The sequence below is a fragment of the Eleutherodactylus coqui genome, chromosome 6 (assembly GCF_035609145.1).
Source record: "Eleutherodactylus coqui strain aEleCoq1 chromosome 6, aEleCoq1.hap1, whole genome shotgun sequence".
Lineage (NCBI taxonomy): Eukaryota > Metazoa > Chordata > Amphibia > Anura > Eleutherodactylidae > Eleutherodactylus > Eleutherodactylus coqui.
Window position 1 is genome coordinate 242540566 of NC_089842.1, and position 59067 is coordinate 242599632.

The 59067-nt window shown below is 44.3% G+C and overlaps 2 protein-coding genes and 1 long non-coding RNA gene across 3 annotated transcripts; 2 read left to right on the forward strand and 1 right to left on the reverse strand.

The window, feature by feature from the left end:
• The first annotated feature begins 3027 nt into the window (after nucleotides 1–3027).
• Nucleotides 3028–10792, forward strand: LOC136633453 (nicotinamide N-methyltransferase-like). Its single transcript, XM_066609206.1, has 3 exons — nucleotides 3028–3204; nucleotides 8729–8936; nucleotides 9590–10792. Exons 1-3 carry the CDS (start codon nucleotides 3054–3056, stop codon nucleotides 10011–10013), a joined length of 783 nt encoding a protein of 260 aa, XP_066465303.1. The 5' UTR covers nucleotides 3028–3053; the 3' UTR covers nucleotides 10014–10792.
• Nucleotides 10793–16638: 5846 nt separating this feature from the next.
• LOC136631665 (uncharacterized) lies at nucleotides 16639–40078 on the reverse strand. Its single transcript, XR_010793080.1, has 3 exons — nucleotides 39993–40078; nucleotides 19359–19414; nucleotides 16639–17673 (listed from the first exon to the last, which is right to left on the reverse strand). It is a non-coding gene; the product is annotated as an uncharacterized lncRNA (long non-coding RNA).
• Nucleotides 40079–41145: 1067 nt separating this feature from the next.
• On the forward strand, nucleotides 41146–45238 carry LOC136633454 (nicotinamide N-methyltransferase-like). Its single transcript, XM_066609207.1, has 3 exons — nucleotides 41146–41336; nucleotides 43170–43377; nucleotides 44031–45238. The coding sequence occupies exons 1-3, from the start codon at nucleotides 41186–41188 to the stop codon at nucleotides 44452–44454; spliced, it is 783 nt and encodes a 260-aa protein (XP_066465304.1). The 5' UTR covers nucleotides 41146–41185; the 3' UTR covers nucleotides 44455–45238.
• The last annotated feature ends 13829 nt before the right edge of the window (nucleotides 45239–59067 follow it).

A 59067-nucleotide genomic window follows, 5' to 3' on the forward strand; every position in this document is an offset into this window, starting at 1 on the left:
GCACAGTGAAAGTCCGCTTCCTGCCTATGATCGCTGAAGCTGTTGGCCGAGGCCTATGTCCCGGGGAAACTGCAATGGCACCAGGTTGGGCCTGTGGAACTTTTTCCTGGCTAATCCAGTCTTTGGAGCGGTGAAAGAAAACGTAACGGATTTACTGAGACCTACACAGGTGTACTAGCATTGAAGTCCGCTTCATGCCTACGATTGCCCAAGCTGTTGGCCGAGGCCTATGTCCCAGGGGAACTGCAACGGCGCCAGGTTGGGCCTGTGGAAATTTTTCCTGGCTAATCCAGTCTTTGGAGCGGTGCAAGAAAACGTAAGTGATTTAATGAGACCTTCACAGGTGTACTAGCATTGAAGTCCGCTTCATGCCTACGAGTGCTGAAGCTGTGGGCCAAGGCCTATGTCGTCCGCGCAGTGTAAGTCTGCCATGTTTGGCCACTCTGATTTCTTTATTGTTCATATCTTGGGTTGCCGAGGACCCCCCTATGCTGTTGGTGCACACAGACTTCCCATCGCGGTGTTTGACCTGTCTGGCACAAACACATTGACTGACTTGGGTAGGGGGCAGAGTGCAGATGGCTTTCCCCTTGCGGTGTCGATTGAGCTATGTGACACCTAGACAGAATGAATACTGTGTGGGCACATGGATTTCCCATAGCTATGTAAATCATGCCCACATTTGCAGCTCCTGACTGAGGTTGGAACTTTATTGGAATGAAGATCGAACGTCAATTTCTCATTGATTCTCTACAGCATTGTGGGCTATCGCCCCGCCCCTTTTAAAGAAGGTCGCTACCTGGCCCTGCCAACCCTCTGCAGTGTGTGCCTCCGGTTCCTACTTATCGCAGATGCACTTATAAATAGACATGAGGGTGGTGAGGCTATGCAGCCAGCGTGTGGCATGAGGGCAGCTGAAGGCTGCGCAGGGACACTTTGGTGTGCGCTGTGGACACTGGGTCGTGTGGTGGGGTTGGGCAGCATGTAACCCAGGAGAAGAGGCAGCGGTGTGTCCCGCAGGCAGTGCTTGTGCTTTGTTGGAGGTAGTGTGGTGCTTAGCTAAGGTGTGCCTTGCTAATGAGGGTTTGTCCGAAGTAAAAATTGTTAGGGGGCGGGCACTCTTGCCGCTATTTTGGATTAATAGTGGGACCTGGGAACCTGAGATGCAGCCCAGCATGTAGCTCCTCGCCTGCCCTATCCGTTTCTGTGTCGTTTCCATCACTTTCGTAGGTTTTCCAGATTTTCACAAATGAAAACCTTAGCGAAGCATGGGTCATATACAAAAATGCTCGAGTCGCCCATTGACTTCAATGGGGTTCGTTACTCGAAACGAACTCTCGAGCATCACAGAAAGTTCGACTCGGCTAATGAGCACCCGAGCATTTTGGTGCTCGCTCATCTCTAGATTTTAACCATGTACCATTCACAAAAAAAAAAAAAAAAAGAAAACCACAGAAAATTAGATCACAACTTGTTGAAGGTGAAACTACAGTAAATGGAATCATTATAAATGTCCAAAGCCATTTCAGTCAGGTGTATCCCATATTGCCAAATTAGCTCAGTGATATCACCTTCCAGCATCTGATACCCTTCTACCATATTTACATGCAGGTGTACAAAGCAGATTAACTCTTTATTCTCTATTCTTTTGGATTGCTGTAATGCCTTGGAACCTTGGGTAAATGACCAGAAAATGTGGAAAACTCTTTCTGACTAGACCAGTCATTCCCCAGGCAAGAAACGAACCCACTTGATTATATGTTTTAAGTCCCTCTGCAAAACTTGACCCAAGTAGTACCAAGCAGTACTAAGTATGAGAATCTTAGAAGCATCCAAAAGACCCAACAGCCTTACCACCTCAGACACCACGGTGTCTCATAAACTTTGATGGTATTTAAAGCAGTTTCCATCCACTATATCTCTAGAGGAGCTCAGCCATTGACCATCCTTCAGCAGTGTCACTCTCCTGTGTACCCAGAAGATAAAAGAATGGCCCAGTATCCAGGCCAAGATCAGAGAAGCTCCTGCAAAGATACATAAGATAAAAAAACACAAAGGTAAAGAATGATCAAGAAACACTGGGACTAATTCCAAGTTGTATTCACTACTGAATGGACATCCACACTTTTCGTGGTCATATACATTATTTTTTTAAACACTGGATAACTAACACCCAATATGCCTTCAGCTCTCAGCTAGTTGTCACTCTTAAGTAGCAGCATCTATTCAGCAGCAATGTTTCATAATTTATGACTGAGCTCCCCAAGGAGCAAATTCACTTCCTCCAAAGTATCAAGAATTGAAATCAGGTTAGAGGGGATCCATGAACATGAATAAACAATGGGCCACGTTTAACTTTCCCTGTTTGTGGCTGAAAACCATCTGCACTCTGCCCATTGGTGCCCAATTTCTTTTCTTTTTTCATCCTAACAGCGTGGTCGTTCAGCACATCTACATCACTTCTCACACTTTCAAGTCAACATCTGGCTTTTCCTGGGCCTTTGCTGACATTCATACTTTCCTCTATAGCGGAAAGTCAAGAAGACTGTCACGCCTGCAGCAGAGCTCCACTGTCAAGTATTACTTCCATAAAGCTACTACATACACAGTATAACATGGACATGCATATACTGTATTTGTGGAACTTATACTATTACTGGTTGATTGTAATTATATGCTGACTTGTATAGTTATGCTAAATATATTATATTTCATTGGGCGGGGGCCATTTCAGTGTAACTCTTTAATTCATCACTCCTTACTGGATGGTTGATCAGAGGCTCGTTTTAAAAGCCATTGCAGACTGAGAAACTATTTTCCCTTGTCTTTATTTTCATAATAAAACATTGCTTGAAGTTGATTAATATTTTATGCTAACCTAAGATAAAGCTACTATAATAGGCTACCCTGACTGTCACATGGAGGTAATAATACTCATCATGTGATAAGTAACAGAAATTGCAAATTGATTTTCTCGTAATCATATAAATAGCCTGAGGTGTAGAAGGAGTCACTCAGTCAGTCCTTACTTATCAGACTGTGAAGGTTAGACAATGGAGTCCTCTGCCTGTAAGCTCTACCATGTAGATGGCTTTGATTCCAGACAATATCTGGAGATGTACTTTTCAGATAAACCTGAAATGGTCTTTGCAGAGGAGTCCTTGATATTTCCCATTGAAAATCTTACAAAAACGTTCACAGCTGGTATGTATCTTTCTATGTTTAACTATTGTTATATATTTTTCTAGTCTGTTTATTTATTTTACTTTTTCCTACTTTTATTATGGAGCTATATTCATCCCTACAACACAACTGTATCTTATTATCAATATCACTTTGTGCCTAAAGTAACATACAGTAGGGTTAGGAGCAGAGCTCGTCTACCTTTTGGAAGAGAGAGTTGTCAGCAAGAGAGATTAATGAATTTGTTGGACCTAATAGTTTTGGCTGTAAGAGATTTTCAACAAATGTCTTGTGCTGGATCATATTTTTCTCCAGCAGGTTTCAGGGTATTCTGTAGGTTCCTAATTGTATAGTGTGCACACATAATGAAAGAAACCAATCGGACACAAGTCATCAGCCTTGAATCTCAACCAGCTCTCTGGAGTTACAATTCCAGAGCCCTAATTTATTGAAACACATAATACCTGCCCTTCATGGGCGTATAACAGATTACATCAGTAACGTATACATATTCTTATTTGCTAGGTCATATAGAATTCCCTGTCCCCCTCCCCACCCTTCTCTCAAGTCCAGTGTATGTGGCAGTCTTTGTCCTCTCAGCATGTGGTCAATTAAAGTAATTCTTTGTTGGAGAAGTTGGAGAGTGGAGGAGGGGCTGGATACACTTCTTCAGTATTGGAATGTGACTAACCCTTTAAGAGGCTGCTGTGGAACTTTGTATTAGGCTAACATTATAAAACACACATCTTTCACCATGCCATTGTCCAGCAATTACCATAATGAAATTATGCAGCCATTAGCCTCTACAGAGTTAAATCACTACAGCTGTGCAATACTTCTAGTTTATTATAAATCAATAGACATTTTACGCTAACTAATCATCATGTCCACAATAATCTCCCCTTAAAATGTCTATTCTCTAACTCTCCCTGGTCAAATTTTCACAGTTCTCTGCACGTGAGCCTATAACTGGAGCACGTTGAAGGTTTGATTTAGGGTCTTCAAGGGGGTGTAGGACTTGTCCACTCCTTCTGGAGATACATCCAGCAAACTCATTGTGGGAGCGGCTTTTTCAGCGGCAGTTTCACAGGTTTCACTGACACAGGGGATAACACAGCAGACTAGAACGGAAAAGATAATCAGTACACATACAATAGTGACGCCCATCTGAGCCAGGATCCTTTGCCACCTGCTCATCCATGGCAAGTACTGGTCCCAAAGGTTAGCTCTTTTTAGTTAGTGCAGTCAGCTTCTTAATGGCAACTGCGTCTTTACCCGGTGGTCACGTTTTGTCTGCGATGTAGGTACAACAAGTCTCCCCTATCATCTTACAGACACTCCCCTTTTTAGCTAAAATCATATCTAAGGCCATTCTATTTTGAAAAGTCATAGTCGAGGTAGGTCCTATTGGTCGACTAGTCCCTATAAAGCATCTCTAGTGTAATTTATGAACCGCTGCTAATTATAATAAACGTAATTAATCCAGCGAACATTTTATTTACCATAATGATCAGAAAAATGGACTCGAATCTAGCTTTAACTTGGTCTCTAATTTTTTTAAACTCGTCAGGTACCCCCCTTGGCTGTCCTATGACGTCAATGTACACGTGTAGATCAAAACTACCACCAGGAGTCTCTCTTCTCACTCTAGTGTAATGTTACAATACTAGTAGTGTGCACAGGTACGCACGGTGCAGGACTCCCTGACCTTCACCCACACCAATGTCCCTTCCTGGAGATAGCCCTGAAGGTGGACAGGTCCAGACCACCAACACTGACCATACAGTCAAACAAGACCTTACTTCAGACAATCATGATGTTAGCACTGGATACAGTGGCATTGGGGAATGTAGGCCTCCCAAGTGCAGCAAGATGGCCGCCAAAGGCAGAAAGGAGCGGGGCTACAAATCTCCCAGGTGAGGCAAGATGGCTGCTGGAGGAGAAAGGGGCGAGGCTTAGTCCTGTCCATGATTGGAATAGCCGGAAGTAACGTCACACACCCTGAAAGTGAGCACATGGGGGGAAGTAATTTCAGGATGGGGGCAGGGCTCACCACACTTGCTGCAGAGTTACACTATGTGGGGTTTTAAACACTGCAAATGCGGCCGCCATTATAGGGATGGGCTACAGTCAACACAAAGGCATTACATTGTTCATGATACTGGCAAAACACATCCCTCACTACTCTCTCTCACCCCCGCCCAATTCTGCTCGTGAATCCCTTTCCTACATTATACCACCTCCTAGCAATCTGAAGCATCTTTCTGTCTGCCAGGGCCCCCCCCTGCTTATCTTCTGAAAACATTTCTGTGGTCTGTCTACAACCCAACATTCCTTTCTTTTACCAAATAAGTCAAATTCTCCACGCTCCTTATCTTTGCTTGCTTTTTTCACCATTCTCTAAACAAACTGGATCTATGCCGTATTCTATTCTGCCTGCTCATTCTATCCTATTTGAAATTACTGGACACAATAGTGTCCCCCTTGTAAAATCTGCCTTCTTCAAATCACAATGCACATTATTCTATAAACACAAAACAAAAGGAACAGACGGGTTTACAGGGGAATGCTCAGTGGCTTAAAGTATACATCTTCAGCCCACTCTCTTATCAGTAAACCCCCCCAGTAACAAACACTGCACATTCTTTAAACAAGACCTTTGACTACACACAAAGACTGATGATTATATTCAGTGACCAAGACCTCAACAATATTTGGAGTACCCAGCCGTCTCACACCACGGCTATAATTCCCCGCGTATCCCTTTCTACATATGAGAACATAACACGCTCGATCATACAGGTAAATACGCCTATTTTAATCCCTGTGTATCCCTCCTTACGTATGAGAGCACATACCACGCTCGATCATACAAGTGCATACGCCTATTTTAAATTTTCCTGGCCTCTCTCTCCAAGTGTATTAGCGCAAACCGTGCACTATTACATAGGAGAGTGCGCCCCGGGCACGCTCCCTCAGGCTTATACAGCCAAGTCCGCCCTTCTGACACATTAACCCTCACAGAATCTGTCTCTTGGTCTTGTATACACAATCTTTAACCGTCTCAGACACAACATTCACAGCATACACAAAACCCCTAGACAGGTTACACGGTGATAATCGAGTAGACAGAACTAGAGTTATTACCTGCCTTTCAGTGAACGGTCTAGTCTGGATCAGATATAGGCAGATTAAGAGTTAGAAGTCAGCTGACACAGGTAGATTAACATAAAGCAATCTTACGGTGTTCTGTAGATTTTAGGACCCCTGAGTTCCGCGTGTTATCTGCCGATCTCTATATTTTCCAGATTCCGACTTTCACAAATCAACCCGCCCACCCAGGAACGCCAATTGTACTGGATCATATTTTTCTCCAGCAGGTTTCAGGGTATTCTGTAGCTTCCTAATTGTATACTGTGCACACATAATGAAAGAAACCAATCGGACACAAGTCATCAGCCTTGAATATCAACCAGCTCTCTGGAGTTACAATTCCAGAGCCCTAATTTATTGAAACACATAATACATGCCCTTTATGGGCGTATAACAGATTACATCAGTAACGTATACATATTCTTATTCGCTGGGTCATATAGAATTCCCTGCCTCCCTCCCCACCTTCTCTCAAGTCCAGTGTAACTGTGGACTTTGTCCTCTCAGCATGCGGTCAGCAGAAATAGTTCCTTTGTTGGAGAAGTTGGAGAGTGGAGGAGGGGCTGGATACACTTCTTCAGTATTGGAATGTGATTAACCCTTTAAGAGGCTGCTGTGGAACTTTGTATTAGGCTAACATTATAAAACACACATCTTTCACCATGCCATTGTCCAGCAATTACCATAATGAAATTATGTAGCCATTAGCCTCTACAGAGTTAAATCACTACAGCTGTGCAATACTTCTAGTTCATTACAAATCAGTAGACATTTTACGCTGACTAATCATCATGTCTACAACAGTCTGGATAATTAAAATCTCCCATGATCACTGGAGGCCTATTTAGATGTAATGAATCTTAGGGAATGTGACAGACATCACAGAGTCCGGTGGCAGGTACCTCGGGATACACAAAGAGGCCAAGTAAAAAAAGTACATCACCCAGCTCCCTTTACCTGTAAAGGGAATCCGTGACCACAATTATGCTGCGGGACGATGACCGACACTCGTTCCCTGCTTACACTCGCTCCCGTGCTATTGCACGGAAGCTAGTATCGCAGGCTCTCTGACAGAATGGCCAGCAGGTTGATAGAGAGGCTGCAGGATATTTCACTCCTCGCACTCCTTCGCCCCTCTCCATTGACTTAACATAGCGGACATTCATTACTGAATGGCTGTTATATACACTGAACGATGATCGTTCAGCTCATCGTCCATCATTTATGCAGCAAAAAGGATGGATGATGAGCTGAATGATCATGGTTCAGTGTAAATAGCAGCCATTCACTACTGAATGGCCACTATGTTAAGTCAATAGAGAGGGACAGGGGGGGCCCGAGGAAAGAAATATCCCGCTACCCTGCTGTGAGCCAGTGACACTAGCTCCCATGCAGCAGCATGAGAGTGAGTATGCCTGACATTCATCCCGTCTAAATGGCCTTAGTCCTACTTTTTTGAGAACGTGGCCATCTGATGTAGAAACAGCTCATCCATGTCTTCTGCTTGTCCAGGAGCCCTAAAGAAAATGTTTACAATGGCGCTTTCTGTTGTTCCTGCCATGTATTCCTACCCAAACAGTATCTACAGAACGACTTTTCTCTGAAGCTAAGATCTGTGTGGAGATGTAGGCTTTACTAACATAAAATGCAACACCTCCTCCATTTTTATTAGGTCTGTGTCTTATAAATAAGTAGTATCCTTAAAGCCTTGGAATAATCATGTGTATCATCCCACCAAGTTTCCGTGATGTCAATGACATTATATTTCTCTTCTCTTGTGTTAGAAGCTTTAATTCTTGTTTGTTTCCCATGCTGTGTGCATTTGTATAAAAACATGTTAGTTTGTGATCGGGGTCTCTTGCTCTTCTACTTTCCTTTTGAATTTTTACCATTTATTTTTCCTTTCCACTTTTAATAGCAAGGTACACAGTTGTATTCATTAGCTGTATATTTTTCCTGGCCTTCATTTCCCTTCTCATATTGTTATAGTTTAAAGCTCTCCTGATGAGAGTAGCAAGGTGCCTGACAATCATATGCTTTCCTGCCATTGTAAGGTTCCCATTGTCTCTAGCAAGGATTCCATCCAATAGGTAATTCCCTCCATGGTCTGGAAATCCCAACCTTTGCTGATGGTACAGTTGACCATTCATGTTTTGTTTGGTAGAAATTAAAGGAAAGCATATTTACGTAATGTTAATGAATATACATTAAAAAAACACAAAAAGCATCACTTGTGCTATTTGGTGTATAGTAAAGTGGGTGAATGAAATAAGTTAAGGCATAAGGGGAGACCACAGTGACTCTGTAGTCCCACATATACGTGGAGCTAGCTATGTATGAGGGTCTAACATATGAATGTAGATGCTTCAATATCTGCCATTTATTCTTACAGGTCTCATTAGAGGAGAGATCTTGGTTGACCTCAGCATTGGTCCCATGATTCATCATTTGTATGCGGCCTGTGAGTTTTTCAAACACATTATAGTGCTGAAGACCACTAACAGATGCATCCTGGAGCTAAATAGATGGCTGGACACACGGACCGGAGCGTTTCATTGGGGCCATGCCACACAGCTTCATGTAGACGCAGAGGGAAAGAGGTGAAATATTAGATCAACTATTAGGAGAAAACCCGCTGTCATTGTCATCATTGCTGCAGTACAAATGTGCTCCTATATCTCTTTTAATGCACCCATGATCCTATTTGACTTGGCAGCAGCTACCTGACACTTGTTGCTGCAGTTAAGTTTACTGTTAATTAAAGTCTCCACGTCCTTTGTCATGTCAGTTTTGCCCAGTGGTTTCCCATTTAGTCTGCGCTGGTGGCCTTTTTTCCTGCCCATATGTATAACCTTACACATATCAGTGCTAAACCTCATTTGCCACTTTTCTGCCCAAACTCCGAATTCAGCCAGATCCATTTGCAATTGTACACTGTCCTCTTTTGTGTTAATTACTTCACATAGTTTTGTTTCATCTGCAAATTTTGATGTTTTACTGTGCAGCCCTTCTACCAGGGCATTAATAAATATACTGGACAGAATAGGCCCAATACATTTGTAATGCTAGTCTATAGTTAGAAGTATAAGCCTGACACTTAGTACTCCGGTCTTGGTTGACTTCAAGTCTTTCTACCCGCACTGGGAGCCAACAATCTACAGCTTACTGATATATAGTACTAACTGCTGAGCTGTAATGCACATAGTGATGTCAGTGGGATAATGACTTTCCTCATTTTTCCCATTTCTTTCAGAGAGCAGTTACAGGACAAAGAAGAAAAAATGAGATCAGCAGTTCAACATGTTATGAAATGTGACTTCGGGAAAGAAAATATAATAGAACCGCTGGACCTCCCACCAGCCGACTGTATTATCAGCACTTGGCTTCTAGATGTTATCAGCAAAGACCATGATGATTTCAGGAGATGTCTTGGGAAGTTCTTAAGGCTGCTGAGACCTGGGGGACACCTCATATTAATTGGGACTTTAAATGCAACCTATTTCACAGTCGGTAAAGACAAGTTCCATATTCTCAGATATGATGAGGATTTGGCCAGGAAAGCTCTAGTTGGAGAAGGCTTTGTGATTGATTCCTGTAAGGTCAAGGAGTCAAAAGTTGTGAGTGACCTTTGTGACTATAAGGGCATCATATTCATTGTTGCTCACAAGGAGAAGTAGAAACCTAAAATTAAGTCTGCCAGTTAGTAGTCGATATGTAAATCTTTCAAATAGAATTTAATAAACCGGGGCTTCCTGTATGATCGAACTCACCTGCAGAGTTCATAGACAATTCTATTAATGTGCCTATAGGTGTCTGCAATAGTTTAATTTAAACTTACAGTTTCATCATTGCAGCATGATGCCTGTATAGCAAGAGTCCAATGTATTCATGAAATGTATGCTCCCCCACCCTCCAGCAACTGATTGACAGCCTTCTCCCTTTTACTGTGCATAGGGAGAAAGCTATCAATCTGCAGTGGGAGAAACCTGCATATCATGAATACATTTCTATACTGTTTTATAGTTGTGGTATCATGCTGCTATGATTAAACTGTGAGTTTAATTAAGCTATAGGATATTCATAAATTACAGACATACTGCCGGAATCAGTGTGCATGACTATCGATGCTGCTTTATGACAGAGCAGCATAATTGTGGTCACGGATTCCCTTTGCAGGTAAAGGGAGCTGGGGGGTGATGTACTTTTTTTACTTGGCCTCTTTGTGCATCCTGAGGTACCTGCCACCGGAGTCTGTGAATCGGGCGAAAATCTGTCACCTGCCCTAACAGCCCCGTAAGTTAGTTTGGTGAAAGGTTCCCTTTAAACAATTGGTTAGTTTGATGCTATTAAAACTTTGTGTTTGGAAACTTTATTTGGACTGAGAATAGCCCTGAGATCTCATATGATCATCTGCATTACATCAATATGGTGATAAAGGTAAATATTTAGCTTTGAACTGTGTATTTGCCTTGAGGAGATCAGTATGTCTTGCCTACTTCTTACTACATGATTCTGAATCTTGATGTATGAGCCATAAAATCCTCATATGTCTGAAACTCAAGAAATGAAAATGCATACAAAAAAATAATAATAACTTTCACCGTGAACCTTCGCTCATCCTCAGTGATCAATCATTGATTATGGCTCCATTTTAGATAAAATCATAACTGCTCCAACAAAGAGGTGTATAAAGACTCTGCTATATGGTTGTGTGCCTCTGTCTTCATATGAAAGCATACAGAAGGTTGCTTTGTTGAATTTGCTATGAAAATCATGGTATGCTACACTTGCAGGCCAGACCAGGTTTTGGGTGTGTCCTTTCTTCACCGGGAGCTGAATGGCGTGATAGTTGCAGGAGTAATGTCAGTCAGCACCTGGTGCTGAATAGCTTGGCTGCTACTTAAACAGTGCCAGAATTATCCCCTGTGCTGGTCAATTTCTTCCGTTGCCTTTGGACAGCGGCAGAGCAACACATCTTGGCTGAAGCTCTCCATACTAGCTAAGTGCTTTTCTGTTTTTGGGTTTTCTGTTTCGTCTTTCTTTTGTGCTAGGGCCCCCAGACAGGGACTAGTCAGTGTCCTAGGCACGCGTGCGGGCTCGTACTTGTCAGAGCGATCGGTCTGCCGAGTAGGCAGGGCCCCCTCCCGGGTTAGGGGACAATAGGGAGAGCATTTCCCTTTAGTTTTATGTTTCCTTTGCACAGTGGTGCCTTTTGTCTATGTTATTGAGGTTGCACGTCCTGTGGACGCAACAAAAAGGTTGCTTTGTTGAATTTGCTATGAAAATCATGGTATGCTACACTTAACATGTACCGTATGCAGAGAAGCATATCTCCTAACATCTGGTACCCCAAGGAGCCCATTTGACAGCACATTGAGGCTGTAGAGTTCCATACTATGAAGCCATATGGCCTCTGTGCAATGCTGTATCAGCTCCATGCACAAGGGTCTGCTGGGTACATGAGCCCATAATCCTATTTGGTATTGGCTTTGGAAAAAAAGGACATAGTGCTGAGTCTGAATTCTCTCTGACTGAAGCTGAGTATAACTCACCTTCCAGATGCTTTGACTACAGTAGGGGTGGCTTCCGGGAATGAATGACAGATGTGGCAGATGTAGCAGCAGGGAATTCTTTTATCTAGCGGGCATAAAGGAAACATCTGCTGCATGTGGCAGATGTGTTCTTCATCCCCGCGGGGGTCACAGCAGGGGCGGAGGGGTAAGTATATTTTTTATTTATTTTTTTTTTAAACTAAAATCTTTCTTTTTCAGGGAAGGGCTTATATGTAAAGCCCCTCCCTGAAAAAGAATGCAGGGGTGCCGGCAGAGCATCGTTTTAGATGGAGCCGCCAGCAGCTGCCGCGACTTTATTGAAAACAATGCACGGACCTGCATTCACGCGTGTTTTTGCACTTACATGGGGGCGCACCTACGTACATGCTAAAACACGGTCGTGTGAAGCCACCCTAAGTCCATTGTCTCTTTGGCTATGTCCAACACACTCACTGAAATACAGAGAAACATTGCTGATAACTTCCATAGACACATGAGGGACACTACCCAGCGATTCTCTGTGTCTCTAACCTACAAAAAGAAGACAAAATATCAGATGAAACTAACAATCAGTTAGTTGGATGTTATTAAAACTTGTTTGGAGACTTTGTTTGGACTGATAATAGCTCTGGGATATCATGTCATCATCGGGGACATCATGGGGTATTGTATGACTTATGGCTATTTGTATTACATCAATATGGTGATAAAGGTCAATATTTAGCTCTGAACTGTGTATTTTCCTTGAGGAGATCAGGATGTCTTGCCTACATCATAACTGCTCCAACAAAGAGGTGTATAAAGACTCTGCTCTGCTGTATGGTTGTGTGCCTCTGTCTTCATATACCAGCATACAAAAAGGTTGCTTTGTTGAATTTGCTATGAAAATCATGGTATGCTCCACTTAATGTGTATGCAGAGAAGCATATCTCCTAACTTCTGGTACCCCAAGGAGCCCATATGGCAGCACAGTGAGGCTGTAGAGTTCCATACTATGAAGCCATATGGCCTCTGTGCAATGCTGTATCAGCTCCATGCACAAGGGTCTGCTGGGTACATGAGCCCATAATCCTGTTTGGTATTGGTTTTGGAAAAGAAGGACATAGTGCTGAGTCTGAATTCTCTCTGACTGAAGCCGAGTATAACTCACCTTCCAGATGCTTGGCCTACAATAATCCATTGTCTCTTTGGTTATGCCCAACACTCTCACTGAAATACAGAGAAACATTGCTGATAACTTCCATAGAGATGAATGAGGGACACTACCCAGTAACATTTTTGTGTCTCCATGCTACAAAAAGAAGACAAAATATCAGAGGAAACAAAATAGGTATTAAACCAGGAAACATTAAGTAATTCAGTTGTTAACGGTCAGTCTGACACTTTTCTCAGAAAGGGACACTGTTTATACAGCCCTTCTCCATAATGACAGTGTGACCGCCAGCTAAGCTGAGGAAGGGGTGCTATGCTGAAAAACACATGATTTTTGCTGTGTAATAAGTAAAAGAGAAGCTGGACGTTATTCAGTCACCTTAAGTTGTCTGAATAAGAAGTTTGCGCCATTATTTATTTGGTATCTATTTTCCTATTTACTATGAATACGCCCTTTCCTAGTTGCTGTGGCACACCCTCTGGATTGGCAGCACTTCCATGATATCCATTCTCTACACAATGCTAAACCATTTAGACTCTAGGTATGCAGCTCAGTAGCAGCGCCACCAACTTTTACTCTGTACTTTGCCTATTGTTTGGGTGTCATGACAGCTGATGACCTTTTAAAAAACCCTTAGGGCTGCCATGCATTCCTACCTTTTAAGACGTCAGTGCTACGTCTTAATAGAATCAATGCACATACCAATAGCCAACACAAGGTGTATCCCGTGCTATAACTGACGAAGGGCGCGTTGCCCAGAAGCACATCTTTTTGTACTGGTTTAAAATAAAACGGAGTAGCTGAGCTTACTTTCTGTATTGTACTGACCTTTATATTTCAGTCAACTGCGCCTATAGCTTTGTTTTTCACTAATCCATCAGAATATTCTCAATTGTCAGTGTGACTATCATTGGGTTGGCTGCACCCGAACAACTAGGTCTATTCCATGACCCGCCATCTTAACGAGAAAGAAGAATCACATCTTCTGCATGTTCTTCTGCCTATAATGTTTTCCAAATCACTCACCCATTCAGGTAGCTCCACTCCTATTTTTATTTTTTTCCCTTTTCCACTTAATAGAATCAAAGCAGGGATATAACATAATGTAATACTGAAGTATTGCAATATTTTGCATAAGTGATTGCAAGTTCAAGAGCCCTTGAGGGACTAAGAAAAAGATACAAATAAGTGAAAAAAGGTTTTACATTTCATACAAAAAATAATAAATATTAAAAGTTTAAAAAAAACTTTTCACGGATTTGAAATTTTTTAAAATGTAATATTGCTTTTTAGAATGTAAATAACATGTTGGACTTTTTTGGTCACACCATCTCGAAGGAAATTTCAAAAATCCATATTTAACCCAAATATGGTGCCAATAGAAACCACAAATCTTCCTGCATAGAGCACACCCTCACAGCAACCCATCACCGACCGCAATTACATTGTGGCAGGCCAATCATGTCACAAAGGGAGCAAGCTCTTTCTGTGAACCCTTTACATTCCGTGATCTACATAGATCGTGGCATGTAAAGGGTTAACAGAGGGATGGCAAGGACTCAGCTTGAGACTAATTTTATATTCTGTTGCATTCAGCAAATCAAAGCCAGGACTTAAACTTACATCATATAGCATTATGGTGTTAAATAAATGACTGAGATTGCGCCGTAATGCATTATTAATGGGGAGGTATGAGATGGCTTCACTGATCTGTAAAAAAGAGAATAAATTAAATGAGTGGAGTATAATACAGGAAACTGTATATGTCACACATACCGCCATAGTCACCTCTGCTCACCTACTTTCAGGGGTGCAGTTGGTTTCCATCCTTATTGCCATGCTGCATGCCACCTCCTCTCCCTTGCATGGCCTCTGGCTTAGCCATATGGATTATGTGTACTTCTGCCCCAGACAGAAAGGCCCATTGCCAAGGGTAGACACTATGTTGATGGATAAATAAAATAAAATGCTATCCCACTGCTTTCTGGCAAGCCCCGCAGTATGATTATCGGGGAAGGGCTTGAAATATAAGCCCTTCCCCGATAATCATCAATAAGTGGTACATTTTGTTTTTTTAATTACTCACCTCTCCGCTGCTCAGACGCGTCCTCCGGCTGGCTCCCCTGCACTGCTGTTAAGCTCTTTCAGCAGGTGGGGATTTAAAAAAAAAAACACCTCCTAAAAGGCCTGTGCTGATTGGCTGAGGGCTCAGCCAATAGCAGCTAGTGCTTAGCTATTGGCTGGGCGCTCAGCCAATGACAGATAACTCTTAGCTATTCATTCATGAATAGCTAAGATATTGCTATTCATTCATGAATAGCTAAGAGCTATGTGTGATTGGCTGAGCGCTCAGCCAATAGCTAAGCAGTAGCTGCTATTGGCTGAGCCCTCAGCCAATCAGCACAGCCCTTTCAGGAGGCAGGAATTTTTAAATCCCCGCCTGCTGAATGAGCTTAACAGCAGTGCAGGGGAGCCAGCCGGAGGACGTGTCTGAGCGGCGGAGAGGTGAGTAATTTTTTTTAAAGTTTTTTTTTTACCACTTATTGATGATTATCAGGGAAGGGCTTATATTTCAAGCCCTTCCCCGATAATCATACTGCGGGGCTTGCCAGAAAGCAGTGCTTTCAATGAGATCGGCAGCAGTGCCGATCCCATTGAAAGCAATGGGATAGCATGCCGCGGACTTCTGCCACAGCCTTGACAGCTGTGACAGAGGACCGCGGGGATGAAGGAAACTCCTGCCACAGCTGTCACAGCTGTCACAGCTGTGGCAGAAGTCCGCGGCATTCTTCATCTCTTTTCAATGGGGCTAGCGCTGCTGCCGCTGGCCCCATTGAAAGCACTAGCGATATGCCGGTTCTATTCCGGCGTCTTTCTTGCGCTGCGAGCCGAGAGTTTTCCCGTGCTTCCGCAGCGCAAGAAAGAAAATATCGCCAGTGGGTGTCCACACTAAGACTGTCGTGGATTACCTTTGTGAGTCCACGGCCTACTCAAATAGGAATGTTTGCACCCTTCCAGATTAAATATAAATTGGTTGTGCGCACAAGAAGATTTCACACTGACACAGGTTCAGCATGTATAAACTTCCTTAATTCTGCTTTATTTGTGGGTGCGCAGCCTCTTTTAAAGAGTTTAACATATCTGCCCATCTGGGCAGGTCAAAGATTACATAGATACAACGTATTGTTTCATTATTGGATAAGCATCTTGAAATTCTTCCATCATCCAGTCATCTGTTATTGCCCGTCACGTGGTATCAGTCAGGAGAGGGCAGGACGAGATGAGTGGGTTGTCTTGGGCCCACGTGTGGTTTCTCCGATATGATTGGAGGTTACATCTTGCACTATTGTTAGTATAAATTTCCCATATTATTTGCATACGTTTCCTGTAAAACCGCTTGGGTTATTATTGCGGTAGCTAAAAGCGGTACTGGTCCAGACTGTGGTTACTTGTGTCTGATTTTACCCCTGGTAAAGTTACTAAGAATCGGGAAATAGAGCGTTCTTGCTAAATGTTAAATGCTAGCTTCTGCTTGCATCTATAGGAGTTTAGAGAATGGAAAGTTTCATTATATTTACATATAAGGAAGTGGATAGATTGGATACATGAAAGAATACGTATATATCTATTCTTGTAGGAAAAACAAACAACAATGGAAAAGTACTGTCATTGGTATACAGAATGCTTAACATATAAAAACAGGTCCACTGTCCACTACACAGGTCCACTGTCCCGAAAATATAGATATAATGGATATCCACCACAAACCCCCCTTGAAACTATCAGTTTCACTAAACTAACTACACTAACTGTCCCTACACTACCCCATATTAATCCTCAACCATTGACTCTCCTTGACGTCCCAGATCGTGGTAGGCACACAATGGAGCAGGTAGTCATTGTGGTAGAACAGGTAGTCATCGGGGTTGGAATACACTGTACACAACAACAAATAGAAATTAGGATAACTATAAAGGTGACAAACATAATTAATAACTTCTTTATCAGAATAAACTCTAGAGTAGAATGTTCTGAAAACTCAGTAGAGTGGGCGCTCTTTCACAACTGTCGCTCAGGCTGTAAATGCCCCTCCGATACCTAGGTGTGGGTTCATGGCAATCGGGTCTTTGGTACATAAGGATACTTAGTCGGGACAGTGCACACGGCCCTCCTGGAATATTGGTGGGGATATTTGTGTAGGTAAAATTACCACAGGACCAGACCCATCTTGCTTTAACTTGATCTCTGGCTTCATATTCATCTGGTACCCTCATAGGTACCCCTACGGCATCTCTGTACATGTGGAGGTCTAAGCTACCACCTGGGATCTCGAGGCAGTAGGTTAAGAGAGGTTCGGCTTTTACTATTTCAGGTAAACACTGCATAACTTGTGTAAAACCTGCTTTTTGACGATACCTCGATTTATCCACAAAGAGTGCAAAATTAGGGCTATCTAATAACTGATCAACATGACTAAACCCCTGTCTCATTGGTAAGTGCATAATCATATCTATCAGTCTGGAAGGAAAAACTACAAGGTGATTATTCCCACTTCCCTTTTCCAGAGGCGGCAGGGTAGCGGGACTGGGGGCGTTGTAACACCGGCATGTTGCTTGGCATGAGCAGAGTGCACTGCAGATAAAATAAAGCAAAATCTTAGCGAAAACCTATCACAGTGTTCTAAATACACAATGTTTTAAACTTATTTTTTCTCTTCTCCTGTTAGGTATGTACCTAACTGAGGAAACAGGCTAATAAAAGACACTTAGTCCATTTTCTCCATTGCCTTCTATCTTAGATTTTAGGGTACCGTTCATCTTTCCTACTTTCCCACTACTCCGTGTATGGTAGAGTGTGTGAAAGGCCTAGGATGTAACCAGAGCAGACATGATGTTGCATTATTTCACCTGTGAAGTGTGTACCTTCGTTTAACTCATTCACTTCCGGTACCCTGTATCTGCAGATTACCTCATTTATGAGCTTCTGTGTGGTTACCTGCTCATTTAACTTAGTAAAAGGGTGGGCCTCCAACCTGGAAAGACACCAACAGCAACAAGCACATATTCATACTCCCCAACAGGTGGGAGCTGAATGTAGTCAATTTGCAATCTCTGAAATGGGTAGAGTGGTCTAGGCAAGTGTTATATGGCTACCTTACTTCTGTCCTGACTCGCATATGGCAAAGATCATGCAAACTGGACAAATGATGCAGCAGCTACAGAGGACCCAGGTGTCACCTGTTCTCGTTCGGTTACGACGTCATTGCTGCTTTGATAGGTACGTCTTTCTGTGTGCCAGTTGGGCCATCATGGGGCATAAGGACCGTTGTAGGCCAGTTCTGCTGACTGTTCGCCATACACCGTCCTGTTCTGACGCTCCCATCTCTAGTCAGTTTTTGCTTTCCTTCCTGGCTGGCTTGTAACTGTAAAGTCCTTAGCATATCAATGTCCAAAGTTTTTTTGTCAATGTTCAGAGTTTTTGTCAATGTCCAAGTTTTTGCCAATGTCCAAAGTTTTTGCCACTGACTCATGCTGTCAGTATCTTTTCTTCTTTCTTCCACGGCTTGAGGGCCGCTGCCTTTGCTGTGCTGTCAGCGAGGGTGTCGTCTCTCGCTTCTCCATTGTAGGAATCAGTGTGAGCTCTCCACTGCCAGGTAGTAGTAGGGCCTCCAGAGACTCCATGAGACTCTGCACCGCTGCACCATGCTTAATTGTCTGTCCTACTGAGATAAGAAACTGTCTGGCCTTCCATATCGGGCCGTAATCATGAGCTATGCCAAATGCATACCGGGAATCAGTGTAAACGTTTGCCGTCTTACCTTCTATCACTCTACTCGCCCCAGTGAGGGCCTTCAGTTCCGCTTCTTGCACTGAGACATGCGGAAGCAGAGCTTTAGCGTTTAGGACATCTTGTTGTGTGACCTCTGTATATCTGGTTTGGAGTCATCAATCCTCACCCTGATGCCATCTACAAAAAGAAAACTCAAAATATGCATTGTTAACAGTGGGTTCCAATAACAGTTTTCTTGTTGCAAAGAATTTAAAAATTTAAAAAATAGCTGATCTACAATACTCAGATTACCTATGCCTCCTCTCCCCCGTTTGAACCGGAATACCCGATTGAAAGAAGAGTAGCCGGGTACAAGGTAGTGCAACATTGGAAAGAAATATTGGGGGAGGCATGAAAAGAGCACATTTCATTTGGGGTGAGGACCACTAGGGGTAGTCCAATGCCAACTCAGAAGATTTGTCAATCATTGCCTGTACTGCTGCCAGATGTCTAGTTCCCTGGGCTAAGCAATGATCCAGGAGACCAACCTTTCCTGCCGAACTGGAGTTTGTCTTTGGAGGCCTCCGGGCCTTGTAGCCATCTTCTGCAAGGGAAATTAACAGTGAAATTGTGGCCGGTCGGCAGTTTTCCAAAATCATCAGCACACAGCACCTACATGCGTGGCTGACCCTTCACCCCTTTTTTTTTTCTTTTTTGAAACTAAGGGGATACTGTTTGACCCAGGGGTGTGTATCCTGGCTTCAGATATACCATTATGGGGGGTACATTCAATTTCCCTATGTCTGTCTTGTAGGTGGCCCATAATTTGTCAGGAACCGTGGAAAGCTGAGTTTCCGCAGCGGCTATCAGGCCAAACACATAAGGCAGCTCCACCAAAAGAGCACTTTAATTTACAAATTTTTTTCTGAAATGACACCTGAGGTCCCAACCCGTACCGATCCATCTGCCGCCATTTTGATGGATGCAGATAGGGTTTGTAAAATATCAGTGCCACTAACAGAGACATGCCTTCCATCAGGGCAGCCATATTTAAAATGTGATATCCTTTAAGAGAATTCATTATTAATTTAATCTAATCTGCTTGCAATGTCTCATCAAATTTGAGACCGGAGGAAAAATAAGACAAAACTTTTTCTGGCTGCCCAAGATTCTCACCCCTCCTTTGTCGACAAGAGAGGGATGACCCATTATGTATTCTTACATCATCTAGCTCCACCCCTCTGAATTTGGCTGATCACTTGCTTCCTTATTTTTTCATTCAAAGTTTGCAGTCCTCGGACACACATCACAACCAAGTAAAGTCTTATGCATCACACAATTTACATTTTACAATTTACGGGTCAAATCTGCCCCGTCCCTCCTGTGGATACCAGGCCTTATCGTTACCTGCTTGTTTCCCATTCTTTGGCTTCTCCGCTTAACTTAGAGCTATACCTAACTCCCTATAATTTATTTATTTTTATACTGTCTGCTAATTTATCTACCCTGGGACTGCTGGACGCTGCAGTACTAATGCTTCTCCCAGTGACTTCCTCTTTTTAAAATCTCTCCCCCATACAGCCCCTCCTTGCCCTCCGCAGACCACAATGTACATTAACTCTATAACACAGAATGGAAGAGACAAAGAGTCAGGAGTATAAGGGAGAACGTGGCTAATTTACTTTTACAACAGTTCTGTCCCAGACTTGTTCCTGGTCGTCCCTCCAGCGTCAAGGCTTCCCCATCGCCCACAAGGCCCTACTCTTAGGGTGAGTGTAATCCCTACCTCACCTCAGAAGGAGGACATGGATCCCCCCGGGCTATGTTTTTCAGGTATCCACGTCCTTTATCTGTACAAGTTAACACCCTGCAGAGTGCGCCCTCACTGGAACCTACGGCCTTCTACACTATCCCTATGCGAATGGGAAACCAACTGGCATTTTAAACCGGAGACCGGAGCAGATGCAGTCTTAGATGCCAGGCATCTCCATCTGATTGGTAACGTACTGTAGCTCACATATTGTGTGCCAAAGGTTGTTGAGTGACTGAGATATTATTCTATCTCCTTATGTACTGAACTGTTATACAACTAAACTATTATGTTGAACACTGGTGTCTTTGGCATGCGTGGGTACCGACGCCATTTCAGCCCGCCTTCTCTTCCTCTGACTGACATTCAGGGAAATTCTAATGTCTAATGTATAACTACTATGTTGTAACTTTACGGTCACAGCTGTGACCACCTAACATTGTATGTGGTTACAATTGGATTTGGGGACTTGGTAAACATAGCTGTATTTTCTGGTGGGCACGGCGTACTATGCAGTTTGTTACAGTTTGTAACTAGAGATGAGCGAGCACCAAAATGCTCGGGTGCTCGTTACTCGAGTCGAACTTTCAGTGATGCTCGAGAGTTCGTTTCGAGTAACGAACCCCATTGAAGTCAATGGGTGACTCGAGCATTTTTGTATATCGCCGATGCTCGCTAAGGTTTTCATTTGTGAAAATCTGCAAAACACAAGAAAGTGATGGAAACGACACAGAAACGAATAGGGCAGGCCAGGAGCTACATTTTGGGCTGCATCTCAAGTTCCCAGGTCCCACTATTAAGCCACAATAGCGGCAAGAGTGAGACCCCCCCCCCCACTGTCAGCGTAAAGATCGTTCTTCTCTGCCACAGCTGTAACAGCTGTGGCAGAGAAGAACGATGTTAGCCCATTGAATTCAATGGAGCCGGCAATACAGCCGACTCCATTGAAAGCAATGGGCTGCCGGCGATCGGGGGATGAATTGTCGGGAAGGGGTTAAATATATAAGCCCTTCCCTGCAATTCATCTAGAAATGTGTAAAAATAAAAAATATATATATACTCACCTGGTCCCGGCAGAACGATGTTAGCCCATTGAATTCAATGGAGCCGGCAATACAGCCGACTCCATTGAAAGCAATGGGCTGCCAGCGATCGCGGGATAAATTGTCGGGAAGGGGTTAAATATATAAGCCCTTCCCTGCAATTCATCCAGAAATGTGTAAAAATAAAAAATATATACATTCTCACCTGGTCCCGGCAGACGGAGTTCAGCGCGGCAGGCTGCAGTTCTCCTGAACTGCTCTGAACAGCTGTGAGTAGTATTCAGCAGCCGGGGATTTAAAATCCCCGCCTGCTGAATAAGATGCCTCTGATTGGTCACAGCCTGACCAATCAGAGGCATCCCTCACTCACACCCATTCATGAATTCATGAATGGGTGAGTGAGGGCTGCCTCTGATTGGCTCAGCGCAGGGACAGCTGAGAGCTGCCCCTGAGCCAATCAGAGGCAGCCCTCACTCACCCATTCATGAATTCATGAATGGGTGTGAGTGAGGGATGCCTCTGATTGGTCAGGCTGTGACCAATCAGAGGCATCTCATTCAGCAGGCGGGGATTTTAAATCCCCGACTGCTGAATACTACTCACAGCTGTTCAGAGCAGTTCAGGAGAACTGCAGCCTGCCGCGCTGAACTCCGTCTGCCGGGACCAGGTGAGAATGTATATATTTTTTATTTTTACACATTTCTGGATGAATTGCAGGGAAGGGCTTATATATTTAACCCCTTCCCGACAATTCATCCCGCGATCGCCGGCAGCCCATTGCTTTCAATGGAGTCGGCTGTATTGCCGACTCCATTGAATTCAATGGGCTAACATCGTTCTGCCAGGACCAGGTGAGTATATATATATTTTTTATTTTTACACATTTCTAGATGAATTGCAGGGAAGGGCTTATATATTTAAGCTCTTCCCGACAATTCATCCCGCAATCGCTGGCAGACAATTGCTTTCAATAGAGCCGGCTGTATTGCCGGCTCCATTGAATTCAATGGTCAGTGCTCGTTTAATCGAGACGAGTACTGCGTGGTGCTCGTCTCGAGTAACGAGCATCTCGAGCACCCTAATACTCGAGCGAGCATCAAGCTCGGACGAGTATGCTCGCTCATCTCTATTTGTAACGCAACATTTTCTGCATTCTTTAACCCTTGTATTCTTAAAAGCCCCCACAGGATGTGAGTGGCATATAACTTTTTACATTTGTATGAAGGACGTACAACAAAGATTAGATTACATAACAAGACATACGAACAGTAGTTGTTATTTGTCACAGCACATGAATTTGCTTTCTCTTCTATCGCTTGGGTCTAATCCACCTGCTCTAACAATTTAGTACATCACTGAACGTCCATCTGTGACTTTAGACACCAGTAAGAATGCACCTTACAATACTTCTCTCTTACCTGCCTTCTAAGACAGTATAATTCATTACATTCATTATAACTTTTTATTCCTATTAAAGCAACAAGGTTATTTCTTACATTTTGTGTTACAGCACTTCCTCCTAGAAAAGGAGGAAGTAAGGGGGTCGAGCAAGCAGCCTTTCTCTCTCACTTAAATAAACTCGGTTAACCCTCTGTATACTTTCACATACATATACATCTATATCTATCTATATCTCTTGTCAACATCCACCTTGTCACGTATTGATTCTCTCTCCTTGCCGCCTACGGGCACAATGTATCACATCCTATACTTTCAAACAATTCAACAGCAACACAGTTTAGCAATCTGCCTTTACTAGAAGGGATCCAATAATGCACATTTAACCTATAAATTCCAAAACCCACAATGATCCGCTGTGTACTTGTGCATCAATCTTGACTATAACCCAGCCAATGCTTCTCATTGCCAACAATCCCTTCTTACAATTTGAGTAGGACTGCTACTAATTCTATATGATAGACAAACAGACTATTTCTATATAAACAACTCAGCAGGATTAACTCTACACAACAGACAAGCACACTAACTTTATTCAATTACAAACATGATGTTTTGAGCACACAGAAATATTGCTTGATTAATCAATGATAACTTGACTCTCCACACCTTCCACACGTTTCTGGGGGGTGTAAGAATTGGCCTTGGTACAATGTTTGCTGCCTCTCAATCTCAATCATGGCAGCCAGATTTATGATTATAGGATTCTCCTCAGACGCCGGACACAGTATGTCCCGCCCTAGAGTCTCTAGCATTTCTGCCGCTACACAGTTTAATAATCTGCCCTCAGACAGAGGGATCCACTCACGAACGTTCAAACGATAAACAAATAAGTGTGGATAGTAACCCTCAACCAGTGGACTATAGCCACACCGGTGAGCGGGTTAGGGGTTATCCTGCTTAAAGATCTCCCATTCCCATGTGCTTATGGTTAACAATAATCCTGTCTTACAATCAGGACACGACATGGAGATAGGACGTACACACACAAATAAACAGAGTACCAGTACAGCTGGCTTAGTCTCACTGCCCCTTGGGATACTCGTCTGACAGCTCCCTTCTCCCGGGCCCTACAAACAGGCCTTGGAGGAGTTGAGTCTCTGCACAAAACACCCGACCGCTTCCTGCCTCTCTAGGAGGGGAAGATCCAGTCCAGGCCCTCCCTTGAGCAACCTGTTGACTACACAAGGGACGCACATACAAATAGACAGAGCACTAGTACAACTGGCTTAGTCTCACTGTTCCCTTTGGATCCGTGTCTGGCAGTTCCCTTTTTCCCAGGTCTTATACCAGACCTCCAGAAGTAGCGATACCTGTCCAGACGTCTGACAGTTCCCTTTCTCCCAGCTTTTATAACCAAACCTCGCAAGAGTAGGGATCCCTGCTCAAACTCCCCTGACAGTTCCCTTTCTCACAGATCCTCTACCAGACCTCCAGGGAGTAGGAATAGCTGTTCAGGTTCCCTTCCTAGGGCAACCTGTTGACCTCACCAGTTAACCAGTACTCTTAAGACAACAGGCATGCAAACACTCCCTCTTTTATCTTATCATTCTGCTACGTGGTCGAGACTTAAAATACCTGTCACGCGGATCCAAATCGATCGGCCTTGACACGGCACATAGGCGAGCTTGGAGTCAGCCACACAGGTATAGATAATTTATCTTACCGTGTTCTGATGATTTGTTGGGCCCGCCAAGGCCAAGGTTGCCTATGTCCGCGCCTTGTTTTCCAATCGTCTCTAGACCCTATCGACCAATCCCCGTGCAGGCCACCAACTGTCGTGGATTTCCTTTGTGAGTCCACGGCCTACTTAATAGGAAATGTTTGCACCCTTCCAGATTAATTATGAATTGGACGTGCGCACAAGAAGATTTCACACTGACACAGGTTCAGCATGTATAAGCTGCCTCAATTCTCCTTTATTTGTGGGCGCGCAGCCTCTTTTAAAGAGTTTAACATATCTGCCCATCTGGGCAGGTCAAAGATTACATAGATACAACGTATTGTTTCATTATTGGATAAGCATCTTGAAATTCTTCCATCATCCGGTCATCTGTTATTGCCCGTCACGTGGTATCAGTCCGGAGAGGGCAGGACGAGATGAGTGGGTTGTCTTGGACCCACGTGTGGTTGCTCCGATATGATTGGAGGTTACAGCTTGAACTATTAATTGCATAAATTTCCCATGTTATTTGCATAAGTTTCCAGTAAAACTGCTTGGGTTATTATTGCGGTAGCTAAAAGCGGTACTGCTTCAGACTGCGGTTATTTATGTCTGATTTTACCCCTGCTAAAGTTACTAAGAATTGGGAAATAGAGTGTTCTTGCTAACTGCTAGCTTCTGCTTGCATCTATAGGAGTTTAGAGAATGGAAAGTTTCCTCATCTTTACATATAAGGAAGTGAATATATTGGATACACAAAAAATATCTATATATCTATATTTGTAGAAGAGCAAACAAAATTGAGTAATACTGGCATACAGAATGCCTACATTCATAAAAACAGGTCCCCTGTTCGACTTGAGCAACGAGCACCCGAGCATTTTGGTGATCGCTCATCTCTAGATTTTAACCATGTATCATTCACAAAAAAACAAAGAAAACCGCAGAAAATTAGATCACAACTAGAGATGAGCGAACGTACTCATCCGAGCTTGATGCTCGTTCGAGTATTAGCGTGTTCGAGATGCTCGTTATTCGAAACGAGCACCGCGCGATGTTCGAGTTACTTTCACTTTCATCTCTGAGACGTTAGCGCGCTTTTCTGGCCAATAGAAAGACAGGGAAGGCATTACAACTTCCCCCTGCGACGTTCAAGCCCTATACCACCCCCCTGCAGTGAGTGGCTGGCGAGATCAGGTGTCACCCGAGTATAAAAATCGGCCCCTCCCGTGGCTCGCCACAGATGCTTTCTGACATAGAGGAGGGACAGTGCTGCTGGTGCCGGAGCTGCTATAGGGAGAGTGTTAGGAGTATTTTAGGCTTCAAGAACCCCAACGGTCCTTCTTAGGGCCACATCTAACCGTGTGCAGTAGTGTGGAGGCTGCTTTTTGCAGTGTTGCACTTTTTTTTTTTTTTGTATATCGGCCGTGCAGAGCATTGCGCCCTGCAGTAATTATACATAGTCCAGGGCCAGTAGTGGTGAGGCAGGGACAGAAGACATATTTATTGAATATAGGCAGTGGTCCTTTCCAAAAACATTTGGGAAAAAAATCTATTTGGACTGCCTGTGACCGTCCTCAGTGTACTGGGTCTGTGCTGGGGGTAGTTGTCCTAATTCATACACAGCCAGCTAAGTGTTACAGCAGGCTTGCGCAAAATTATTTCCTGGCTCTGTGTTGGCTGTTACATCACTGCTGTATTCCAGTCCACAGTGCAACAGTTTGCAGTTATTTTACATACTCCAGGGCCAGTAGTGGTGACGCAGAGAGAGAAGACATATACAGTGTATATAGGCAGTGGGCCTTTCCAAAAACATTTGGGAAAAAAAATCTATTTGGGCTGCCTGTGACCGTCCTCAGTGTACTGGGTCTGTGCTGGGTGTAGTTGTCCTCCTAATTCATACGCAGCCAGCTAAGTGTTACAGCAGGCTTGCGCAAAATTATATCCAGGCTCTGCTGTGCGTTCCGTAAGCGAAGTCAGCCTCCAACCACAGGCCAATAAGCGGCACATTTAATTACAGCGTTCTGTTTCTGCACTACTGGTAATACACCATGCTGAGGGGTAGGGGTAGGCCTAGAGGATGTGGACGTGGAAGCGGGCGAGGACGCGGAGGCCCAAGTCAGGATGTGGGCACAGGCCGAGCTCCTGATCCAGGTGTATCGCAGCCGACTGCTGCGGGATTAGGAGAGAGGCACGCTTCTGGCGTCCCCACATTCATCTCACAATTAATGGGTCCACGCGGTAGACCTTTACTAGAAAATGAGCAGTGTGAGCAGGTCCTGTCGTGGATGGCACAAAGTGCAGCCAGCAATCTATCGACCCAGAGTTCTGCGTCATCCACTGCTGCAACTCTAAATCCTCTGGCTGCTGCTCCTCCTTCCTCCCAGCCTCCTCACTCCATTACAATGACACATTCTGAGGAGCAGGCAGACTCCCAGGAACTGTTCTCGGGCCCCTGCCCAGAATGGGCAGCAATGGTTCCAAATCCTCTCCCACTGGAGGAGTTTGTCGTGACCGATGCCCAACCTTTTGAAAGTTCCCGGGGTCTGGGGGATGAGGCTGGGGACTTCCGGCAACTGTCTCAAGAGCTTTCAGTGGGTGAGGAGGACGATGACGATGAGACACAGTTGTCTATCAGTGAGGTAGTAGTGAGAAAGTACAGGCTCATAAAATGGAAGAATCTGTCTCAAAATGGCCGCTAGATACAAAGTGGAGCATTATAAGATGTAAATAAGCTTGTGTGTAGTGAAACAATTATTCAAGCAGAAATAACTTTACAGCAGTATATTCGGTACAATGTGTAATGATGTGTCTCTCTCTGTTCTTTTTCATGAGAACCAAGTCTGGACAACAGTTCTTATCAGGAAAAGTCCTCCCACACCTGCGAAGAAACTTGGACAAGGGAACTGACTGTACTACAGCGAGTTGAATAACAAAGGGAGGACCAGGGAGGACGAGATAACGCTGAAGCTTGAGAACATAAATATATTCTCACTAAACAGTGCATGATTCTAATGTTTTTTCTAACCCAATGAGATTAACCCCCGTGACTAATGACGTATTCATTTTCTGTATTAGAACTATAGTCAGTCAATAAACTTTTCAGTGTACGCGCCTTAAGCAGAGTGGGCTGTATATACTTGCCGCGGCCCATCTCTACATATCTGTGAGAGCTAATTACTATAAATCATAGTTTTTGGCCTCTCTGATGCATCCAGGTATGAACTGATTTGGAACCCAAGGCTTGAAAGGTTAATGTGACCGGTCATGTGTAACGGTCCTTAACAGTTGGCGTAGTCGGCAGGATTTACCCTTGACTCTTGTGTCACTCATCGGACGACGACATCGGACTGGGAGGACATATATCCACTGTGCCAAACCAGAGGACTGATCAACCTCACACACAGCCCGGTAAGTGTCATATTTATCATATGATGTCTGCCGTTGGTCTGTTTTGGCTCAGTTGATTGACAGACTCCTAGGTCAGTCGGATGTTTGATGTTTGACATCATAGTTGTCATCGGTAAAGAAGTTTACCTCAGGTCTTGGGTGGTCTATGACACCAGGGGACAGAATCTTTTAGGACGTTATAAATTGTATTATCGAGCATACTTCTCAGGGACTTCAGGTCCCGGTTGAGAGACGGCTTCGAGGGTTTAGTTTATCGAGCATACTTCTCAGGGACTGCAGATCCCGGTTGAGAGACGGCTTCGAGGTTTAGTTTATTGAGCATACTTCTCAGGGAGTGATTGAGCAGACGGCATCGGACGTGACAAGTACGATCACGTGATTGAGCATACGGCTTCGGACTCCCGGTTGAGAGACGGCTCAGAGTTTAGTTTCGGAACATGTTTACAGTGGTCTGTTTGATCCTGTCCACTTGGTGTCATGTAGAGGAGGGAAGGAGTATGTGAAGAAAGTCAAGAAGTTATGTGAAACTGTTGGTATAGTCATTGAGCAAAAGGCTCAGGCACTTAGAGATATACTTCCCAATGTGTCATTGAGCATAGGGCTAGGCATACCCAGTTGGTAGTATGTAGAGTCAATAAGTAATGTAAAGTTGAAGTAAGATAATTGCAGTTTCAAGTTGAAGACAAAGAAAGGCAGTCCTTCTTTAACATCAGAGAGCACCGCCCCGGCTGTGTCATGGATGATGTTTTTCTCCCTTTGCCCTGCCCCTAGATGACCGTGTTGTTATTGGGGCCAATACCAGTCGATATATCTTGATACGTGTCTAGTATGTAGTATTCCTGGACCCTCCCGTCACCATCGCCCAGTCAGGCCACACCTTCGGTGGCCATTTCAGTGCCAGCCATGGCCCAGCGGCCATTTTAGCATCTGTTGTAACAATACCTTCAGTTACCCCTCAGACGTCATCTTAGCTCCGCAGTAGAAATGAGCTGGCCTCTGACCTCCCATCTATGTATGTTTTTACCCAGCATACCAATTCTTTGAACTGCAATGACGAGTGCCTTTTCTGAATTTTGCATAGAAACATTCAAGTCCCCTCATCCCACCTGCAAATAGCCTCCTCACGATTATCTGTTCTGCAGTCTGTGTTTAGCACCCCCATCCCAAGTAGGTCTGTGCTTAAAATTGCTCACAAATGTAGTTGTCGCAAGGAGGAACCAGGGGGCGAGTTCAGGCAGAATCTGTGATCTATGTGACAATTTGTATGTCTTAAGGTCCCAACATTGTGTCATTGCTGTACGTGTTGTCCATTCCTCATAAGTCAGATACTGCTGAGAAGAAAGGTCACTATAGGTGCTAGGATCGCAGACGGCAGTAGGAAAGCTTACAGAACGAAAGAGAGGGTCAATATGTGATAAGTGAATCTTACTGTTTTTGCTGTTCTTTGTGTAAATGTCAGTTCTGTGACTGGTCGGACGTGTGCATAATTGCTAAATGTGTGTTGCTTTTATGGGAAATATTAGTGCTGTGGAATGTGGTATACTTCTCTGGTATTACAGACAGGAGAGGTGGTAGTGATTGAATGCATTTGTTTGCAAGATGAGGACAGTTGCATCATACGCGTTACGTCCTGTGTGAACTCTTACTAACATTTGAATGAGAGAGAGACAGACTTGACCGCATGGATGGATGAGAGTTAATGACCCGTGTTCAGACTATGATAAATGTAAGATGTGTGATGCAGATATTGACTGGGGATACAAGTTTCCCCCCCCCCCCCTTCTGCATATGCAGACTGTAAATTTTCAATGTGGATAGATGTTTGTAGAATATTCATGTCTCTATTATTGGCACTGATATCTTACAGGCCTTATCTGCATCCACCAAATTCCCACCGGATGGATCAGTACGGGTTGAGACCTCAGGTGCCGGTTCAGAAGAGTTTTGTAAACTAACTGCTCCAACAAACACCCCTCTTTTTCCAGTCCAGAAAAGATGCTGAAGGGTCAGCCAGGCACCTACCGCATGTAGGTGCTGTGTGCTGTCGGCACTGAGTGATGTCGGCGCTGTGTGCTGATGAGGTGTCAGTCAGCCACCTACCACATGTAGGCGCTGTGTGCTGTCGGCGCTGTGTGATGTAGGCACTGTGTGCTGATGAGGTGTCAGTCAGCCACCTACCACATGTAGGCGCTGTGTGCTGTCGGCGCTGTGTGATGTAGGCACTATGTGCTGATGAGGTGTCAGTCTGCCACCTACCGCATGTCGGCGCTGTGTGCTGTCGGCGCTGTGTGATGTAGGTGCTGTGTGCTGTCGGCGCTGTGTGATGTAGGTGCTGTGTGCTGTCGGCGCTGTGTGATGTAGGTGCTGTGTGCTGTCGGCGCTGTGTGATGTAGGCGCTGTGTGCTGTCGGCGCTGTGTGATGTAGGTGCTGTGTGCTGTCGGCGCTGTGTGATGTAGGTGCTGTGTGCTGTCGGCGCTGTGTGATGTAGGTGCTGTGTGCTGTCGGCGCTGTGTGATGTAGGTGCTGTGTGCTGTCGGCGCTGTGTGATGTCGGTGCTGTGTGCTGTCGGCGCTGTGTGATGTCGGTGCTGTGTGCTGATGATCTGGAAGCCTGCCAACAAGCCACAATTTCACTGTTAATTTTTCTTGCAGAAAATGTCTGTAAAGCCTCTAAAAGACAAACTCCAGTTCTGCAAAACTAAGGTTGTTCTCCTGGGTCACTGTTTAGGCCAAGGAACTGGACATCTGACATAGGAACAAAAGGCTGCTGTCCCGGCCATACCTGTACCTATATGCGTTGCCAAACCCCGCACCTTTCTGGGCCTTGTTTCATACTGCCGACCATGAATGCACTCGGTTTCCCTACTTATGCAACCACTCTATGACTGTCTTTCAATTATTCTTTTCTCTCTCACCTCTGAAGCAGCTCCCTCGTGTGTTTGTGCGGTGGCAGCAGTACAGGCAATGGTTAACAAATCTTCGGAGTTGGTATTGAACTAACTCCCCCTAGTGGTCCTCACCCCCCCCCATGACATCCGGAGCGTATACACGCAAGTGCAACCCAAGCACTTATTTCTGGCCTGTCAAATCCAGCTACAATGTGCTCTTGTCATTCTTCTCACTGTTGCTACTACCTTGAACTCGGTTACTCTCCCAATTAAGTACCCTAGTTCAAAGGGGGGGGGGGGGGGAGAAGATATAGGTGATCTAGGTATTGCAGGTCAGCTATTTTTAAATTTTAAATTTTTTCTTTTTCCTTTTTACAATAAGGTTCTGATCTATTTGAAATAGAATACCAGCCTGATTGTCTAGCGGTAATCGGTGCAAGGGGTTCAGAAGTGCCAATTCAGCTGGCAGAAACTGAACCGCTTGAGGTAATGTTTAAAGGGTCACGATACCTCACGCGCTTCCTTATGCTGGAAGGTCCTGAAAGCGTATTGAGAATTGCGTGATGGGACCCTTGGGAGGTTGTATCAAACTTCACCCGTCTGGTGAGGCTCGTATACACCCCGGGTCTGAAAAGTCACCCGACCTTATGTCGGATGGCAGCAGACCAAGCGACACCTCTACCCGTCCTCACTCTTACGTACGCAGAGGAACAAGCTCTTAGCCCCCTTTGGTCCGTCAGTACCCCCTGGCACATGTCCAGGAAGATGCAATTGCAGACACTGTCTCTTCTTTATGTTAACTGAAACCCCCTGTTAATAATGCATATTCTGAGTTGTTTTTGTAGATGGTACCAGGGGTGATTGACGACTCCACACTGGATATGCAGTGGTCACGCAACAAGATGTCCTAAAAGCAGAATGCCTCCGCATGTCCCAGGACAGGAAGCGGAATTCCAGGCCCTCACTGAGGCGTGTAGAGTGGTAGAAGGTAAGACGGCAAACATTTACACTGACTCCCGGTATGCATTTGGCATAGCTCATGATTACGGCCCAACATGGAAGGCCAGACAGCTTGTTACCTCAGCAGGACAGCCAATTAAGAATGGTGCAGCGGTGACAAAGTGGAAAGCTCACACCAATTCCTACAGCAGAGAAACAAGAGGCAACGCCATCACAGATCACACAGCAAAGGCAGCGGCCCTTAAGCCGTGGAAGAAAAGAAGAAAAGAAGAATTTGACAATAACTTTGGACTTTGATATAAACCTTGGACTTTTACTACTTTGATATGAACTTGGACTTTGATATGCTAAGGACTTTACAGTTACAAGCCAGCAATGAAGAAAAAAGACAAATGGACTAAATATGGGAGCAGCAGAAATGGGACGGTCAACAGAACTTACCTACCACGGTCCCTGTGCCCCATGATGGCCCAGCTGATGCACGGAAAGACACACCTACCAGGGGTCTAGATGTCCGCCTTGAGGTCGTGTCCTCTGGCCTGCTCCGTCGCCTCCGGTGCCGTCCGGCATAGCGTGCCCACAAGGGTCTTTCTGACTTTATTCCTGGTGATGTCGCCTCCTGTGGCTAGAAACGCGTTGACGCCAAAATCTGCGATCTGCACTGAGCCGTCTTCACCCGGGGGGATGTTTCCAGCCTCAACATCCCTGTGGATCTGGCCATTCTTATGCAGGTACTCCAGGCCTTCTAGCACCTCCTTCAGCATGGTGGCGATGCTTGCCTCATCCAGCACCCCATTCAAAGCAGCAATGATGTCGACGCTTGAACAAGGACGGGTGGCTCCTGGGTTTCCTGTAGTTGCTGCATCATCACTTGTCCAATTTTGCATGATCTTTGCCGTAAGCAACAGGGCAGAAGTAAATTTGCCACATAACGCTTGCCTAGACCACTCTACCCATTTCAGAGATTGCAAATTGGCTACACTCAGCTCCCACTTGTTGGGAAGCATGAATATGTGCTTGTTGTTGATTTCTTTTCAGGTTGGAGACCTACCCTGTTACCAAAGTAAATAAGCAGGTAACCGTACAGAAGCTCATGAATGAGATAATCCGCAGATACGGGGTACCAGAAGTGATTGAGTCTAACAAAGGTACAAATGTCACAGGTGAAATAATGCAACACATCATGTCTGCTTTGGGTATATTCCCGGCTTTTCCCACACCCTACCGTCCACGGAGTAGTGGGAAAGTAGATCCATGGGCAATGAAGGAAACGGGAAATCTTGAATTGAGTGTCTTCCATTAGTTTTTCTTTTTCTCCGGAGGATACATGCCACAGTAGCCAAGTTTGGGAAATGATTCTCTTGTTAATTTTGTCATAGGTCTCTCCAAGGAATTGTCAATAACGCATTCTGTGGTCTCTGCTTCTCTCTCAGGTCCTACAGACGAGCGTCACAATCTGAAACCAGGTGGCAGGTTTGATCCACATGTGTATATATATATAGATGCAATCAGAGTGCCAAGGGGGGGGGGTGCCAGATGAGTTTAAAGCCAGGGATCAAGTTAAGGCCGGATTTGAGTCCCTGTTTGGAATAGTAACCATCAATAAGAATGTTTGTATATATATTACAACTAACAAAGGTTCGTGAGCTATACAAGAGATGCACTTTAGGGGCTTGCTGATCAGTTGGGCCCCACGGCCACCATGACTTTCCGGAACCGAGTGGCTCTGGATATGATGCTAGCCGAGAACGGTGGTGTTTGTAAAATGATTGGTGAAAACTTGCTGTACATATATTCCAGATAACACAGGGCCCTCAGGTAAAGTGACTATCGCAATAAAGAAATTGGCCACATTGTCAGAAGAGCTGAAGCGTAATTCTGGGATAACTAACCCCTGGGATGAGTGGTTTGCATGGACCGGACAATGGAAACAATTCTTAATGCAGATAGGAATAGGGATTCTGGTTACTCTTATCATACTCCTGCTACTTTCTGTCTGTATTGTGCCCTGCATAAAACGCTCCTGTGCTAAGCTTACAGATCAGATGGTACCTGTCGGCCCCGTATACGTAGATGTAGCGACCCCAGGCAATGGCTATATGCCTATGATACAACAAGGCGATTTGTCCCCTTATGGATCTGTCTCAGCAGAAACAGGGGTGACCACTCTAGTCTCCCAGCCATTAGAATAGAATAGCATGTGTGTTGTAGATCCCTTCTGTGTCCATCAGGTCTTCGCGTTTAGTTAGCTAGGATTAGTTGTCGGGGAAGGGATTAGCCCTTGGACAGCTGACCAACAATGATAGGTAGGGCATAGATCATAAGCTAGAAATAGGGAAAGCAAACCTTACCCCGCCCAGTAGAAGTTATAAAGTATCGTTTATTTTGAGACAGTTTCTAGGGGGAATTGAGAAAGTACAGGCTCATAAAATGGAAGAATCTGTCTCAAAATGGCCGCTAGATACAAAATGGAGCATTATAAGATGTAAATAAGCTTGTGTGTAGTGAAACAATTATTCAAGCAGAAATAACTTTACAGCAGTATATTCGGTACAATGTGTAATGATGTGTCTGTCTCTGTTTTTTTTCATGAGAACCAAGTCTGGACAACAGTTCTTATCAGGAAAAGTCCTCCCACACCTGCGGAGAAACTTGGACAAGGGAACTGACTGTACTACAGTGAGTTGAATAACAAAGGGAGGACCAGGGAGGACGAGATAATGCTGAAGCTTGAGAACATAAATATATTCTCACTAAACAGTGCATGATTCTAATGTTTTTTCTAACCCAATGAGATTAACCCCCGTGACTAATGACGTATTCATTTTCTGTATTAGAACTATAGTCAGTCAATAAACTTTTCAGTGTACGCGCCTTAAGCAGAGTGGGCTGTATATACTTGCCGCGGCCCATCTCTACATATCTGTGAGAGCTAATTACTATAAATCATAGTTTTTGGCCTCTCTGATGCATCCAGGTATGAACTGATTTGGAACCCAAGGCTTGAAAGGTTAATGTGACCGGTCATGTGTAACGGTCCTTAACAGTAGTAAGGGCAGTAAGTCCGAGGGAGGAGCGCACAGAGGATTCGGAGGAAGAGCAGCAGGACGATGAGGTGACTGACCCCACCTGGTTTGCTACGCCTACTGAGGACAGGTCTTCAGAGGGGGACGCAAAGGGCAGCAGCAGGGCAGGTTGGAAGAGGCAGTGCGGTGGCCAGGTGTAGAGGCAGGGCCAGACCGAATAATCCACCAACTGTTTCCCAAAGCGCCCCCTTGCACCATGCCACCCTGCAGAGGCCGAGGTGCTCGAAGGTATGGCAGTTTTTCACTGAGAGTGCAGACGACCGACGAACAGTGGTGTGCAACCTGTGTCGCGCCAAGATCAGCCGGGGAGCCACCACCACCAGCCTCACCACCACCAGCATGCGCAGACATATGATGGCCAAGCACCCCACAAGGTGGGACGAAGGCCGTTCACCGCCTCCAGTTTGGACCGCTGCCTCTCCCCCTGTGCCCCAACCTGCCACTAAGATCCAACCCCCCTCTCAGGACACAGGCACTACCGTCTCCTGGCCTGCACCCACACCCTCACCTCCGCTGTCCTCGGCCCCATCCACCAATGTCTCTCAGCGCACCGTCCAGCCGTCGCTAGCGCAAGTGTTGGAGTGCAAGCGCAAGTACGCCGCCACGCACCCGGACGCTCAAGCGTTAAACGTGCACATAGCCAAATTTATCAGCCTGGAGATGCTGCCGTATAGGGTTGTGGAAACGGAGGCTTTCAAAAACATGATGGCGGCCGCGGCTCTGTGCTACTCGGTTCCCAGTCGCCACTACTTTTCCCGATGTGCCGTCCCAGCCCTGCACGACCATGTCTCCCGCAACATTGTACGCGCCCTCACCAACGCGGTTACTGCCAAGGTCCACTTAACAACGGACACGTGGACAAGCACAGGCGGGCAGGGCCACTATATCTCCCTGACGGCACATTGGGTGAATTTAGTGGAGGCTGGGACAGAGTCAGAGCCTGGGACCGCTTACGTCCTACCCACCCCCAGAATTGCGGGCCCCAGCTCGGTGGTGGTATCTGCGGCGGTGTATGCTTCCTCCACTAAACCACCCTCCTCCTCCTCCTCCGCAAACTCTGTCTTGCAATCAAGATGTGTCAGCAGCAGCACGTCGGCAGCAGTCGGTGTCGCGCGGCGTGGCAGCACAGCGGTGGGCAAGCGTCAGCAGGCCGTGCTGAAACTACTCAGCTTAGGAGATAAGAGGCACACGGCCCACGAACTGCTGCAGGGTCTGACAGAGCAGACCGACCGCTGGCTTGCGCCGCTGAGCCTCCAACCGGGCATGGTCGTGTGTGACAACGGCCGTAACCTGGTGGCGGCTCTGCAGCTCGGCAGCCTCACGGACGTGCCATGCCTGGCCCACGTCTTTAATTTGGTGGTTCAGTGCTTTCTGAAAAGCTGCCCACTCTTGTCAGACCTGCTCGGAAAGGTGCGCCGGCTCTGCGCACATTTCCGCAAGTCCCACATGGACGCTGCCACCCTGCGCATCCTGCAACATCGGTTTCATCTGCCAGTGCACCGACTGCTTTGCGACGTGCCCACACGGTGGAACTCTACGCTCCACATGTTGGCCAGGCTCTATGAGCAGCGTAGAGCTATAGTGGAATACCAACTCCAACATGGGCGGCGCAGTGGGAGTCAGCCTCCTCAATTCTTTACAGAAGAGTGGGCCTGGTTGGCAGACATCTGCCAGGTCCTTGGAAACTTTGAGGAGTCTACCCAGATGGTGAGCGGCGATGCTGCAATCATTAGCGTCACCACTCCTCTGCTATGCCTCTTGAGAAGTTCCCTGCAAAGCATAAAGGCAGACGCTTTGCGCTCGGAAACAGAGCCGGGGGAAGACAGTATGTCGCTGGATAGTCAGAGCACCCTCCTGTCTATATCTCAGCGTGTTGAGGAGAAGGAGGAGGAGCATGAGGAGGAGGGGGAAGAGACAGCTTGGCCCACTGCTGAGGGTACCCATGCTGCTTGCCTGTCATCCTTTCAGCGTGTATGGCCTGAGGAGGAGGAGGAGGATCCTGAAAGTAGTCTTCCTAGTGAGGACAGCCATGTGTTGCGTACAGGTACTCTGGCACACATGGCGGACTTCAGGTTAGGATGCCTTTCTCGTGACCCTCTCGTTACACGCATTCTGGCCACTATGGATTACTGGGTGTACACATTGCTCGACCCACGGTATAAGGAGAACTTTTCCACTCTGATACCCGAAGAGGAAAGGAGTTCGAGAGTGATGCTATACCACAGGACCCTGGCGGACAAGTTGATGGTAAAATTCCCATCCGACAGCGCTAGTGGCAGAAGGCGCAGTTCCGAAGGCCAGGTAGCAGTGGAGGCGCGGAGATCAGGCAGCATGTACAGCACAGGCAGGGGAACACTCTCTAAGGCCTTTGATAGCTTTCTGGCTCCCCAGCAAGACTGTGTCACCGCTCCCCAGTCAAGGCTGAGTCGGCGGGAGCACTGTAAAAGGATGGTGAGGGAGTACGTAGCCGATCGCACGACCGTCCTCCGTGACGCCTCTGCCCCCTACTGCTGGGTGTCGAAGCTGGACACGTGGCCTGAACTCGCGCTGTATGCCCTGGAGGTGCTTGCTTGTCCTGCGGCTAGCGTCTTGTCAGAGAGGGTGTTTAGTGCGGCTGGGGGAATCATCACGGATAAGCGTACCCGCCTGTCAACCGACAGTGCCGACAGGCTTACACTCATCAAGATGAACAAAGCCTGGATTTCCCCAGACTTCTCTTCTCCACCAGCGGACAGCAGCGATACCTAAGCAATACGTAGGCTGCACCCGTGGATGGAAGCATCGTTCTCTATCACCATCAAAAACGGGGACCTTTTAGCTTCATCAATCCGTGTATAATATTCCTCCTCCTCCTCCTGCTCCTCCTCCTGAAACCTCACGTAATCACGCCGAACGGGCAATTTTTCTTAGGCCCACAAGGCTCAGTCATATAATTTTTGTAAACAATTTTTATACGTTTCAATGCTCATTAAAGCGTTGAAACTTTCACCTGAACCAATTTTTATTTTAACTGGGCTGCCTCCAGGCCTAGTTACCAATTAAGCCACATTAACCAAAGCGATTAATGGGTTTCACCTGCCCTCTTGGTTGGGCATGGGCAATTTTTCTGAGGTACATTAGTACTGTTGGTACACCAATTTTTGGGGGGCCCTCGCCTACAGTGTAATCCAATTAATTTTTTGCCCACCTGCATTAAAGCTGACGTTACATCAGCTGTGCTGGGCACTGCAATGGGATATATTTATGTACCGCCGGTGGGTTCCAGGGAGCCACCCATGCTGTCGGTCCACACGGAGTTGTAACTACATGTGTCCACTTCTAAAGAACACAGTCTGACTGGGGCATGCAGTGTGGGCCGAAGCCCACCTGCATTAAACATGACATTACCTCAGCTGTGATGGGCAATGCTATGGGATATATTTATGTGCCGCCGGTGGCTTCCTGGCACCCACCCATGCTGTCGGTCCACAGGGACTTCACAATAGGGAGTTGTACCTGCCTGTGTCTATGAATTAAAAAGCCTGGTCAGGTTGGGGCATGCAGTGTGGGCCGAAGCCCACCTGCATTTAATCTGACGTTAGCTCTGCTGTCCAGGGCACTGCAATGGGATACATTTATGTACAGCCGGTGGGTTCCAGGGAGCCACCCATGCTGTGGGTGCACACGGAATTCCCATTGCGGAGTTGGGGATTCCCAGTTGTACCTGCCTGTGACTATTTATAAAAAAACGCGGTCTGACTGGGGCATGCAGACACCTTGACAGAATGAATAGTGTGTGGCACATAGGTTCCCCATTGCTATGCCCACGTGTGCAGCTCCTGATGGCGGTGGCACAGGATTATTTTTCTCATTGCTTCTGTACAGCATTGTGGGCTATCGCCCCGCCCCTTTTAAAGAGGGTCGCTGCCTAGCCGTGCCAACCCTCTGCAGTGTGTGCCTGCGGTTCCTCCTCATGGCAGATGCACTTATAAATAGACATGAGGGTGGCGTGGCATGAGGGCAGCTGAAGGCTGGGCAGGGACAGTTTGGTGTGCGCTGTGGACACTGGGTCGTGCGGGGGGGGGGGGGGGGGGGGTGGGCAGCATGTAACCCAGGAGAAGTGGCAGCGGAGTGTCATGCAGGCAGTGATTGTGCTTTGTTGGAGGTAGTGTGGTGCTTAACTAAGGTATGCATTGCTAATGAGGGCTTTTCAGAAGTAAAAGTTGTTGGGAGGGGGGGGGCCCACTCTTGCCGGTATTGTGGCTTAATAGTGGGACCTGGGAACTTGAGATGCAGCCGAACATGTAGCCCCTCGCCTGCCCTATCCGTTGCTGTGTCGTTCCCATCACTTTCTTGAATTGCCCAGATTTTCACAAATGGAAACCTTAGCGAGCATCGGCGATATACAAAAATGCTCGGGTCGCCCATTGACTTCAATGGGGTTCGTTACTCGAAACGAACCCTCGAGCATCGCGAAATTTTCGTCCCGAGTAACGAGCACCCGAGCATTTTGGTGCTCGCTCATCTCTAATCACAACTTGTTGAAGGTGAAACTACAGTAAATGGAATCAAGTCAGGTGTATCCCATATTGTCAAAATAGCTCAGTGATATCACCTTCCAGCATCTGATACCCTTCTACCATATTTACATGCAGGTGTACAAAGTAGATTAACTCTTTATTCTCTATTCTTTTGGATTGCTGTAATGCCTTGGAACCTTGGGTAAACGACCAGAAAATGTGAAAAAATCTTTCTGACTAGACCAGTCATTCCCCAGGCAAGAAACGAACCCACTTGATTACACGTTTTAAGTCCCTCTGCAAAACTTGACCCAAGTAGTACCAAGCAGTACTTAGAAGCATCCAAAAGACCCAACAGCCTTACCACCTCAGACACCACGGTGTCTCATAAACTTTGATGGTATTTAAAGCAGTTTCCATCCACTATATCTCTAGAGGAGCTCAGCCATTGACCATCCTTCAGCAGTGTTACTCTCCTGTGTACCCAGAGGATAAAAGAATGGCCCTGTATCCAGGCCAAGATCAGAGAAGCTCCTGCAAAGATACATAAGATAAAAAAAAAACACAAAGGTAAAGAATGATCAAGAAACACTGGGACTAATTCCAAGTTGTATTCACTACTGAATGGACATCCACACTTTTCGTGGTCATATACATTATTTTTTTAAACACTGGATTACTAACACCCAATATGCCTTCAGCTCTCAGCTAGTTGTCACTCTTAAGTAGCAGCATCTATTCAGCAGCAATGTCTCATAATTTATGACTGAGCTCCCCAAGGAGCAAATTCACTTCCTCAAAAGTATCAAGAATTGAAATCAGGTTAGAGGGGATCCATGAACATGAATAAACAATGGGCCACGTTTAACTTTCCCTGTTTGTGGCTGAAAACCATCTGCACTCTGCCCATTGGTGCCCAATTTCTTTTCTTTTTTCATCCTAACAGCGTGGTCGTTCAGCACATCTACATCACTTCTCAGACTTTCAAGTCAACATCTGGCTTTTCCCGGGCCTTTGCTGACATTCATACTTTCCTCTATAGCGGAAAGTCAAGAAGACTGTCACGCCCGCAGCAGAGCTCCACTGTCAAGTATTACTTCCATAAAGCTACTACATACACAGTATAACATGGACACGTATATACTGTATTAGTGGAATTTATACTATTACTGGTTGATTGTAATTATATGCTGACTTGTATAGTTAAGCTATTATATTTCATTGGGCGGGGGCCATTTCAGTGTAACTCTTTCATTCATCACTCCTTACCGGATGGTTGATCAGAGGCTCATTTTAAAAGCCATTGCAGACTGAGAAACTATTTTCCTTTGTCTTTATTTTCATAAAACATTGTTTGAAGTTGATTAATATTTTATGCTAACCTAAGATAAAGCTACTATAATCGGCTACCTTGACTGTCACATGAAGGTAGTAATACTCATCATGTGATAAGTAACAGAAATTGCAAATTGATTCCCTAGTACTCCTATAAATAGCTTGAGGTGTAGAACGAGTCACTCAGTCAGTCCTTACCTATCAGACTGTGAAGGTTAGACAATGGAGTCCTCTGCCTGTAAGCTCTATCATGTAGATGGCGTTGATTCCAGACAATATCTGGAGATATACTTTTCAGATAAACCTGAAATGGTCTTTGCAGAGGAGACCTTGAAATTCCCCATTGAAAATCTTACAAAAGCGTTCACAGCTGGTATGTATCTTTCTATGTTTAACTATTATTATATATTTTTCCTAGTACGTTGATTTACTTTACTTTTTCCTACTTTTATTATGGAGCTATATTCATCCCTACAACACAACTGTATCTTATTATCAATATCACTTTGTGCCTAAAGTAACATACAGTAGGGTTAGGAGCAGAGCTCTTGTACCTCTTGGAAGAGATAGTTGTCAGCAAGAGAGATTAATGAATTTGTTGAACCTAATCGTTTTGGCTGTAAGAGATTTTCAACAAATGTCTGGATAATTAAAATCTCCCATGATCACTGGAGGCCTATTTAGATGTAACGAATCTTAGGGAATGTGACAGACATCACAGAGTCCGGGGGCAGGTACCTCAGGATACGCAGAGAGGCCAAGTAAAAAAAGTACATCACCCAGCTCCCTTTACCTGTAAAGGGAATCCGTGACCACAATTATGCTGCGGGACGATGACCAATACTCGTTCCCCGCTTACACTCGCTCCCGTGCTATTGCACGGAAGCTAGTATCACAGGCTCTCTGACAGAAAGGCCAACAGGTTGACAGAGAGGCTGTAGGATATTTCACTCCTCGCACTCCTTCGCCCCTCTCCATTGACTTAACATAGCGGACATTCAATACTGAGCGGCTGCTATATACACTAAATGATGATCATCCATAATTTATGCAGCAAAAAGGATGGACGATGAGCTGAATGATCATCGTTCAGTGTAAATAGCAGCCATTCACTACTGAATGGCCACTATGTTAAGTCAATGGAGAGGAACAGGGGTGCCCGAGGAAAGAAATATCCCGCTACCCTGCTGTGAGCCAGCGACAGTGAGCAGCATGAGAGCGAGTATGCCAGACATTCATCCCGTCTAAATGGGCCTTAGTCCTACTTTTTTGAGAACGTGGCCATCTGATGTAGAAACAGCTCATCCATATCTTCTGCTTGTCCAGGAGCCCTAAAGAAAATGTTTACAATGGCACTTTCTGTTGTTCCTGCCATGTATTCCTACCCAAACACCATCTACAGAACGGCTTTTCTCTGAAGCTAAGATCTGTGTGGAGATATAGGCTTTCATAACATAAAATGCAACACCTCCTCTATTCTTATTAGGTCTGTGTCTTATAAATAAGTAGTATCCTTAAAGCCTTGGAATAATCATGTGTATCATGCCACCAAGTTTCCGTGATGTCAATGACATTATATTTCTCTTCTCTTGTGTTAGAAGCTTTAATTCTTGTTTGTTTCCCATGCTCTGTGCATTTGTATAAAAACATGTTAGTTTGTGATCGGGGTCTCTTGCTCCTCTGCTTTCCTTTTGAATTTTTACCATTTATTTTTCCTTTCCACTTTTAATAGCAAGGTACACAGTTGTATTCATTAGCTGTATATTTTTTCCTGGCCTTCATTTCCCTTCTCATATTGTTATAGTTTAAAGCTCTCCTGATGAGAGTAGCAAGGTGCCTGACAATCATATGCTTTCCTGCCATTGTAAGGTTCCCATTGTCTCTAGCAAGGATTCCATCGAATAGGTAATTCCCTCCATGGTCTGAAAATCCCAACCTTTGCTGATGGTACAGTTGACTATTCATGTTTTGTTTGGTAGAAATTAAAGGAAAGCATATTTACGTAATGTTAATGAATATACATAAAAAAACACAAAAAGCATCACTTGTGCTATTTAGTGTATAGTAAAGTGGGTGAATGAAATAAGTTAAGGCATAAGGGGAGACCACAGTGACTCTGTAGTCCCACATATACGTGGAGCTAGCTATATATGAGGGTTTAACATATGACTATAGATGCTTCAATATTTGCCATTTATTCTTACAGGTCTCATTAGAGGAGAGATCTTGATTGACCTCAGCGTTGGTCCCATGATTCATCATTTGTATGCGGCCTGTGAGTTTTTCAAGCATATTATAGTGCTGAAGGCCACTGACCGATGCATCCTGGAGCTGAAAAGATGGCTGGACACACGGACCGGAGCATTTCATTGGGGCCATGCCACACAGCTTCATGTAGACACAGAGGGAAAGAGGTGAAATATTGGATCAACTATTAGGAGAGAACCTGCTGTCATTGTCATCATTGCTGCAGTACAAATGTGCTCCTATATCTCTTTTAATGCACCCATGACACTATTTGACTTGGCAGCAGCTACCTGACACTTGTTGCTGCAGTTAAGTTTACTGTTAATTAAAGTCTCCACGTCCTTTGTCATGTCAGTTTTGCCCAGTGGTTTCCCATTTAGTCTGCGCTGGTGGCCTTTTTTCCTGCCCATATGTATAACCTTACACTTAGCAGTGTTAAACCCCATTTGCCACTTTTCTGCCCAAACTCCCAATTTAGCCAGATCCATTTGCAATTGTACACTGTCCTCTCTTCTGTTAATTACTGAACATAGTTTTGTTTCATCTGCAAATATTGCTGTTTTACTGTGCAGCCCTTCTACCAGGGCATTAATAAATATACTGGACAGAATAGGCCCAATACATTTGTAATGCTAGTCTATAGTTAGAAGTATAAGCCTGACACTTAGTACTCCGGTCTTGGTTGACTTCAAGTCTTTCTACCAGTACTGGGAGCCAACAATCTACAGATTACTGATATATAGTGGTAACTGCTGAGCTGTGATGCCCATAGTGATGTCAGTGGGATAATTACTTTCCTCATTTTTCCCATTTCTTTCAGAGAGCAGTTACAGGACAAAGAAGAAAAAATGAGATCAGCAATTCAACATGTTATGAAATGTGACTTTGGGAAAGAAAATATAATAGAACCGCTGGACCTCCCACCAGCCGATTGTATTATCAGTGCTTGGCTTCTAGATGTTATCAGCAAAGACCATGATGATTTCAGGAGATGTCTTGGGAAGTTCTTAAGGCTGCTGAATCCTGGGGGATATCTCATATTAATTGGGACTTTAAATGCAACATATTTCACAGTTGGCAAGGACAAGATCCATATTCTCAGATATGATGAGGATTTGGCCAGGAAAGCTCTAGTTGGAGAAGGCTTTGTTATTGATTGCTGTAAGGTTAAGGAGAGAAAGGTTGTGAGTGACCTCTGTGACACTAAGGGCAACATATTCATTGTTGCTCACAAGGAGAAGTAGAAACTTAAAGTTAAGTCTGCCAGTTAGTAGTCGATATGTAAATCTTTCAACTAGAATTTAATAATCAAACCGGGGCTTCCTGTATGATCGAACTCACCTGCAGAGTTCATAGACAATTCTATTAATGTGCCTATAGGTGTCTGCAATAGTTTAATTTAAACTTATAGTTTCATCATTGCAGCATGATGCCCGTATAGTAAGAGTCCAATGTATTCATGAAATGTAAGCTCCCCCACCCTCCAGCAACTGATTGACAGCCTTCTCCCTTTTACTGCGCATAGGGAGAAAGCTATCAATCTGCAGTGGGAGAAGCCTGCATATCATGAATACATTTCTATACTGTTTTATAGTGGTGGTAGCATGCTGCTATAATTAAGCTATAGGATATTCACAAATTACAGACATACTGCCGGAATCAGCGTGTGTGACTATTGATGCTGCTCTATGACAGAGCAGCATAATTGTGGTCACGGATTCCCTTTGCAGGTAAAGGGGGCTGGGGGGTGATGAACTTTTTTTTACTTGGCCTCTTTGTGCATTCTGAGGTACCTGCCACCGGAGTCTGTGATGCGGACGAAACTCTCTGTCACCTGCCCTAACAGCCCCGTAAGTTAGTTTGTGGTGCTTTAGGCAGGTAAAAGGTACCCTTTAAACAATTGGTTAGTTTGATGTTATTAAAACTTTGTGTTTGGAAACTTTATTTGGACTGAGAATAGCCCTGAGATCTCATATGATCATCTGCATTACATCAATATGGTAATAAAGGTAAATATTTAGCTTTGAACTGTGTATTTTCCTTGAGGAGATCAGGATGTCTTGCCTACTTCTTACTACATGATTCTGAATCTTGATGTATGAGCCATAAAATCCTCATATGTCTGAAACTCAAGAAATGAAAATGCATATAAAAAAATTTATGACCCCATTCATCGTGAACCTTTGCTCATCCTCAGGGCTCAATCACTTATTATATTTTATATAAAATCATAACTTTTCCAACAAAGAGGTGTATAAAGACTCTGCTCTGCTATATGGTTGTAGGCCTCTGTCTTCATATAACAGCATACAAAAGGTTGCTTTGTTGAATTTGCTATGAAAATCATGGTATGCTACACTTAACATGTACTGTATGCAGAGAAGCATATCTCCTAACATCTGGTACCCCAAGGAACCTGTGAGGGGCTAATTCAGGTTTATGCCTTTAAATTGATAAGTGTATTTCACAGAATACTTATGTGTTTATAATTTGCGTCTTCTTCTGCTAAAGGTTTAAGCTTATACGTGTAAGGGCCAACGCTTTAATAATAGACTACAGTGACTCCATTTTGTATCTCTTTGCTTGTTTGCTTTAATACATGTATCTGTATTAATTTCAACTTTTACCTAGAAAGATGTTAGATCCCAATTATAATGACCCTGAACATGTTCCCATATGTCTTATCAGCTTTCTCTCTCCCATGTCTTCTTTCCTTGAGAAAGCTCACTCCCTTCTAGTAAGAAGCGTCCAAGAACATTTTGTTTTGATACAGTTGTCACCGGACATTGATGTATTGTTCATGTAGGAGACGTCTTTGAAAGATGTGTATTGTTAATTAAAATCTGCAGATGTTATGTAGCCTTGGGCATGCCTGGGGCATGCGCAGTAATCAAATCAATACGTCAGCAAACCTTTCCTATATCTTCTGTAACTCTGAATAAACACTTACTTCACTCATGGCAATCCCATCTTGCATGTGGCTGTCCATTTGTGTCGTCTGAGTACTCACCTCTAAAGACCAATTCGGAAGCAGACAGCATCAGCTCAACGGTCGGTTTATGACCCCCCACATTACTTGGCGACCAACGAGGGCCAGAATTTAACTCCTTACCTGCAGCCGATATCTGACAACCCTGCCTGCCGACCAGCTGGACCAGAGGCCACGGGACCCCAGATCTACAAAACACCGGTGTAAGGTAAGCCCTTGACTTACCGCCCTAGATCTGAGTTCCCCTGTCTTCAAAGTCACGTGTCGACAGAACGGTTTGTTGCTGCATGTTTATAGGATACTTCTGCCTGTTATTTACGGTGTTCTTGGTAACCGTGCTAGACGGAAGAACCCACATGTGTATATTGCCATGCTGTCTGCTGCAAGCATTGAACTTATCAGGGTTAAAATTTCTAAGTGCAACACCAATCGGGCCCACCCCACTTGCCCCGTTGCCGGCCGTAAGAATAGACACCACACAGAGGTCTGGTATAGTTTCTCACACGGGACATGGCTCTCGGCTGACGTCGACGTCGCCGCCGTGCTTTATTACAGATTACATGAGATCTTATACATTCTGCCCCCTCACCACCAAGGGGTGATGGGCTTATAACCATATATGGGCAGTCCGGATTTGCGGACTGAGACAGTGAAAGTCATACAACAGTCATTATCTTGATACTGGCGCCTCTGGCTTACGTACAGAAAATCACGTATTCAATTAACTCCAGTACAAAGAATCACCCATTCTATTCTAAGAAGTCCGGATTTCGGCCTAAGACAGTGAAAGTTATGTACATTTGAACATCTTGATATGGGCTTCTGGGAAAACAGCCAAGTACATGCGTCCTTCATGTCTGGTTCGGTGGTTTTCTCTGAATTTCTAGAACATCTCTCTTGAAATATCTGATGTAAGGCGACATAAGTTTTTTTCATTTGGAATTGAATAAAACTTGCATATAGGTATAAAAGCATAAAAAACACATATGGCAATATATATATATACCCTCACAAACCCCCCTAAAAAACTTAATATGGAGATCAAGCATCAGACTTTGCACTCTTCCTCGGTCGTCTCTCCCTTGCGTCAGGGTTTCTCCACTGCCCGTAAGTCCCTACTCCTAAAGGGGAGGGATCCCTACCTCACCTCAGAAGGAGGCCATGGATTCCCTGGGCTTATTTCCGGGCATCCATACCCTCTATCTGTAGAAGTTAACACCCCACAGGGTGTGCCCTCGCCGGAACCTAAGGTCTTCTGCACTTTCCCTAGGCAAATGGGAAGTCCCCTGACAGTCCATCTTATGAGACCGGGGCGGCACAGTACTAGTCCATCTCTCCATTCTTCTGGTAACGTACCTGGTTGGCATTATCGGAACTGGCTCTTCATCTTTTTCAAACAAGGGAAATGTTGGTGTCACATTACTCATACTCATACTCTTTGATCAAAGGGATAATACACATACAGAAAATTACATACCCCACCTCTTTCTGCTAAAATCATATCCAGGGCCACTCTAGGGCCATGGATGCAGTGGGCCCTAACTGGTCAGCTAACCCTTTCAAAGCATCTCTAGTGTAGTTTACAAACCTCTGCCGATTGTAAAAGATATAATTCATCCAATCTACATTATTATTAACAGTGACAAAAGCAAATAAGGACTCAAAACCTGCTTTAACCTGATCTCTAGAATTAAATTAATCTCGCACCCCCCTTGGCACTCCTATTGCATCTATGTATACATGTGGATTAAAGTTACCACCTGGAGTGTCAATGTCTCTCTTAGCACGATGCAGTGTTGGATTCTCACCCTCAGTGTAGGCTTCATATTGATTGTACATTTCATTGTATTAATTTGTTCTGAAACAGGGGGCTAGTGTACAGTAGTCAAAGGTGTGTGTTAGAGGAATTGTACCACATTATAGCATGTAAAGGATATGCAGGATCATTAGTTTTTTCAGTGCGAAGTGTGGATCCAAGTGGGCTTTCCTTCGAGCTTGACTGCAGTTGGGGTGGTGAACAACATCTGGTAAGGACATTCAAACCGGGTTTCTCTCTCAACTTTTTCACATAGACCCTGTCACCTGGTTTCAGATTGTGACACTCATCTGTAGGACCTGGGAGAAAAGCAGAGACTACAGAATACATTACTAACAATTCCTTGGAGAGACCTATGATAACATTAACAAGAAAATCATTTCCCAAACTCTGCTACTGTGGCATGTACCCTCCTAAGAAAAAGAAAAACTAATAGAAGACACTCAATTCAAAATTTACCCATTTTCACTATTGTCTTTTGTATCTACTTTCCCCCTACTCCGCGGATGGTAGGGTGTGTGAAAAACCTAGAATATACCCAAACAGACATGATGTATTGCATTATTTCACCTGTGAAGTGTGTACCTTTGTTTGACTCAATCACTTCCGGTACCCCGTATCTGCGGATTACCTCATTCATGAGCTTCTGTGCGGTTACCTGCTTATTTACTTTGGTAACAGGGTAGGTCTCCAACCTGAAAAGAAATCAACAACAAGCACATATTCATGCTTCCCAACAAGTGGGAGCTGAGTGTAGCCAATTTGCAATCCCTGAAATGGGTAGAGTGGTCTAGGCAAGCGTGATGTGGCAAATTTACTTCTGCCCTGTTGCTTTACGGCAAAGATCATGCAAAATTGGACAAATGATGCAGCAGCTACAGAAAACCAAGGAGCCACCCGTCGTCGTTCAAGCATCGACATCATTACTGCTTTGAGAGGTGCGTCTTTCCATGCGTCAGCTGGGCCATCATGGGGCACAGGGACTATGGTAAGCAAGTTCTGTTGACTGTTCACCATACGCCGTCCCTTTTTAGTCCATTTGTAGTTTTAGTCAAAGTCCAAAGTTATAATCAAAGTCCAAGTTCATATCAAAGTCCAAGATTTTTATCAAAGTCCAAGTTCATATCAAAGTAGTCAAAGTCCAAAGTTATTATCAAATTCTTCTTTTCTTCTTTCTTCCACGGCTTGAGGGCCGCTGTTTTTGCTGTGTGGTCTGTGATGGCGTTGCCTCTTGCTTCTCCGGTGTAGGAATTGGTGTGAGCTTTCCACCTTGTCAGGTAGATGTAGGGCCTCCATGAGACTCTGCACCGCTGCAACATTCTTAATTGGCTGTCCTGCTGTGGTAAAAAACTGTCTGGCCTTCCATTTTGGGCCGTAATCATGAGCTATGCCAAATGCATACCGGGAGTCAGTGTAAATGTTTGCCGTCTTACCTTCTGCCACTCTACACGCCTCCGTGAGTGCTTTTAGTTCCGCTTCTTGTACTGCGACATGCGGAGGCATTCTGCTTTTTAGGACATCTTGTTGTGTAACCACTGTATATCCAGTGTGGAGTCGTCAATCACCCTGGGTACCATCTATAAAAAACAACTCAAAATATGCATTATTAACAAGGGCTTTCAGTAACTTTTTAAAACTTAAATTTTCTTGTTGCATCACTGCTAGACAATCAGGCTGATATTCTATTTCAAAAAGATTAGAATCTTGTTGCAAAAAATTTAGAAATTTAAAAATGACTTGCAAAAAAATTTAAAAATGGCTGATTTGCAATACCTAAAATGGCTGACTGGCAATACCTAAAATGGCTGACTTGCAATACCTAAAATGGCTGACTTGCAATACCTGGATCACCTATGCCTTCTCCTCCCCCCCTTTAAACCAGGGTACTCAATTGGAACAATAGTAGCCGGGTTTAAGTTAGTACAACATTGTAAAAAGATTTGATGGATGCAGATAAGGCCTGTAAAATGTTAACACCAATAGCAGAAACATGAGTTACACCGGGGCAGAATAATCTACAAAACCTCTACTAATATTTGAAATGTGATATCCCTTTAACTGAATTCATTATTAGTCTGTTCCTGCCTGCAATATCTTTATCAAATTTCAGACAGGAGAAAAAAAAACAAAAAAAAAAAAAAAAAACTAGCTGCTCAAAATCCTCACCCCCTCCCTCGTGCAAGAGGAGGGATGAAACATTATTACGTACTATTACATCATATAGCTCCACCCCTTCGATATTGGCTCCGTGCGTCCGTCTTCTCAGCTCCATTTCAGCGTAACAGTCCAAGCATCCACATCACAAGCAAGCAAAGTCCCATGCATGGGGAGGACTTCTATCCCCAGTCATTACCTGCATCACACATTCCACACAGCCCACCGCAGCTTGAACACGGGTCACTAACTCTCATCCATCCATGCTCTCAAGTCTGCTCCGTCACCCCCCTTGAAGGTGTACCAGTACACACAGATGCACGGACAAAAAAAAAAGTTTGACAAACATACATACATCAGTTGAAAAACACCGAGGTGAGTGCTTTTAATTTTATAAAGTACATAATTCTATTGAGATGAGATTGTGAATGAGCGCTATTTATGACAAATTATGTGAAAAAGTTTGCTGAGTGACTGTAATATTCTATATTTCTTATTTACTGAAGCTATTATATGCTGTATTAAACGCTGAAGTGTTTTAGAATCTCTGGGTATTTTTCAGCCCCCCTTGTGACCCTGACTGTTATCTCTCCACGAATATGAAACAGACTGAATAAGTTTTAGCTTAAACTATTGCCTGCATTTTGAAATCATAATTAACACATATCCTGGGACCTTGCAATATTCATTTTCAACCCCTGTATAAGTAAGAATATACATTAGAAATTACTATATTTCCCTGCCTACTAAGACAGTATAACTAATTAAATTCATTTCAATTCATTGCAAGCAAGCCAAGATATTAACCAAGGTTGTTATTGCATTTTCTCTCTCGCTGTTATCTTCCTGACCTTGGAAGGCTACACAGAGTCGCAGCTACATGTCAACAGACTCTTCTCCCCTACAAGCAAGCTGTTAACTATTTGCACATACAGTATATATATATACACACATATATCCACCTAGTATGGATTATACATATTATCTATTATCTATCTTGTATTATACACATTTTTTTTCTCTCTTTGCCAACCAATCACGTGCATTGTTACTTACTTATCGACTTGCTTGCTCCCCTTATTTCTCTCCCCTACCTAACTGCCAATATAACCTTCAATAGACACTCTCCTGACGCCCTCTTGATCACTTACTGTACTTTTCAACATTTCACTTACGGATACTTTCTTAAACAAATAATGTGTACATACTTTCTCTGACTGTCTCTCTCTCTTCTTCTAGCAAACCTTGATCTTTCAAGGCACCTCTGGGTCCTAAAGACCTCCTCCCAGACACCATTTTGTAATCTGCCGTGCGGGTCGGTGTCACACATTTTCATTAGAGTTTTCTTACATTTTACAGATTCATCCACACGGCGGCAGCCCTTGAGGGGCTCTATCTTCTTTAATAAGATCTTACGCATATTAGAACATCAACAATAATAATAATAATAATAACACGCTCCATAGAGTGAATCCTTCTGACCCGAATTGTCAGCCCCTAATATATGGCAATACAACCGAAGGCATCTTCTTCTTATGGAACCAGTCCCAAAGAGTACATCCCTCTCCTCAGCTAAACCATTAACTACTAAACTAACCTAAAACGGAGGGTTCCTTCGTCAATGGGACCTGTCTTACAGAGTGCTTCCCTCTCCTCTAAACCATTAACGACTAAATAAACTCAAACGGAGGGTTCCTTCGTCTGTGAGACCAAATGAAAAGTAAGAGAAAAAAAAATTCTGCAGATACAACAAACAATCAAACAATCTCCACTATCGCTAAAACGCTACGGACTTCAACAACAAATAGACTACAGACTAGTTTCTGGGTGAGCCATTGGTGCGCATATCACGGTCAGTGGTCCATGACGGCAAACCCGGAGCCCACACGAGTTACCGTGTAGAACTCTTAACCCAACCCGTCCGGTCACAAACCACAGATAGTCAGTCCTGCTGCAAGACTCGCAGTATAAAACACAACATAAATATATGCTGGCCTTACCTGGAGTTCTTGTGAGTTGATCAGGCTCGGTTTGCAGCAGGACGGTTTCTCAGTGGCGTGGATCCGGGTGAATTGCGCTGTAAGCTCCGATTTTACCGCCGCACGTTCGGGCGCCATTTATCAGGGTTAAAATTTCTAAGTGCAACACCAATCGGGCCCACCCCACTTGCCCCGTTGCCGGCCGTAAGAATAGACACCACACAGAGGTCTGGTATAGTTTCTCACACGGGACATGGCTCTCGGCTGACGTCGACGTCGCCGCCGTGCTTTATTACAGATTACATGAGATCTTATACATTCTGCCCCCTCACCACCAAGGGGTGATGGGCTTATAACCATATATGGGCAGTCCGGATTTGCGGACTGAGACAGTGAAAGTCATACAACAGTCATTATCTTGATACTGGCGCCTCTGGCTTACGTACAGAAAATCACGTATTCAATTAACTCCAGTACAAAGAATCACCCATTCTATTCTAAGAAGTCCGGATTTCGGCCTAAGACAGTGAAAGTTATGTACATTTGAACATCTTGATATGGGCTTCTGGGAAAACAGCCAAGTACATGCGTCCTTCATGTCTGGTTCGGTGGTTTTCTCTGAATTTCTAGAACATCTCTCTTGAAATATCTGATGTAAGGCGACATATAAGTTTTTTTCATTTGGAATTGAATAAAACTTGCATATAGGTATAAAAGCATAAAAAACACATATGGCAATATATATATATACCCTCACAAACTGATAGCTTTTTGTTGTACTTTAACTGCCGCACTCATTTTCCTAGCTGTAATTTGTTATAAGATTACAAAAGCCACGTATAGAGGCGAGCCGTGGTCTCCTCTCTCTCCATAAAAAGGTCTACTAATAAGTGAACATACGTGTCCTGCCAGCCGCGTACCTGGCAGAAGGGACTGTCCTGATCTACCCGAAGGACTGAGGTAGAAACAGAGGACATCAAGTCCATAGTGAACATTCGTGTCCTGCCAGCCGCGTATCTGGCAGAAGGGACTAAAAGGTCATTGCGACCGCCAGATTTACCCAGAGGACGTTTTGTACATCCTCACTACTCCGTGATTGTGGTAAATCAAAAACGGCAAGTCCAATTATTAGTATGGGGTCCGGACAGTCTAAGACTTTCTTGATCCCTATTGAGATAATTAGGGAGAGAGAGGGGGAGGACATTTATAGGCAAGCCCGTAAAGTCTACAAGCTGATAGGGCTTAAAAGAGCAGGAACTTTTAACTATGAGTTCTGGCGGCAGTACGGAACAAAACACATGAAAGCTATCAAAGACGTCAGTCTAGATAAAGGAATAAAGGCCATAATCAAATATAGTAGAAAGGTAAACGTAGAACGGTGGGATTGTGAACCGTGGAATGAGGGCATACTTGTGTATGCACCCCCGGTGCCTGATCCAGCCAGAATGCACCCGATCTTACCAACCGCAAACAGCTCTGGAATTCTTCCTGAGTATCAGAGTTGTACCGCTGTAAATCCGCCACAAGAGCCCCAAAGAGAAAAACCTTATTGGGATTGTCCCAGGTGCGGACAACAAAACCCCTTACAAAAACAAACAGCTTTAACTATGTGTAAACAGGAAAAGAATGAAACCGTTGAATGCTATTTTGGCAGAATAGAAACAAAGGCTAGAGACATGGGTCTCACCCTCTGTGCAGATGAAGTGTACTACCCAATGATGTGTGAAGCGTTCATGCAAGGCATTGGCCCATCATTGGCAGATAAAATAAAAGCATGTACCCCCGACTGGCGACAAGCCAAGCCCAGAGACTTGTATAAAAAGGCAGTAGGGTTTGCTATGGATGAGGAGCGCCCCGCAGTGGCGGTTAAATACTATAGCAACCAGGAGGGGAAGGTTCAGCTCCGGGACAGACTCCATAGAGGAACACGCAAGTGTTATAATTACGGCAAGATAGGCCACCTGGCCAGGGATTGCTTTCATAAGCCCCGGCGATCCCGCCCCAGTATCCCTACCGTGGAAACAAAGGATAGAGGCACTCAGACTTTTGAGCCTGCTTCCATATGAAGTGAGGAAGTGCCCTTCCTTATAGACACTGGGGCTACAAATCCTGTCTCAAAAATTCATGTGAAATAGTAGAAACGTTCAAGGCAAGGAGTATGCCTATACGGAAACAGCTAGAGAAATAACAAAGGACAGACAAAGCAAGTTAGCCGTGAGGAGAGGATCTAGCAAGTTGTTGAGAAAAGCCAGTTAGAATTTTGGGAATCTGAGACCAACAAGTCTTAAAAAGATTCAGAGATAAGCCAAAGTTGGGTAACGTATGTTAGATAAATGGAGTAAGGCACGTGTAGATACGGTAATTATCAGAAAAAGGGAATTCTTTTATAGTTTGTGTTCCTTTGGGACATAAAGCAAGTTCATGCAGAATCTGTGGATAATTATGTGTCAAATAACCAATATTGTCTGTATGTCTTCATGTTATGTAATCTATACGTTTAGTCTTCTTTGTACTTTCTTTTATGTGTTTAACTATTCCTCTGCCGTCTGAATTTGATAGTCTGTGCAGAGAAATATTAGTTTTCTCTTGTTGCTGCTAATGATTGGTGTGGTTTGGAGCCTGGATATTCTGGCTGTTTTCCAAAAATCTTAGTTATTGTTCTGTTCCAGAGAGAGATGAAAAATTCAAAGTCATAGAAGAAAGACAGACGTTGAATGTATTGTGTGAATTGTATGGTTTTGAAAATGGAAGAATATAAGAGAGATAGAGGGTTAATGTGTGCTTCTTGTGAAAAGCCGCAGCTGCAAGTCGCCCCCCCTTGTCTCCGAAAGGGGGGTATAGTGAGATTTGACTTTGAGCCTTTGGTAGTGGACATTAGTGAATTTAACATTCTGTATAACCAAATGTCATGCTTGCCTTCTGTTCTTACATTTACGCAATATGCAATACATCCTCTTATGAAACTTCTGTTCTCAAAACGCTGACAAGATAATATATAGTATAAACACGTTACATTTTCCATCTGTTTTGCAACTTTGGAAGACAGTATAACTCAGACATGGACAACCGCAGTCTGAAACAGCTACCGCAATAATTACTCAAGCAATTTTACTGGAAACGTATGCAAATAACATGGGAGGTCTATGCTATTACTAACTCATGATGTAACCCAATTATATCGAAGGAACCACACGTGGGCCTAAGACAACCCAGTCATTTCATCCACCACCTGATGGCCAATCACAGAGGACCGGAGGATGGAAGAATTGCAAGATGCTTATCCAATAATTAAACAATACGTTGTATCTATGTAATCTTTTGACCTGCCCAGATGTTAAACTCTTAAAAGAGGCTACACGCCCAACATTAAAGTTAGAATTGAGGAAGCTATACATGCTGAACCTCGTGTCAGTGTGAAAACTTCTTATGCGCATTATCAATTCAGAATTAATATGGAGGGGTGTAAACATTCCAAATTGAGTAAGCCGTGGTTCCACAAAGGAAAGCCACGACAGCTGGTGGCCCGTACGGGGAGTGATCGATAGGTTCCATAGAGTGCGGACAGAAGACACGGACATATGCGACCTTGGACTTGGTGGGCCCAAAATATCATCAGAACACGGTAAGATAAATTAATTATCTATACCTGTGTGGCTAAGTCCAGGCTCGCCTATGTGCCGTGTCAAGGCCGAACGATTTGGAACTGCACGACAGGTACTTTTAAGTCTCGATCACTCGATAAGAACCTGTCATAAGATATAAAGGAATGTTTACATGCCTGTCGTTTTGAGAGTACTGGTCGGTTGGCAAGGTCAGTGAATTGCTTTAAGGGGGAGGAAGACCCTGTACAGGGGCCCCTTGCTCGGGTCAGGTTTGGTGTCTAAAACCTTAGAGTAAGGGGACCTGTCGGGGTAGTTTGACTAGGTGGTCCTGCTTGGGTCAGGTTTGGTGTCTAAAACCTTAGAGTCAGGAAACGGTCAAACGTCTGGACAGGCACCGCTGCTCCGTTAGAGTCTGGTAAGAGACCTAGGAGAGAGGGGCTGCCAGACAGTATCCCGAGGGGCAGTTTAGACTAAACCAGCCGTACTGGTGCTCCGTCTATTTGTCTGTCTAATTGTGTGGGTATACCACCCATGTCTTGCCCAAATTGCCAAAAAGGATTGTTATTGACGAAAAGTACCCTCGGATGGGAGATCTGTAGTCAGAATAATCCTTACCCCGCCCACCGCTGTGGTTACGGTCCACTGTTTGAGGATGGTGGTCCACAAATATTTGTTTATCGTTTAAATGTCCACGAGTGGATCCCTCCGTCTGAGGGTAGATTAATAAACTGTGTAGTGACAGAAATGCTAGAGACTCTAGGGCGGGGCATATTGTGTCTGGCGTCTGAGGAGACTTCTATAATCATAAATCTGGCAGCCATGATTGAAATTGAAAGGCAACAAACATTGTACCGAGGTCAATTCTTACACCCTCCAGAAAAGTGTGGAAGGGGTGGAGAGTCAAGTTATCATTGATTAATCAAGCAATCTTCCTGTGTGTCCTACCTGTCTTTTATATAAAGTTAGTGTGCTTGTCTGTTGTGTAGAGCTAATCCTGCTGAGTTGTTATATAGAAATAGTCTGTTTGTCTGTTGTATAGAATTAGTATCAGTCCTGCTCAAATGTAAGAAGGGATTGTTAGCAATGAGAATGCATTGGCTGGGTTATAGCCAAGATTAATGCACCGTACACAGCGGCGCGCTGTGGGTTTGGACTTTGTAGGTTGCATGTTCATTATTGGATCCCTTCTAGTAAGACAGACTACTAGACTGTGTTGCTGTTGAATTGTTAAACGTTGAAAGTATAGGCTTGTGCCCGTAAGTGAATGTATAAAAAAGGGTTAACTGAATGTGTTTAGAGGAGAAAAAAAAAGGCTGCTAACTTCATTTAAAAAGAGGAAGTGCCATAACTCTTAATAGAAGTGAAGCAATTCCTGTGCTGTAATAAATAACTACTGTTGGATGTTAAAACTACTGCGGATGGCTTGTTATGTAATCTAATCCTTGTTATAGATCCGTCACACAAATGTAAAAAGTTATATGCCACTCACATCCTGAGGGGGCTCTTAAGAATACAAACTGTAACAGACTGCGTAGCCCATCATGCCCACAAGAAAATACATCTATGTTTGCCAAGTCCCCAATTCAATTGTAACCACATACAATTCACAATTTATGTTGTAAAGTTACAACATAATATATGTAATTTATGCATTAGACGTTAGAATTTCCCTAAGTGTCAGAAAGAGGAAGAGAAGGTGGGCTGAAATGGCGTCTGTATTAACACACGCCAAAGACACCAGCGTTCAATATAACAGTTTAGTAAATAGGAAGAATTGCAGAACATTACCAATCAAATGGAGATGCCCGGCATCTAAGACTGCATCTGCCCGGTCGCCGGAAGTCTGGGACAATAACTGTTGTAAAAGTAAAAATTAGCCACGTTCTCCCTTGTAATCCTGTCGCTAGGCTGTCACGGGAGCGAGAGATTTTAAAAAGAGGAAGTTACTAGCCCTGACAACGTCCCAGCACCAGTAAAGTACATTCGCAGACAATATAAAATAAATAAATAAACTACAGGGAGTAAGAGAAACTGCAGAGAAGCCAAGGAATGGGAAACAAGCAGGTAACGATAAGGCCAGGTATCCACAGGAGGAACGGGGCAGATTGACCCGTAATTTGTAAAATGTAATTGTGTGGTGCATAAGACTTTATCTTTATTGGGTTGTGATGTGTATCCAAGCACTGCCAACCTTGAATGACAGAATAAGGAAGTAAGTGATTAGCCAAATTCAGAGGGGTGGAGCTAGATGATGCAAGAACACGTCTCTTATCCAAGGAGGGGGTAAGAATCATAGATAGCCAGAAGAAAAAGTTTTGTTTTTTTCTCCTGTCTCAAACTCAGCTTTCCACGGTTCCTGACACCCACAAGACAGGCATAGGGAAATTGAATATACCCACCATGATAATATATACGAGACCCAGATACACACCCCTGGGTCAAACAGTATCCCCCTAGTTTAAAAAGGGTCAGCCACGCATGTTACGAACTGTCGAGGGTTAATTTGTTCAAACAGACTGGTCAGTTATGTTGTCGGTTCCGAATTGACCTAAGCAGGAGGAGCGCTCCTTTTGAGAGTCTAAGTACTGACCATACACACGGTATATGATGAAGTAATGAACTCTAAGTCTTTATTGGCATAGTCTCAGTTTATATAGAAGATCGCCCACGCAGGGATGCGACCTCTGGTAATACAAGGAGTAACCTCATGATACATACATTCATCTGATAAAAACACATGACTTCTATATCTTACAATGACATAATCATTCAATAAACTTTGACATTTAGGCTTGATATATGACATTCAAGAAATAGCTGATTTCACATGACTTTTAGACTAGTACATTAGTAAATATAGAGAAATAGCTGACAACTTCTTTGCGGTTAGGCCATGTCTTCCGAGACATCTGGCCTTAGAACTTCCTGATTCCACTTAGATCAGACGTTTGGCCTATTACTCAATAGTCATGAGTCCTTCAGAGCAGAATAGAATATTTGCAGTAGTCAACCTTCTTGATTCAAATAGATTACTAAGTAAAATATATTAACTCCTTTTTGATTAGCGACATTTATTAATTTCTTTACAGCCCCCATTGGCCCTTATCAGTGCTGTGTGCTGATGCTTTGGAAAAACTGCCAACCGGCCACAATTTCACTGTTAATTTCTCTTGCAGAAGGCGGTAAGGCCTGGAGGCCCCCAAAGACTAACCAAGTTCTGCAGGCCATACCGGTACATACACTGTTGCCAAATTCCGCACCTTTCTGGGCCTTGTTTCATACTGCCACCCATACGACAGTATTGACACAAAAGCATG

Coding starts and splice junctions, on each gene's coding strand:
- LOC136633454 (XM_066609207.1), top strand. CDS start 41,186: ATGGAGTCCTCTGCCTGTAAGCTCTATCATGTAGATGGCGTTGATTCC. Junction 41,337..43,169: donor TACAAAAGCGTTCACAGCTG/GTATGTATCTTT, acceptor TTATTCTTACAG/GTCTCATTAGAGGAGAGATC. Junction 43,378..44,030: donor GTAGACACAGAGGGAAAGAG/GTGAAATATTGG, acceptor CATTTCTTTCAG/AGAGCAGTTACAGGACAAAG.
- LOC136633453 (XM_066609206.1), top strand. CDS start 3,054: ATGGAGTCCTCTGCCTGTAAGCTCTACCATGTAGATGGCTTTGATTCC. Junction 3,205..8,728: donor TACAAAAACGTTCACAGCTG/GTATGTATCTTT, acceptor TTATTCTTACAG/GTCTCATTAGAGGAGAGATC. Junction 8,937..9,589: donor GTAGACGCAGAGGGAAAGAG/GTGAAATATTAG, acceptor CATTTCTTTCAG/AGAGCAGTTACAGGACAAAG.